The 72,089-nt window shown below is 43.6% G+C and overlaps 1 long non-coding RNA gene across 1 annotated transcript; it reads left to right on the top strand.

Moving 5' to 3' along the window:
* Positions 1-40,926: 40,926 nt before the first annotated feature.
* Positions 40,927-59,976, top strand: LOC128349046 (uncharacterized). The gene is made up of 4 exons (XR_008318519.1): positions 40,927-41,128; positions 44,276-44,521; positions 53,122-53,213; positions 59,666-59,976. It is a non-coding gene; the product is annotated as an uncharacterized LOC128349046 (long non-coding RNA).
* Positions 59,977-72,089: the final 12,113 nt, after the last annotated feature.

Raw genomic sequence — 72,089 nt, 5'->3', positions numbered from 1 at the left:
ATACCACATGGCTCTATGGTCACGAGGAGTCAACACCAACGCAATGGCACAACCTTTCCTTTCCTTTCCTTTCCTTTCCTGATAGCTCTAGGCATACACAGAATTTATCTGAATAAACAGAGCCCTCTCCTTCATTAGCTGAGGATGGAGCCTCTTTCTTTTAATGAGAAAATACCAGGAGAGCCAAGAAACACATGCTCAAACCCCCTCCCACAGTTTATAATTTGGCTGTATGCAAGTTTGCACTGAACTTGAGTTAATTTCTCCACATTACAAAACATAGTCAGGATGGGTGGTAACTACCATACTTCCAAGCAAACCTGGTAACAGGAATTGCTCATTACTAGAAATCAATGGGCTTAACTCTATGCTGAATTGTGGTTCTGAGTAATAACAATGCTTTTCAAACTAAATTCTGTAGAATCTTAGGGCTCTGCAGGAGCTTTTAGGAATTCCTCAATGAGAAGTTCATTGTGACGAGCAAGCTTCCTTGAAGGACAGCTTGCTCACCACTATCAATCTTCTACAGAAATGTGTACGTTCACTAAGAGTTGTGTGTGCTCTTGGTTCAAGTGGGGTAACAGTGATTCAGCCACTGTTCAGTTGAACTGAATCACAGTGATTCAGTTCAAGTGGGGTATCAGTGATATACCCTAGAATGTGCCCCAGAATTATGTCCTCTGCTAAAGCACTGTGGTTCTTTGGCAGACATGCATTGATGAGTCCATATAGCAAGGGTTATCTGAAGGTAGGAATTTTTTATTTTAAATCACCATGCTATAACCAGAGTACAGAAGTGATTTTTTTTTTATTTTATTTTTTTTGCTACAACACCAGAGCAAATCACACTTTGTGAGACACTCCTCCATTTCATATTTCTCAATTGTCTAGAATTGTGGGTGAGATCTCAAATCTGGCAGGGTTGGGGGGGGGGAATCCAGTTAATATAAAACTAGAAGGGATGTGTATGTGTGTGCTTTTTGGAGAAAGGCATTAGGTGAAGGCAGGACAACTCTAATGTATCAAATTATATTTGGAAACTTGAAGAGGAATAACAATTCCAAGTTTTCCTTTTTTAACTTAAAGTGTAAGCAACCTTCAAAATATAAACAAATGGTATTTGCTGGACAGTTCTAGACAATAGCTCTGAAAGTAGTTCTCCAAACTGCCTCATGCATCTTTGTACCTATTTTGGTAGAATGTTGTTGCATTTTTGTTTTCCCTATGGTGCAATGTCTTTTAGCACATCGGCATATCAGAGAAGCATTATGAGAGCCATATTAAAGAACATGAGTTGGGAAATCTCTGATGACTCCAGTTATTGCACCAATAACTGCTAAACAGGAAGGAAAGGGGAAATCTTGATCTTCTGGAGCTGATTTAACCATTATGCTAAGTATGCTAGTGAACAGAGTTCCATCTCACTTGCGGCCCTGCTGTGGTGTAATTATCATGGAAATTCCCATGTGAAGGGTATAAGTTCTGTAGAATGCAGAAATATATGAATCTTCTATGGAGGACCCACAGGGCCCCCATATGGAAGAAAATTATATCTAACATTGTTGATACTGTTCATCACTATGGGTTTTCCAATATATGTTTAGTCCAGCTGGGGTTTGATGAAGCCACATTCCAAAATCAAAATGGAGTGACTGAGGTATGTTCCTGTATACAAACATGTATGTCTATGTAGAAAACTAGATTTCAGAAACAAGGGTTCTAGCAAGCCCTGACATGCTATATTCCATGTGAAGGGAATATTTTCTGTATGAAGAGCCTTTCCATCTCTCTTCTAAGAAGTAGCACTGTCCTAAAGTAAGGAACACTGAGTTTCTTGTCAGTGGCAGAGACAGCACTATTACTTATAATGTTGCAGTACCTAGATATTTTGCTGCAAAGATAAAAGCAATTTATTGGAAGATGTGCTATCTCTTGTAAAAATGAGTTTCCCGAATGGCTGTAAATGAAGAATTCTGTTATAGATTTCATGACAGCTCTGTATTGTTTTAAGCCATTATATTGATATGGCTAACTGCCAAGGCAGCAATAAACTGAATTTTGACTTTGATCTCAGGTAATTGTTTCTGTTAATTCACATTTTCAAATTTTCATTTTAAATGCCAATTTGGGTACTATTCACTGTTGTTAAGGAGCTCCTAATTCCCAGATCTCGGAATGGAATTTGGCAGTGCACTAGATGATGGTGCCCTAGGAAATTCCATTCCCAATTCAATTATCCATTATTTTTAATAATTGCTAATTAGAGATTTGCAAAGCTTTGTAGACTTCATGTGAAACCAATGAATTTGACTTCTACAACATATCTTGCAAATCTGTGATTAGTTGAAGGAAGGTATGAAAGATCAATTCCAAACACAATGGAGAAGTGAAGGACAGAAAGTGTTTCCTGTAGGGATGTGCATTCATTATATAAGAAATAAAAAATTGAAATGATCAGCCATTTGTTTCACTTATTTCTAATAAAGAACTGAATGCCAGAGGCACAGCTAGGCACAAATGGTCATGTATTTATTGGTTTCATTCATTTTTCCCTTGCAGCAGAGCCAAGATAGGTCAGATGTTGGTTACAGGGAGAAGGGAAAGAAGCAGGGGAAGGGAGATTGACACTAGTTCTGTTCATGTTTATGAAAGCAGGGCTGCTGTACATGGTTACAGTGTCACTGAGAACACCTGAGCAAGCCCTGCCCCCACCATCATACATGCTAAATCCTGCCACCCCCACACTCCATGATGATAACATTTGTCTAGAGAGACCTGTATTTGTGGATAGATTCCTCCTGTGGTTAGAATGCTGTGGTGCCCTAGTGTTCTACTATGATTCGAATGCTGGGATACCCCAAGATTCTAACCACAAGAAGAATCTATCCACAAGTACAGTGTTTGAGCCAGTTGGGATTATACTTCTATGGCCAAGCAATTAAAAGGTGAATGTGCTGGGAACATGCCCACTGAGATATCTTCTGCAGACATTTTGACACCCTCCTTCTGTAAGCGTTTATTTAAGGGAGGGGGGTTCTCGTTGTCTGAATGGCAGCTCTACATGCACACCAAATACTCTCAATAGTTATTTCTATTTCATCCCCTGATGAAGAGCTGACCATCTCAAAATGTATTGGGACTGCTCATGATTGTTTCCCTATTAAACTGTCTTTTGCACCCAGAAGAACTTTTGCCTTTTTTTTTCAGTTTTCAGTGCACCCGTTCTTTTAAAAAAATCCTGAAACCTTTTTGTGCACTTAGCTTCCTGTTGCCGTCATATCTTTTTCATGTCAAAAGTTGCTCTAATTCATCAATTCTAAAATCATCAGAAACTCCTTAAATACTGGCTGACATCCAGACTAAGGAAGCACCTGCCCTTCCCACAAAGTCCTATGAGAGACCTCAGTTGTTTGGGCTTGGGGAAATTGCCTTGCCCCCAGAAGTGCTCCATGTGACCCTCAAATACCTACTTTTGGGTCACAGAGAACATTGCCAATGGAAGAGAGATTGGTGAAAATTTGTTCCTTAATTTGTCCCTCTGGGCATATGTGCCACATTACTCCAGAACACAGCTGCAGTGCTCACACAGCACTAGCACCTGATTGGACACACTAGTGCTTCCTTAGTCTGGAGATATAGATATAGATAGTTAGTTTGTTGTTTATTTATGATCATTAGATCAAACAGCAATACAAACAGAATATACTCGATAAAGAGAAAATGGAAACAAAAACTAAAATATTGTCACATACATAAAATCAAGAACCTTTGGCAGTAACTGGTTGCTGTGCTCTAGACTCTCTTAGTTTGGTCAAAATATAACAGAATTTGGCGACCGCCAAGGATATAGTTGGGTCCCTGTCTTCTAATAAACATATCAGAATCATCTCCTCCGAATAGCTTTTGAACCCTTTCAGGTACTGGGATAAGAATAAGTCTCTTTCAGCAACAATGTAACAGTGAATGCTTCTAGATATAGATATAGATATAGATATAGATATAGATATAGATATAGATATAGATATAGATATAGATTTAATCCCAGCCTTTTTCTCAAAGCAAGCCCATGTGGGAGGAGGAAAATGCTGAATCATTCCCTCCATGTTTGCTCAACAAAGGTTGTTCCTTTTTATAACTTAAACTGTTTCCTCAGTAGCTGATATGCTTCCATCATGCCCTAATTATTACAGGATTTGCCCCTCCCCCCGGATTTGAGTGAATGTCCAGGTAGAACCTCCTTCCCATTTCTAAGGGGAAAGTAAAAAAACCTGCCCACGTACAGCCTACACGTGATGAGCACACTTGGTAGAGTGAGTTGCTGAGCAATTAACATTGAAGCATGTTTGCACCAGAGTAAAACCCCTTTTCCTGAGTTAAAATCCATTCAGAGGCAGGTGAAATACAAAGAACAAAAAGAGAAAACTTTATTCAAAATATTACAGACTGCTTCAGTCTGAGGCTGCCTCAGCTTTTAGTTACAGGTAAAAGGAACACTCAGTAACTACAAGAATACTTCAGAAAGCACCCTCAGATGATACTGGGGCAGCACACTTTAAAAAACATGGTTCCCCAGTTGCAAAGAATACAAATGTAAGAAAATACCAAAAAACCCACCTTTGAGAGTCTACAGAGACCTTTGCAACACCCTAGTTGGAATGGGGCACTGGTTCATTTTCCTTGGCTTAGTTACGTTACAGATAGAACACAATAGACCAGTTTTAAGGATATGCAAAGCACAAAAAGTAAAACAATCTAACATGCTCTAACTACAAACTATTCCCTGGCTAAGCCTTTCCAAAGCCCAAACCCTGGCTTCTTTCCTTGAACTCACCAAAGCCATGTCAGAGGATTCAAGTTGCCTGGCTTTCCTTGGACCTGCAGAGAGAGAGAGATTTCCCTGCAGCCAGACCGCTCGTGGCTGCATCCCTCTTGCTCTCCAGCCAGCTTCGAACTCAGAACAAAGGAAGCCTTCTCTTCCTGCTGCAAGACCCTCTAGTTCTTGCCCACCGTGTGCTGAGTGACTGTTCTCTAGCCTGTCAGTCAGGACAGAGTTCACTTCCGGTTCACTCTTTAGGGTAGAGGAGGGCCGATTGCTAAAGACATAGACATAGACATAGACATATGTATTTTATCAACTGTTGCCTATGAAAGCTAGGCATTGATGAATCCCAACAATGCCTGTAGTCTTATAGAATCTCTTTTAGTTTTTCTATGAAGAATTTCTCAGATATTTTCTTGAAACAGAATCATCAAAGTCACTTTGAGTTATCCTTTAGGTGACAACCTAGGATGTACATAACCACCTCAACCCTTCCCAGTCCTGTCCCCCACCAAAAAAACAACTTAGCATCAGTTCATCCAATGCACATCCTGGGATGTGGTGCAGTATCCACCCACTGTTTACAGTATGTTCTGTGACAGATCACAAGAAAAACAAGTAGGCAGACATGATTACCCCTAGATATGTCAGATTTATTAATGTATAAGCCACATTCTCTTCTTGTAAAGGTTAGACAAATCAATTTATCTCCAAGCTGTTTGTAAAGAAAGGACTGTCAACTCATTTCTATTGTTCTGTCACTTATTTCTTTCATAAACAGTTACATTCTAAGTAAGAACCAGCAACAAATGAAATGCTGTACTTCAGCATTGCAGACATTGATTGATTATGGGTAAGGCACCCATAAGATTCATTAGAATTACATGCTTTCCGGAAGTTAATGTTATAGGGGTCCTTATTGTTGGCAATTGTTTTAAAGAAAAATGATTCTCAGCCAGGCATATTGAGATGTATCATAGCCCCAGATAGTTGTTAGGATTGCATATTTCTTGTAGGGGTGTGTGAACCAGTTCAAATTAAAGGTGGTTCAAATTTGAACCAGTCCAAAATTTGAACCAGTTCGGTTCACAAGTTCTAGCATGAACCAAACCTGCCTTTAAAGTGGCAATGCTGGTTCGAGCTAGAACCAAACCGAACCCGATTAGATTCAAACTGATTCAAATAGGTTCAACTGGTTCGGAGGCTCCAGTCTCCATTTAAGGTACTGGTAGCTGTTTTGTGACACTTGTTTCACTTTAAGTGATTGGCTGAGCTCCTGCTTTCCTGATTGGCCAGATGTGTCTGGCCCTGTGGTAGGCATTTCAGTGTTACCAGTCATTGAGAACTGGCACCCTATTGGCCATGGGGGAGGGACAAGATGGCGTGCTCCAAAGGAGGGAAATTCAACTTACATTTAAAGGACAGTCCTGAGCTGTGCAAAATCACTCTGTTGGAGAGTGAGGTTTTTTTTTGGGGGGGGGGGGTGGCCCACCTGCAGGCTGCTCATCTCTCACCATGTCCAGGCTGTTTTTGTTGCCCCTTTGCCCCTTAGTTTCTGTTAAATAGGGCCTCCTGGGTTGATTTTGTGGGAGGTATTTTTCTGTTGATCTTTTTGCAGATTTTTTTTTTCCCTTGCAGGTCCCCTTAGTTGTCCCCATTGGTTTATTGTAAATTATGTTATTGTTGGGTGGAGTGGGTGGGTATTTTAGGTTACTTAAGGTTTAGTTACGTGGTTAGGTTTGTTCGTTTGTTTAAAAAAAATAAAAATTAAAAGCCCCAGGAAGATGTCTGAGCGCTGTGTCCCAAGTAAGGCTCGGAGTCACATGGTAGGCAGAGGAGGAAGGGGTGGCCCAATTGCTGGTGTGGGAGGTGGAGGGGGGGCAGAGGTATCCATCGCTTAGTTCTTTGCCCTTGGTGAGGTGGTGGCGCAAAGGCTTCCCTACCCAGAGGAGCTTGCTGCTGCCGAACCAGGTCCTGCAGGTGCACCACCAGAGCTGCCACCTCCTGTGGAGCCTGCAGTGCAGGGGGCTCTCCTGCCAAAGAAACTGTCTTTGTGGTGGTGGAGGAGGACAAGGGCTTCTTCTGGTTCCTCCAGGGCCAAGACAAACTCTGAGGAAGGGTCTGTTGCTGTGGAGGAGGTGTCCCCTTGGTGTCAGCCGGGCCCTTCTGGCACACAGGGTGGTGGGGGTGGTGGGAGTGAACAGCCAGCAGATCAAGAAGAGCCACTGCCACCAAAGCAGCCCAAGATGGCATCCAGGATGTTGGAGGCCACCACAAGCAGTGTCTGGAGGCACATTGAAGTCCCTCAAAATGCCCCAATGTCCACTTGCTGAGTTCACTGCAGGGCACAGGTTAGTTGGGGGAAGGATACTAAGCATCTGGAGATGACTTCCATGGGGTGACACAAGCGGCGCCATCAGCCAGATCTCCTTGCGTCTGCTGACAGCGCCAGTGAACCTACTGTGCCTGCGGGTAGCACTGACAAGGGGCATGCACCAGCTTATTTGAAGCAGCTGCCAGTCAAGCAGTGGACACAGGTGTCGGTTGGCAAGAAGCATCCAGATCATGTGGACCCATGACTCCTCACTTGTCTCATAGGGGTGATGATGGCCAGTGATGACCAAACCTTTCAGGTGGTTGAGAACTCAAGCTTCTGCTGGATACTCCAGACCATCCCACCTTCCCAAGAGGGTCACCCAAGGGGCCACCTTTCCAAGGGGACCATCCCAAGGTGCCATCTTCAGTTGAACAGTGGTCCCCTCGCTGTATAGGTGCTGTAAGACGCTTGTGTCACGGATGCTACATGCAGCGTTGCCTGGCACCAGCATGCATTTTACCACTGAGCTCTAGAGCAGTGTGAGTGGCATGCACACTGCTTTCCTGTCCCTCACTGCTCACTGGTGAGGGCTGGAGAGAGAGGAGACCTCTGGTGCTGCCTCTGCATCTAGCCCATCCCACACCACATTTCAACAAAGGTGGGTCACCTTGCACGTGGAGGGATGATGGATGTCAAGCACACCAAGGAGGAGGTGGAGGCCAAATTGCCAAACTGAGGAGTGGATAGCTGAGTTGCCACACCTCAGATAGGGGTTCATTGTGACAGACAATGCCTCCAATGTAACATCGGTGGTAGAGCTGATGGCGTGTGTGAATATCCGGTGTATGGCCCACAGCCTTCATTTGGTTGTGTCAGACACCATTGGCCTCAAGGAGGCCAAGGCATCCAAGGAACAGGCCCATCCGCTAGGGATGTGCGAACCGGTTCGAATTTGAACCGGTTCGAATTCAAACCAGGGTGGTTCGAAGGTTCAAATTCGAACCGAACCAGCCATCAGGTTCGAGCTGCAGGTTCGAATTCGAACTGAACCACCCTCTTTGCACTAGACCACCACTCACTCTGGGCCACCCCAGCAGCCCACAAGTGGCTTTAAGGTTTTTCTCCATAGGGAAGAATGGAGGTTTCAGCAGCCCCATAACTGCACTTGGGGGATGCTGGGGTGACCCAGAGCGAGGGTGCCAACCTCCTCCATGGGTTGCTAACCCATGGGGTACTGGGTTTTGTTGTTTCTGAAGTGTTCTGAGTGTAGATTCTTTGGTAGCATATAAGATTTTCAATGACAAACCATGAATCCACTCTCATTGCTAACCTTAAAGACACATAAACTTCAAAAATCACTTAAAAATCAGCCCTTTGCCCAATTCCTTTCAAATAATTCTGATAGCTTCCTTGCCCACCTTGGGAACTACCACCCACCATACTCCACTCTAGTACACCCCTTTCTCCCCGATGTGAAGCTATACATTTGCTGCACTCCTCATTATTCTCTATGAGGAATTCCAAAATAATTTTAAAATTCACCAATAATCAGAGGAGTGTCCGATTGCCGTGGAACTTTGTAGATAGTAGGCAACCCTGGTTGTCTACCACCTATCCCACTTATGTGCCCCTTGGTGCTCCACAATAGGGGATATGGGCTGGTTCGGATCCTATTATACCCTATGAGAAAAATAATTAAAAATATTTCAAATATTCATAGACAATCATAGGGGTGTTTGATTGCTTCGGGGTTTGCATGGTTGTTGGCACCCATGGGTGCTCCACAATAAGGAATAATGGGCTGGTTCGAGTCCCATTATATGCTATGAGAAAAAATAGAAATATTTTTCAAAAATTCATAAAAAAAATCGTACGAGTGTCCAATTGCTTTGGGGTTTGGGGGGCAGGTACCCCTGGGTGCCAGCTACCATCATACCAATTTTTGGGTGTCTGTACCAGTTTGAACCAGTTCGAATAGGTTCAAACCGGTTCGAATTCGAACCGAACCAGGGGGAGGTTCGAGCAAAACCAAAACCGAACCGCCCCCTCCTGGTTCAAACCTTGTTCAAATTCGAACCGAATCGGGCAAACTGGTTTTGTGCACATCCCTACCATCCGCCACTAGGTCCTGCTGCTGTCATTGCTGCGCTTGTTGACAATGCCTATAAGATTGCAGCTGATTTTGACCAGAGTGAGAGGTCTAAGAGCTTGTTCAGTGAGTGGTAGCATGAGCATGGGCTCCCTCAAAATCTCATCCCTGTGGATGTATGTATGGTGGACAAGAGACCAGGAAGAGGAAGATGGTGCACACCCTGAGTGTGCACAACCCACATCCAACCGTAGTGTGGGCAGGCCTTCCTCTCCCCCTTCTCTCCCCAGTCTAGCAGCACAGCATCCCAGGTGCTGCCATCAACCCAGCAGGCATTTGCTCCCACTCATTCAGCCCAGTGGTTCAAGCAGGTGTGCCTTGGTGCCTTGCCTGGTGTGTGAGAGGCTCGCCCAACCAGGTCCTGCATGAGTACTGAGCAATGCATTGCATAGTACCTGCCGGAGCCTGTGGTGGAAGACCCTAAGATACATCACGTGCAGTTCAGGGCAACCCACTGCCAAGTCTGGCTAGACCTGGACGTGGTCGCTGTGTGCCTCTTCTCCTGCCCGCCAACTAGTGTCCAGAGCAAGCAGGTGTTTTCATGTGCTGGCAATGTGGTAAAATCTGCTTGTTCCTGTTGGGACCTAGCTTGGTCAAGCAGTTGGTCTTCCTCAAGGTAAAACTCCCCCTGCTCGGTCACCCTGAGCTGGAGGTTGAGCTGGGCGAGTAGTTAACCCATGGTACTTGTCATCTGCCCAGCTCACCCTACCCCCCCCCCTTTCTGAAGCCATGCTTTGTTGCAGCGTGCTGATAGTGCTGTGAAATGACACAACTGCACACACCCACTGGCACCACCCATGATGCTGAACATATAAACATAAGAACATCCCTGCTGGATCAGGCACAAGTCTCATCTAGTCCAGCATCCTGTTTCACACAGTGGCCACCAGATGCTTCTGGGGAGCCCACAGGCAAGAGGTATGTGCATGCCCTCTATCCTGCTGTTGTGTCCCTGCAACTGGTATTGAGAGGCATCATGCCTCTGAGACTGGAGATAGCCCACAGCCACCAGACTAGTAGCCATTGATAGACGTGTCCACCATGAATCTGTCTAAGCCCCGTTTAAAGCCATCCAAGCTGGTGGCCATCACCACATCCAGCTTGGTACACCTGGTCAGCAGCACTCAAAACACTAGGCAGGTAGGCCCAACCCTGTCTTCTCCCTCACCTGCCCTTTCTGCTGCTGCCACGATCATGTGAACAACCTCATAATCTTTTGAAACTCTTCAGAGGTGATCTGGGGATAATTTACCTGGCATCACTGGTGTTGTGCCAGGATAGGGGGTACTGTTGGAGAAACACACATCCAAAGCTTCTTTGGGGATGTAGAACTAGTGATGGGATTCCTAGAATTGTAGTCAAAACAAATAATTTGTTTTTATTAATTAAAATTAGTATAACTGATACAAATATTAATAGTTAAAACCCCACTCCATACAAGCTTCCCTCACTGAACACTAAAGAATGGCCAAAGCAGTTTATGATTTGAAATAATAATGAAAACTATTAAACAATGCAATACTCAGTCCAAAGCATACAATAAACAAAACACAAAATGCAAATAAATAGGACTAAGTAAAAAGATCTCAAAACATAGGAGAATGTTTAGATGACTGCGACTTCATATCACTTCAGAGGCCTGCTGGCAAAAACCCATATCTCTGCAAGTAGAAAACTAGCACAACTGGGAGAGGGCCAAGACAGAACCTTTCTCCCTGTTGTGCTAGCTTTCTACATGCAGGGAGTTTTTATGTGTAAGAATGTTTTATAAAATGGCATCCCCTACTTGAATCTCAGCATTATATAATCTAATTTTGCTAATGTGTAGTGGACCAGGCCTCATACTTGGGCTTTGAGTCTCCAAAGAAAAATATTCCTAGAGCAGTCACTAAGAACAGCAGCTGACATGTGCCTGATGCTCCATGTTTGTACACACTGCTCAGACTAGATACCTCTACGACATATTGCAATGGGTTTTCAGTGTAGCTACCAGAAACACACCTCATGGCTGAGCAAGTTCTACACTTTGAAGAAGATCCTGAGACATGGGGTAGGGTTCAGACTTATTTGACACAGGACACTGACCAGGCCTGCAGGAACTTCCTGTTAACCCACACACATGCTGTCCAATATTCCTTCATCTGTACATTAGTGGTGGAAAAGCTGTAATTTAAGTAGTTTATCTGCCATTACTGATCTTTAGTATGGGTGACCTCAGACCTAAGTTTGGATTAGACCAAACTTTCCAGTCTGCTTTCCAGGCTAGTTTTCCTGTCCAAGACCATGGGATTTTTCACACAGAAGGCTTTCCCACCAGTTTTGGGTGAGGTTTTATTGTGAGTTCAGAGTTGCCCTCTGATGCGCAATGAAAAATCCGAATTGTCTGTGACATGCTCACTGATAGCTCGCAGGGACTTTGGGATGAATCTGGCTATATGTGAATGCACACCCTCCATTCCAGAGGAGAAGCGAACTAAAAGCCCTGTGTGAAAAAGCTCCATGTGGCAGGAAAGACTGGGGTGAGCAAATAGGTTAGTATCAGGCCAGATGAAATCTGCAGAGGGGGCGAGAATGACACTGCACCTCCTTGCACTCATGATCTCACCCAGCCCACTTCCTGGCTAGGAAGGAAGCTAAGGCATTCACCTGGCTTCTGGGAGGCTGGAAGAAACATCTACCCACCTGGCTGCAGTTCCTTCTGCTACTTATTCTGTGTTAGAGGAGTGTGTGAAAGTTTTTTTAAAACAACAACAATGGAAGCCCTTTAAAATTAATTCAAGCTATAGGACCATAACATACTGTGTTTCCCCGAAAATAAGACAGTGTCTTATATTAATTTTAGCCCCCAAAAATGCACTAGGGCAATTAGCGGTACATCAGAAATTACTGCTAGGTCTTACTTTTGGGGTAGGTCTTACTTTTGGGGAAACAAGTTTATGCCCATGTTGTCTGACACTTTGCTGTAAAGTTCCAGTCTAGCAGATGAGAGACTGAGAAATATTTTGCAGGGAGCACTTGCTCCCCACTGCTAGCTCTTGAAGTCATCCCTGTCATCTGCAAATGAGAAGTTACTCTGTGACGACACAGAGGCCTTTGGGGATAACATTCCAGTTTCCAGACGGGAGTGGGGAAGGAGCCTATGGCAGAGGGGAAACACACAATGCCAAAGTGAGCCCCATCATGAACCTTTGTGGGGCATAGCTCAGTGGTACAACACAGGCGTTTGCACAAAAGATTCCATCTCCAGCCAGAGGACAATATTTCAGATAGCTGGCTAGGAAAGACCTCTGCCTAAGTCCTTGGAGTGCCAGTGCCAGTGCCAGTCTGAATGAACAACAATGGGCCAGAGGTCCTGATACAGCTATGTATGTTCAAGATAGCATGGTCATTTCTAACACCTGGAGCTGGAATGCAGATCTGATGAAACTATTGTATTCCTTCCTTACTCTGTTTTCAGGAAGAAGGGACTGGGAAATCCCGGGGGACTTCTGCATTGTGCAATTGGCAATAAACAGATATTTGAATGTTTTTCAGATTTTCGGTGATGCTTCTGCTTTAAGCTATCATTAAATAACAAATGTTTCTTTTTATTATATATGTTTGTTTTTATTACACTGGCTGGGAGGCACTTAACATAAATTTTCCTTCTGGGTAATTTAATTTCCTTTTATTTGCTGTTTATAGCCTTCCTTGGAAATAGATATTTATCTGTTTGTTCCTTCTGTGAGGTTACAATTCTAAGCACACTTACTCAGAAGTGAATTCTGCTAAAATCAATGGGACTCACTTCCAAGCAAACATGCTTCCCGTTGGTGTAAATCTTATGATCCCTCAGCCAAAATTACGTAAGGCTTGTGAAGTGCTGAGCAATTATTAGATGGGTCTCTGAATGCAATCCAGTCAACTTTAGGTCTTAAATGACCTTCTTAATATTGGAACAGACCTATTGGAGCAATATTGTTAGGGCTAAAATGCTCTCAATAATATCATGGCTAGCTACATAGATCATGCAGGATATGTTGCCTCAAACCTTTCTTCAGCTATTGGAGTCACCATATGGCTTCAACTAAGTGATTTTCCCTCATAAATTTTGAGATCAATTGCAGGCTAATAAATCTTATAATCCTGGGTGTTGGCCATACATAGGTGATAGTACAGTGCATTGGGTTTACAGATTAAAAAGGAGGTTACGTTGTCAACCCTAGATGTTACAGCACAGAAAGGTAGGGTTGTCATCAAAAGCAACAGCTCTCCCTCCTCTCTGTTGGGGTTGGAAACAACATTTCTAAGTGAAATTAAAAGGATAATTCCAAAAGAAACAGAAATTCAGGGAAGCATTTCAGCCTGGATTCCTCCCAAGAAGAAACTTTGGAGAATTTTCCCAGAGAGTTTTCCCCTGGTAACATCTAGTAATCTAGAATTTGTGACATGATTTATTATTATTATTGTTGTTGTTGTTATATTTTATATCCCGCTCTTCCTCCAAGGAGCCCAGAGCGGTATACTACATACTTAGGTTTCTCCTCACAACAACCCTGTGAAGTAGGTTAGGCTGAGAGAGAAGTGACTGGCCCAGAGTCACCAACTAGTATCATGGCTGAATGGGGATTTGAACTCGGGTCTCCCTGGTCCTAGTCCAGCACTCTAACCACTACACCACGCTGGCATTGCAGGTTTTTGCAGGTTTTTTGCTTCCACTCCCCCTTCATCAGCTTGCAGAAGTGGATAAATTCACAACATAATGACGTCTCCTCACACATTTTCTGTAACTCAACAATAACAGATCAGAGGAGGAGAGATGAGGTTGCTGGTTTTTATCAAGCTGTGCCATAACATGTACTTTTGGCCTGAGTTAGTTCATATACTAAACAATCAGCAATAGCATCCAGAGTTTAAATTCCTGTGAGTCTAAGGAGGTGGTTAGAACATATGATGAAGAGCCTTGCTGGATCAGCCCCAAGGCCAATCTAGTCCAGTAGCCTGTTTTCCACCATTCCTAAAGAAGCTTCTAGGAAACCCACAGCCAGGCCGCATTTCCTTCCATTGTTCCCCTGCATCTAGTATTCTGCAGTATACTTCTGAACATGGAGGTAGCTTATAGTCACCAAGACTGGGATTCACTGATAGCTCATGAATTTGTCTAAGCCCCTATAAGAACATAAATGTTCATTTAAGTGGTTAAATGATCTCTCCTGAGACAAGACATTGAGGGAGGCTTCTCTGTAGTGTTTTTGTTTATCATCTCATTTATTCATAGCCTTTGTTACTTCAGCAGAAATAAAAGAAGTCAGATGAGAAGCAGCAGGAACATATACTTTCACTATGCAGGGAGCAATCAATCAGAATTATGACCAGGCAGACAGGAACCTTATTGTCTATTCCATTCATTCCCATTTTACCTGATATTGGCATGTTAAAATTGCTTGCTTGGCCACCACCCATGTTGGCAGCTGGCAAGAAGCTGTAGACATTATATCAAAGCAGTCACACTGTGTGTTGGGCATCTGTATGACTCTTTATTGCATTGACAACCCCTTGAAACACCGACAAGCAACAGAAAATAAATGCAGCTCCTTCTTCCGAGTATTTAACTGTGCTTGAGGTTTGTAACCACTGGTTACATAAAGCCTGATATGTGTTGCAGCTGACAGTTTACGGCTGCAGTACACAATAAAAAGAACTGCATTATCCTTTCCAGCAGCATTTCCTTATGAAGCCTTGTTTCTCTCTATACAGCCCCAAAGTATGACTGAGCCATGCAAAAATGTGCATGCCAATGACCAAGGGGAATACTGGGCATCCAAGCTATAATGAAATATCAACAATGGCAAAACAATTGCATTTCACTGTTGCAAAGATGTCACCTAGAGTGGAGTTAGTTCAGTTATCCCCTGCTATCTGAGCAATGAGGCACCTTTTTAAGTGGTGATTCTCTTGATTAAACAGGGGGAGAGCAACTGGCCCTATCCATTCCCCACACAACATCCTTCCAGTGGCTATCGCTGGTGTCTGTCTTATGTATCTTTTGTATATTGTGAGCCCATTGAGGACAGGGGGCCATTTTTTTTATTTATTTATTTATTTATTTATTTATTTATTTATTTATTTGTAAACTGCTTTGGGAACTTGAGTTGAAAAGTGGGATATAAATATTCATCATTAAGACAAATCTATGCTCCAAATGCTCCTCAGAAATCTCGTCTGCGATTTCTGTTGTGAAATGTTGTCAGGATAATCTGAATATGCAGATTTTGATATCTGCTTTAGACACTGCTGAGATTTGAACTTGATAATTGATATTTGGCAATATTTTATCCTAGATCTGGATTGGCATTACCTGATATCATTTTATCAGGATGAGAAAAGAACCCCTTGGCTCTGCTGTAGAAAGTGCTGATGGAGCCAGTACTGAATCAATTCCACTGTCCAAAATTCTAGAATGGGATTGTGGAATCCCAGATGATGGAACAGGGAATGAAGCAGATCCTCAGTCTCATCTCAAGTGCAGAGGGAAACAATTTAACTACTAAAAATATTTTAGAGAGTATAGTTTTTTAATGTCAACTGGCAACTTATTGTTGCTACAAATATATTATATTAAATGTTTGCTGTTCTGCTACAAGATCAGTTTAGCTTTTGCCTGTCTGCATGGATGTTCATAGCTGAGAAAAGGTGAAACAACACTAATATTTTGTATGCTGCAAACAGGAATGTATCGTTAAAAAAATGTAGTGCTCAGTTCTCACCAAAAGGTGATTACAAGTCACCTGATATCTTTTTTTGGCTGAAATATGATGATATGCAGGGGGAAATCAAGGCTTTAAATTCCTATTTGGCCATACACCCCAAACAACAAACAAACAAACAAACAACCAAAACAAAAAACAGGCAGAAGCCATGTTGACTGTGCTGTGGCATCATCACTGCTATCTTTCTTTGAGGCCTGGTCATTCTGAGTATGGAGAGTGAAGTTTTCTGCAGTAATCTGTCCCCAAACAACTGTGATTTTGAAAAATTCAGAAAGTACAAGTGGTATATAGTACTACTATTCAAGAGCACAACAAAACACTAGGGAAAAATCATGCATGTACCTACAGAAAAGAAGCTACAAAATGCTTGTGTAGATGCAGTGAGAAGATAAAAGGAGGGAGGGAGCAAAGCATAATGGATGATTCTTCAACAGTAAATACTTATATGTACTTCTCTGCCATGGTTACCAAGGCTGGCCAATGTGGGGTATAGAGTTACCCCACAACAACAACTTTTGCATTTTCATGACATCCAGTGAAGGTGAGGTTGATGCATGTAAGGACTAGTGATGCAAATGTAGTCAGCACTTTTGTAGGTGGCTTCTTAGAGAAACGGTTGTCTAGAAATTCTGTTAGAGCATTAATACTAACAGTGTGTGGCATATTTTGTACAGAAGCCCCATGTCACCCAGTCCTCCTCCTGTTTTCTTGCTTGATCTTTACACTTACTTGCTTTTCTTTCCTTTGGTAGGAAAGGGGCAATGGAGCCCATATTTATAGGCAGTGATATGGGAATTTTGGAAATAGCCTAATATTGGCCATTTCAAAGGGTAAGGAATCCACTTTTGGATTTGAGTTCTCCAACACTGGGAAATTCTGGAAAATTTTGGAGCTCCAAATCACAGCAAAAGTCCACATACCACCCCACACCCCATCTCTCACAATGTGTGGGTGGGAAGGGGGGCATATTCTGTCATCTATCTGCTCACATGTCTGCCTACCCATGCATTTATTACTTACATTTTTAACAAAATAGCTGGTTATTTAATTACAATTTTAAAACAGAAACTGATAGATTATCAGATGTTTCATCACTTCCCCGATTCTCGAATTTGATGTCACTTTTCTTCATTGATGCACCGAGAGTACAAATTCCAGGTTACTTTAAAAATAATTTAAAAACAACGGATGCTCAGATTATCTTATATTTAAACACACATAGTCCAACCATCCTTAATTACTTGTGCAGCAACTTTCAGAGCTCCCCTTCTAGTTGTTGCTGGGGTTTTTGCTGATCTTTTAAAAAACTTTCCCTACACTTCCATAGGGATTTTTTTCCAATTTAAAAACTGGATAATGAAGCCAATTCCATCATTCTAAAGGGTCCAAAGGACCTGGAACTTCTTTAAATATATCAGAAACAGAAAACCTGGCAGGGAGGTGGTTGGACCCTTAGATGATAAGGGCATTAAAGGGATTATTAACGAGGATAGGGAGATTGCAGAGAGTCTGAATTAGTTATTTGCATCTGTCTTCATGGTGGAGGATACTGACCTTCTCCAGAACTAAACTAAATTGTTAAGCATATAGAAGAACGGGTCTTGTTGAAGGAGAACCAGCATGGCTTCTGCAAGGGCAAGTCTTGCCTCACTAACCTTTTGGAGTTCTTTGAGAGTGTCAACAGGCATGTGGATAAAGGTGATCCAGTTGAGCTTTATCAACAGTTGGACTTCTAAAAGTAGAAGTTGACAAAGTTCCCATGACATAGCAGTCATGGGATAACAGGATACTAATCCCCTCACAACCCTGAACAACTCCACTGGACCTGAATTCGCAGAGGCAATATTGGCAGAAAAGAATCGCCTCTTTGCCGCATGTATTGCCTGAGCATAGATCTTTAAATGTGCTCTATGTTGTAATCTGTCAGATTCGAGTCGAGTCTTCTTCCACTTGCGCTCCAGTCACCTGCTTTGCCACTTCAGCCCCCATAGATCTTCCGTATACCAGGGGGCCAATTTTGAAGCGGGTCAGAGGGGACGCTTAGGAGCAATTGCGTCTACTGTCCTGGTGAGCAAGTTGTTCGAATTCTCAACCAGGGCATCAACAGGATCACCGGCAAAACCAACATTAAATCCCTCCAAGGCTTCTTGGAATCCTACTGGATCCAATAACCTCTTTGGGCGGACCATTCTAATGGGCCCTTTGCCCCTGCTGTGGTGGGAAGTGGTTGTGATCCCAACCTTAACCAGATGGTGGTCCATCAATGACAATGGGGAAATCACAGGAGTCCCCACCCATGGAACACCACCCTGATCAGAGTGAAAGACCAAATCAAGTGTGTGACCAGCAGTGTGCATCGGTCCAGAGACCACTTGGGATAGGCCCATGGTTGTCATGGCCACTAGGAACTCCTGAGCTGCCCTGGACAGATTGGTCCCAAAACGAACATTGAAGTCCCCCAGCACCAAAAGTCTGTGAGACTCCAACGCAAGTCCTGCGACCAAGTCTGTGAGCTCAGTAAGGAATTCCTCTGGGCAGCGGGGCGATCGGTACACCAACAGAAGTCCCATTCTATCCCTGGTCCCCAAACTCAAGTACACACATTTAATATGGTCCAATACCCTGAAAGGAACCCTGGTAAGGGAGATGTTATCCTTATAGACCATAGCCACCCCACCTCCCCGCCCATGTCCCCTCACCTGCTCCTCTACAGAATATCCTGGAGGGAGAAGCTGGGACCAAACTGGACCACTAGCCTCCCCCAACCAAGTCTCAGTAATACATACCAGGTCGGCCCCTTCATCCATAATCAAATTTTGGATGGGTTCTGGCTTATTTTGGACCGACCTGGCATTGTAGAGGAGCAAGGTGAGGCTATGTGGGTTGTTGGCAATGCTTTCCGAGGTCAAAGAGCAGACAGGACAGCTGGAAGGGGAGACAGCTATTAAATTTCAGACTACCCTTCCCCTCGAACGGCCTGCCGACCTGCCAATGTTCCTTCTTCTATTCCCCACCACCACCACAGGAATAGCTGCCCCACATTCAATGAAGGCGCCCCCTGTCTCCCCATCACCAGACAAACCCAAACACCTTACCCAATCTCAGTGACAAAGCTCGCAGACTTACTGCTACAACTCCTGCTACAACTCCTCAAACAGTTAAACTGAATAGAGTGCAGCCCAACCCTCAGCCCTACACCGAAGGCCGGCACCAAAGGCCGACCCCCTTTGGCGGCCGGCTTCAGCGGCCGCCTGCAAGCTGGCCGTGCTGCTGGCTACACCGCCTGCCGCAGCCCTTCCCTTAAATAGCCCCCCCTCCCGAGTCCTTCCTCTCACAAAGGACCCTGGGTAGGGCTTGTGTAAGCACTCAGTGCATTCAGGTGGTGAAGAACTGGCACTTGGGGAAGGGAAGATCTCAGTTAGGCAGCAGGTCTGTGTTGGGCTCAGTTGGTCCGTCCAGCAAACGAAGGCGGGGGAGGAGTAGCTCCAAAGCTCTCAGCTGTCCGACAAAGGAGGCTAGATAGTGAAAAGCCACAGTTCACCTCCTCCACCTCCAGATATTTCAGCTCAGGGAACCATCTAATATGGAAATATTTCCTATTGAGCAACATTCATATTGTAAGAGGCTGGACAAACAAGAAAATTTTTGTATATATAGATGCAAGACCCTCATACTTCATGGATTAAACTTGAAGAATAACACATAAAGTAACCTTGCATCCATCTGCAACATCTGTCCATCATTTTTTTCTCGTCACCTGCCCTGACTCTAACATAGCATTCTTAACTGCCACCTTGTGAACTATATGTGTTTAAAACAAAAAACAAAAAAACACGCATCTGTTGCTGATGAAGGCATAAGCCAAAATGTTTAACTAAAATTTGATTTCATCTATCTCAGTTTTTCTATATGCATATGTGCATGTGTGCATGTGTGTGCGCACACACACATACATATACACAATACACTTCAAAAGCATCAGAATGAACTTGCTGAATCATCCCAAAGGTCAATCTCATATATTATCCTACTTCCAATGGCAGCATGACAGATTCTTTTGGGAGGAGGCTCGCAAACAGGCTATAGCCCTCCCACTTATTTTCTCCCTGTACTCAGAGATACACCTCCTCTGGATGTGGAGGTTCCATTTAGCTCAGCCATTGGCAGACTTGCTCTGTGAAATTGTCTAAAGCTGATTGCACTCATGGTACATCTAGTCAAATAAATGTTAAATGACATTGAACTTTAAAACAGAGCCATATTATAAAAAGAACCCTTTTTGTTTTTTTCAAAACTTCTTCACTTCCAGAGCTGCCACAGAAGCCACTGCAACATCTGCTTCCATTTTTGTTTCCATATATCAGATAACGGCCACCCAGAGACATAAGTTTGGGCAGGGTATACATTTGATAAATAAATAAATAATAACAAAAATGTTTCTAAAAAATAAACCAACCACATTTCTACACTTTTAAAACAATTTGATGCTCAGATTAACCCACATTACAGAAATGGCCTGAAACATTTCAGAATTTGGAACCTCCTTGAAATTAGATCTTGTAAGTTGATGACTTGGAGGTAATATATTCATATTTCTACAGTAATGTTGCTATTGACCTTTACAGACTTCAATAACTATCTTATAAGCTTTTGACAACTTCTGGTCTATAGCATGGAATATTTTACCAAGAAAACCTTAAATCAACTCTAAGTTAAGTTACTGATGGGAAATCCTCAAAGCTTTTGAGAATAAACCTGATATATATATATTCTGCTGAGTTTTTTAAAAAAATTTAACAACCAAAAGATAATCTACAGCCATTTATCTCCTTCCATATTTTTCAGTGCTTATAAGCTTTACTTTTAAAATAGTTCCAGAGAAATACATGAAATGTTCCTGCATTTTCTCTGCAGAGTTTCTTCCACAATTAAATTTGTCTACCACCTACAATCACAATTATGGATATTAACATAATCAATTACTCATCCTCTGTACTAGTTCATCAGTTCATCACCTTCCTATACACATTTTATATCCAGAAAATCAAGCCAATATCTCTCCTGCCATTTGGCTTCATGCTTGAGAGGTGTGTATTATTTATCCTGTGACACACAAGTATTTACATAATGAGAAGCTCGGCTGCCTCTCTGTGGTTCCCAAAGTTTTCAAGCTTAAAACACTATAGCTTAAGAACAGTTAATTCACACCAAGTGTATGCATTAATACACTTCAGTGAGAGAGTAATTTTTCTTCCCATTTTTCCTGCTAGAAAAAGTCTTCCTGAGCCTGCTGAAGTAAGTGCTTGACATCACAGCAAACTGCAGAGCATAATGAAGCAGGAGAGAGTTTATAGTTACTAGGTGTATTGGAGCCTTCTTTGTTGTGGGCTATTTTGGATGCCAATCTATATGATTAAAACAGGGGTGTGAAGAGTGTGTGCCCATCATGACATTTTTTGTGGATATCATGCTTGCTGCCCCAAGCAGTAATGCACTGTCGGGGAAGGGTATAAATATTTTAAATATGTAAATAAATGTCCCACCGGCCTCACGGCACATCCCTTCATAATGGAGGTGGGGGCTGTTTATTTGAATGGCCACTCTGCATGCAGTTCAATACTAGTTTAACTATGAACAGCCCAGCACATCATCATCATCATCATCATTTTACATTTATATCCCACTCTTCCTCCAAGAAGTCCAGAGATGTTATGTTTATCCTCACAATGTACATGTTATGTTTATCCTCACTATGACCCTGTGAGGTAGGTTAGGCTGAGAGAGAAGTTACTGGCCCAAAGTCACCTAGTGAGTTTCATGGCTAAATGGGGATTTGAAATTGGGTCTTCCTCAGCCTAGTCCAACACTCTGATAGGGCATCGGGACATCAGTGAAAGATGTCACAATGGGTGTATGCTCCGTGCATCCTCCTTTTAATTGCATGGGCCAGGGAAGTATAATCCAAACCAGACCACTTTGTTTTGCAGTTCTATAGAAGAGAACAGAGTCCCTTCCAAAAAGATCCCACACAAATGGAGAGGGAAGGAGTAGCTTGCATGGAATGACTGTTTATGGAACTGCCTTGCCCTCGAAGGGATCAGTGTGGTTATACACATTGCCCTGTCCTTGTACTGGCTGCCAGCCCTGACATTTTTGATGCTTGCAATAGGTTTACTTACTCTGAGGCTGGCTGCTTTTTGTCTATAAGGGAGGAGCAGTTGCTCCCAGACTAAGACAATATCTGTTTATTATTAGCTAACTAACGCTAGCTGTTGGTTGGAAGGATGAGGATGATTATGTTGCAAGTAATGAGGAACGGCTCCTCAGCATGAAGAAAGGAGTTAAATGCATTAACTTGCCCAGGAGGTTTTACAGACAGGGCTTTCCTCCCGAATCCACTCCTGATTGGAGTGTGCCAGTCCACATATTTGCTGGATTTAACCCAACCTCCCTGCAGGCTATCAGGCACCAGGACAGATAGGGCTTTGTTTTTCTCCAAAGGGAGGCTGCACATTCTGGCTTAGCCTGAGTTCTGTCTGGGGTAAAAATATCCTCAATTTTCAGCAGCTTTTGGAAAAAACTCTGGGGCTTCTGCTTTCTCCAAAGGTGTTGATGGAGGTGCTGGTAGCTATGTGAATGGTCCATCTAATCCCTTGAATTAAAATGCCTGGAATCTGCTGCGAAGCAGATTTGCTCTTCAGATACCCCAAGGCATAGAGCCAGGTGCGAAAAACCTCCTGGTGAACCTTTCTTTCCAACTCTGTTTGTTCCAGGACTCTGGCATTAGGGACTCTGCTGCTTTCTACTAGTTTTCAGATGGTGACTATAATATGTGAATCAGATCATGTACAGTTCAGCCCTATCCAGGGATTCCTTACAGGGTAGGATGGCTACCTCATCAGCCCTATCCAGGCATTAAACTCTGTGTGTCTACAGGTGTGTACATGTACTTTTGTGTGTGTGAATGACTGTAAATGCACTCACTTTTTCATTTATACATTTTTATCCTGCTCTTTCTCCAAGGAGTCCAGAGCAGTGTACATGGTTATGTTTATCCTCACAACAACCCCGCAAGGTAGGCTCAGCTGAGAGAGAAGTGATTGGCCCAGAGTCATCCGGTGAGTTTCATGGCTGAATGTGGATTTGAGTCCTAGTCCAACACTCGAACAACCACAAAACTTTGAAACCATGCTGGCTTTAAAAGTGAGCCTGCATATGCGCCCCCTCAGATAGTACAGACAGGAAGTGTACTATTGTATATGTATTGGCACATGGTGTGTGAATAATTGTCTGTGCCTATGGATCTACACATGCATACACTGTACATAGTTTGTACATGTATTGATAAGAGCTCACATAATGCAGTGTGCGAGTGTGCAGTGCATTATGGGGATCCCCCTCCCCTCACTGTAGCTAGCCAGGAGCCCCGCAGTCTGGCAGATGATCACAGAAATGAGATTAGGAGAGCGCTCACTCTTCTAACCTCATTTTAGAGGGTGGTTCCAGAGGCGGGTTTGCTGGGTGCTGCCAGGATTGGGCCCGATCCTAGAAGTATACACGCGCAGGCAAAACCAGGCTGAGCTTCCTTATTCTGGTTTTGCCTGTGTGTGTGAATAGCTTCAATGTGTCAATGCAAGGATTCTCTCATATGTGCACCTGCATTGCACGGGAATAACTGACACGCCTGACATTGCCCCTGCAAAACAGAGTCAACAGGAAAATCCTTTCCCCTGAAAGCTCTCTATGCTTCCCCATGCTCTTTAAAACAGATTACAGATGTTCCCTATAGTGATGGCCAGCTATCTCTGTTTCTTGTCACCATATAAATCAATGAGAAGAAAGGCACTGGTGCTACAGCAAAAAGGATTTTCCAATGGGCATTTTATGCTAGAAATATCCAAGCTCATGAACTATAGAAAATTCTGTGATTTAATGTTACTAGTAAACCACAGGGAAGTAATCTCTAATAGGATGATAGGACATGGCTTTAAAGACTAGAGAATAATATCTCCATATATCTGTATCTCCAGGATTGATTTGAAGTTAGTATAAATGTATATGTGAAGCAGAGGACAGATGTTCTCCCTGGGCTAATATGTACCACTGTTGACTTACCATAAATAAATAGTGTGGATCCCATATTCACCCTACAGAATGAGAAATACTGGGAAGCTTCTGTGATATTGGACTAATACGGTGGGAAGTCCTCAGTTGAAAATAACCCCTCAGTGGACAGTCTCCCACTGACCATCTCCAGCAAGCCACTAACACCCAGCCTCCCATCTCTGATAAAGAAATAACGATGCTGAACTTCCTTATAGAACTGTGGCAGGGATTTGTGAGGTTATGTATGCCCAGTGCTGGGGACATAGCTATAATTGAACAGGATGGGACAAATGCCCTGGACAGTGAGGGATAGGGTACACTGCATGGGGCGTGTGTGATTGTGATATTATTTGTGTAAGACTGAGCGAAAGAGTGTGCTGAGAAAGGTTTGGTTTTCATCTGGTCCCTACCGTCCTCCTGCAGCGAAGATGCGGGGGAAGGAAGCAGGGCCCCATTTTCATTTCTTTTCCCAGGGCCCATCCAACTTGTGACATCCCGGCCAAATGTGTTGAACACTCTGAAACACTCTGAGAATGTGAAGTATTATTATTAATGAATCTTAATTTCACATTTGCAATATATGTGAGTAACTTCCAGTCTGTTTCTTGGATAAAAGCTAGCTCATTTCAAACAAATGACATGGATCTGTCCCCAAACATAATTTTAATCGAATCAAGAGTTAGTAAAGGCCGACAGGTCATTACTAATTTCATGCCTCTTTTCATGCGACTGAACCAGAACTGGGGAAGCCCAACACATTCAACTGCTTGATTCAATTTCTGTTGGCATTTTGTATGCATTTTATTAAATTATTTCCTGCTCATGGATTACTGGAGGGGAAACAGGTCTTCTTACAAAGAGACAAGAGAATATCACTTTGCAACCATCCCTCTCCATAAATATGTTTGAATCATCTAATCATGACCACATTTTTTTCAAGCAATAATTGCAATAATTCTGTTGTGTCAAGCTTCTGTTGCATGTTTGTTCCGACTTTTCCACAGATATTGAAGGTGCCCTTGAACAGTATTGTGAACTGCCGTTATGACTGTTGTGATGAAAATTAATTAGCTGATTTACTCTGGCCCAATGAAATAATTGAAGTAAATATATGCTATTGTTTTGCAGTTCTGTTTGCATATTTATGTCTGATATGGGCAGGGGGGGGGGACCTGAAAGTAATGGTGAAATAATGGTATATGATATAATGCTGTTGGCAAAGGATTCACTATCTGCTCAGCCTACAATAAATCCTAAGACTACATATTACTATTTAATGTGGAGTGGAGAGCTGGTCTTGCAGTAGTAAGCATGAATTGTCCCCTTTGCTAAGCAGGGTTCACCTTGGTTTGCATGTGGATGGATGACTACATGTGACCACTGCCTGCTGTAAGATATTCCCCTTAAGGATGGGGCCATAGCTCAGTAGCAGAGCATCTGCTCACATGCAGAAGGTCCCATATTCAATCCCTGGTGTCTCCAAGTAGGGCTGGGAAAGACTCCTGCCTGAAACCTTGGAGAGCCACTGCCAGTCAGTGTAGTGTAGACAATATCAGCTAGGTGTTCCAAACAGCTATTACTTCCACTTTCATAAGGACATGGGAAGCTGCCATATACTGAGTCAGACCATAGGTCCATCTAGCTCAGTATTGTCTACACAGACCGGTTGCAGGCAGGAATCTCACTCAGTCCTATACTGGAGATGCCAGGGAGGGAACTTGGAACCTTCTGCTCTTCCCAAAGCGGCTCCATCCCCCAAGGAGAATATTTTACATGGCTCACACTTCTAGTCTCCCTTTCATATGCAACCAGGGTGAACCCTGCTTAGCTAAGGAGACAAGTCATGCTTGCTACCACAAGACCAGCTCTCCTCTCCCTGTTAGACATACAGGGACCCAGCAGCACCCAGGATTGCCAGCTGGCACTGATACCTGTACTGCCACTGTGCCTTTTAACTTGTTTTTCCTCCTTCCCTCTGATGCTCCTCTCATCACAAGCATGGCAGGAGCTGCTATTTTAATTCCCCTCCCATGTCACCTAACATAGTACCTTTCTAGAGTGATGCAATGTAGGGACCATGATGGAGAAACTGAAATGGTGATTCCTGCTCTGAGAGCAGCACCACTGGAGCACACACCAGCTCCATTGCTGCTGCCACTACTCCTCCTGCTACCAGCCAGGGTCTACCCACATGGGGAGGGAAGGCAGCAATGCAGGGGAGGGTCAACTGGAAAGCACTTTGCCCATGGCTGCCTCAAACCAGATGGCAACACTGGTATGCTATTAAGTTACACCCAGTTCTTAGACTGGAATGAGAAATCATAAGATCCTGGATTTACTCCAAAAACCATAATCCAATGTCAATTTCCCCACTCCTTTCCATAATCTGTAGTTTAAAAAATGATGTCATCATATACATTTTCATGCCCCTTCTCCACAATATTGGCTGCTGCTAGGAACAGGAAGTGCCCTTATGCCTAGTCAGACTATTGGTTCATCTTGCTCAGTGTGTCTGCACTGAATGGCAACAACTCTTCGGGGTTTCAGGCAGGAGTCTCTCTCAACCCTACCAGAAGATACCAGGGAGTGAACCGGGGACCTTCTGCCTGCAAGGATGCAGCAGCTCTACCACTGAGCTATAGCCCCATCCCCTAAGGGGAATATATTATAGCTGGATGTAGTCATCCATCCCCATGCAAACCAGGGTGGACCCTGCTTTGCAAACGGGACAATTAATTCTTGCTACCACAAGAGCAGCTCTCCTCTCCATGCTGAGGACAGCTGGGCAGGGAGGGGCAAGTAAGTACATAAGAACTAGTGTTGTGAGGGAGAATCAGGAGAGAGTGAGAGACAGGTGAAGATCTCATAAGAACAGCCCTGCCGGATCAGGCCCAAGGCCTATCTAGTCCAGCATCCTGCTTCACACAGTGGACCAACAGTACTCCATATGCAGTACTCCATATGTGGCCGCACCATAGATTTATATAAGGGTGTTATAATATTATCATTTTTATTTTCCATCCCCTTCCCTAATGATTCTTAGCATGGAATTTGCCTTTTTCACAGCTGCTGCGCAATGTGTAGACACTTTCAATGATTTCAATCCACTACCCCAAGAACTTTCTCCTGGTCACTTACCAACAGCTCAAATCCCATCAGCATATATGTGAAGTTGCGGGGGGCGGGGTTGCCTCAATATGCATCACTTTACACTTGCTTACATTAAACCACATTTGCCATTTTGTCGTCCACTCCCCCAGTTTCGAGAGATCTTTTTGCAGCTCCTCACAATCTGTTTCGGATTTCACTACCCTAAATAGTTTAATGTCATCTGCAAATCTGACCACTTTGCTTGTCAGCCCAACCTCTAGATCGCTTATGAACAAGTTAAAGAGCACTGTTCCCAGTAGCGATCCCTGGGGGACTCCACTTCCTACTTCCCTCCATTGTGAAAACTGTCCATTTATTCCTACCCTGTTTCCCATCCTTCAACCAGTTACTGATCCACACATGAACCTGTCCCCTTATCCCAGGACTGCTAAGTTTACTCAAGAGCCTCTGGTGGGGAACTTTGTCAAAAGCTTTTTGTAAGCCCAAGTATACTATGTCAACTGGATCACCTGTATCCACATGCCTGTTGACACTCTCAAAGAACTCCAAAAGGTGACTGAGGCAAGACTTTTCCTTGCAGAAGTCATGCTCATTTTCCTTCAGCAGGGCCTGTTCATCTATATGTTTAACAATTTTGTCCATCATTTTACCTGGCACTGATGTTAAGATGACCAGCCTGTAATTTCTCGGATCCCCCCGGATCCCTTTTTGAAAATCAGAGTTATATTGGCTTCTTTCAAGTACTCTGGTACAGAGCCTCATTGTAGGGACAAATTACATATTTTTGCTAGGAGATCAGCTATTTCACATTTGAGTTCTTTCAGAACTCTTGGGTGGATGCTATCTGGCCCTGGCGATCTCAGATACTTGTTCTGCTTCAGCTGAATCAGGTTTTTGCTCTGGTGGTGGTTTTGCTTTGACTTGCTGACAGGTTTCAAGAATAATATATCTACTGCATTCTATCAATATTATGAGCTGCTCTGGGGACTCCAAATGAAAATAGGGTAGATATCTCCATATATATCATTGTGATCAGAGGAAGAGGAATGTGGTACAGGATTGTTGTTGTGAATAGCAGGCCTCTGAACAACGTCCTCTTAAGTTCGGGCCTTAATGGTGAGCATAGAGTGAGTGAAGTTAGGCAATATATGTTACCCCAGGGAATGTTATCCCTTTGTAACACAGGGAACAAAGGTTGCAGTGGAGCAGGTCAGGCCTTTGTCTCTCTGAATGCAGAAATAAAATATTATCCCCTAGTGAGTAAGAGCACATTTGCAAGTCCAAGTGCAGTATTTTCTTACTGCTGCACTGGGATGCTTGAAAAGGTATCGGCATTGTTACCTTCAACACTAGATATTTTTATTGTTAATAAAACAAGCTTTGAACTTGCAACTCTAGATATCTTTTCCAGGAATGTCATTTTGTTTTATTGTCAAACAAAATTAAAACCATCCTCTTATGAACTGTTTTTTAATTGCTAAGAAACCAATCCATGCACAATGTCTCACAATGCTCCATTAGTAAGGAAGTAGACACTTTTAAAAAATGAATCAGCAGAAACTCACATAAGAACAATGTACCATTGACATCTCCTATATATAATTAATATCACTGTTTATAGAAAAATCCCAATGCTGTAAGGATTTAGACTGTCTTTAGACTGCCAGCCAGCAGACACTTCCTTTTAATGAGGTTAAATAAATGTTTCCTGCTATGTTGTTATCTAGCTTCATTATTATGCCTAAGTTAAAAGAAGGCACTACAGTTTTAAAAAATGCTTCCAAAGCATGTGTGGGGTGTGTGTGTGTGTGTGTGTGTGTGTGTGTGTGTGTGTGTGTGTGTGTGTTGGGATCCACTACATAGATGTGGCACTTAAAATTGAAAGACTTGATGTATGGCATCTGGTATAAAAGCAATTATAATGATTTGGGCTGGCAAAGCGAATTTGACTCTGCCCTGATCTTGATGTGAAGAAGGTAGATCTTCCATGGCATAGCACGTGGTTCCTCTAATGATTGGGGCCCATGGGCCATCCTGGATCCATTAGCTCAACACAGTATAGCTGAAGTTTGTGGTTGGTTTGGGTTATTGTAGAGATCACACCTTTCTGATCAGAAAGCAACTGCCATTCCACTTTAAAAGAAACAGGTACTTTGCTGAGCAGCAGACTGAAGAATCTCATCTTCACTTGAAAAACAAGGCCATATATATCAGGGAAACTACTACTACTACTACCACTACTACTGCTACACTACCTCTGTTTTGGTTTCAGAGTTTACACAGTGAACATGATAAGCAAGCTTGGGCCCTGCTAGCTGGCCTTTCAGAAATTAAGCATTTTCCACTTCCTGTTCCCCAAAAGTTATGCCACTGGGACTCAAACAAATTATTCCAATTATTCCTTCGTTTTCATCAGTTTTGGAAAATGAGTCATCTTACACTCTCATATCAGCCCTTCCCATTGGATGAAGGTGGCTTTCTTCGTTAAGATACTTCAGAGCCATTCACTTTCAACCATTAGCTCACATTAAAAATATCAACTGGCCTCCAGGGCTAATCCCCCAGTGACGTGCCTAAAAAACGACGTTGGCCAGGTAGCATTCAGAATCATAACCCTAATTTCATTATAGTGTGGCAACATGCCAGATGCTTGCCCCTCCCTCTAGGTGGACAGCAAAAGCCTGACATTTAATTGTGCCCCTGCTGGGCTGCTGTACATGACGGTGACCTGTGTTTTGATCGATAGGTCACAAATTGTGCAAACTTGCATTACAGGATAGCAGGTGCCACAATGACTCAATGACCCAACTCTTTGGTCTTCAGTTTTCAACTCTGGACTACTTTTGGTGAGTAACAGGGGAAAGAAACCTTTAGCTTTCTAAATGCTATGAGTTGCATCCTGATTTTGTGATTGGAAGGAAATTCATGCAAAGGGATTTCTCCCAGCAATCCCTTACATCTCTAAAAAAAATGTCCTGAGGGCCAGGAAGCCCTTGGGAAGGGTGTGGGATGGGTGCAGGGGTCTGCGGGGGGAGGGGGAATACATCAAAACCAGTGGCAGACCCTGTGAGCAGAGCTCTGTTCTTAGAAGGTTCCTGTTACTGATTTCCAGGAAAAGCTTTTTAGGAGGGACGTCCACTAGCTCAAGTCAGGATACAACCATTCCCACCCCCTTTTATTTATTTTTTTACTTTGGTAGCAAATTGCTATTTGATGCATTTCCTTGGTGCCAAAAAGTATGTTTTGACTTGTGGTGACTGCATCTGACAACATCCCAGCCACTGCAATTGGCATTCTGTTTCTTTGTGATGGAACAGATTGTTTTTGTCACATCAGGGTATAATTTTTTTTAAAAGAATGATTTATTATTATTATTATTATTATTATTATTATTATTATTATTATTATTATTATTTCAATTTCTATACCACCCTTCCAAAAATGGCTCAGGGCGGTTTACAAAGAGAGATAACAAACAAATGTAAAGTATGTACTTTACCTTCACAATTGTTTAATTAGACATCAATCTAGTCTACTCATTCTGGATAAAACATGATGCAGTGTATACTGAGAGCAATTCAGCAGTAGAATAATGTCCGACACAGGTTGTGTAATCTTCCTTCGGGAAGAAAAAAATTGTAAGGAATAGTTGCACACACTCTTTTGTGAAGAACAAATATGCACAACTGTATCTCTCCCTTCCTCTGCCCAAATCCTCCTTCTTCCCGTTTGATTTCACTCCCACAGTCCAGGAGCAGCATCTTTTATTTATTTAGCAGGAGATGGCATACAAAGCTGCATTATTCTGAATAAGACTACTGGTCCATCCAACTCTGTGTCGTATATACTGATTAGCAGTGGCTGTCCAGGGTCTGGGACAGGGTCTTTCCAGAGATGCCAGGGACTGAATATGGAACTTTCTATATACAAGGCATGTGTTCTACACCTGAGCTACATCTCTCCAATATTAAAATTGATATGATTGCAAAAATTCTTTATGACATTTTTAAAAAAAATGATGAAAATGAAACAAGGAAACGTGGACTCAACTTTTTCTATATTTTTTTCAGAGTACAAATCAGAAGTCTTCTGTAAAACCCTAAACTGCTGATATTTTATCATGGACTTTTGACATCAGACTGTGCAGATAAGGCTGAATATCACAGAATTTGTGACTGTGCTATTTTAAAACACTAATATTGTATTATTTACACCAGTTAAAACCTTCAAGATGCTATCATACATTAGGTATCTAGACCTTGAAAGAAATTTGTCAGTAGTTTCTAAGAGGGTAAGAAACTTGGCAGAAAAAGTACATGACATGAAATTGAGAGCTACCGTCATCTTATCACCAACATGTTATCTAGGATTTCGGACAAAAATGAAAGTGGTATTGAAGTCAAAGACTGTTTTTAAAGATAAAGTAATATGTTTCACAGCAGAATAGCAAATGTGAATGAATGATAGAAATCAATTCTCTTACTATCAAAGACTATAAAAATAAACTATATGAAGCAAAATGAAAGCAAACGTGCTTTACTCTCCATAGAGCAGAATCAAATTTATTTTCGAAATCAAGATGCAGTGAGTAGTAGAAGGGTGTTCTGAATGAAAGCCAAGCTCACATAGTTTTCCTTCCTTACATCTAAGTGCTGGTTCTTCTGTTTCTTTCCTTTGGTGTAAAAGTTGTGGCCCTACTTTGAAAAGTCAGTTCTCACACCAGTCTCACACCAAGCATTTGTGACACTAAGGGGCTATTCACACGATTAACAAAAATCGGGCTAGGAGAACCTAGCCTGCTTTTTGTTAATCGTCTGAACCACCGTGCTTGGCTGTGAGCCTGGTGGTTCTAGAGCGGGTAACCCGCTCTGGAACCCCTGGTAAAAAGCAGGTTTGCGGAGCGAGCGCTCTGCAAACCTGCTTTTTACAATTGTGAGTAACCGCGGCACGCCTTCACGCCGCGCCTACTCATGAGTAGACCCCCAGCCGGGAGGCGAAAAGCCGCCTCCCGGCTCGGGGGTCTCCCCAGTATGCCCTGCGTGCTCGCACAGGGCATACTGGGGCTTGCGGGGGCCGCGCGGCCCCTGAGCTCCCCAGCCCCCACCGGCTCCATCTTGGAGCCGGCAATCATGTGGGCGGCCAATCCGGCTGTCCAGGGCTCCCTCTCTGCTCATGAGCAGGGAGAGCGGGCTCACCTGAAGAAACCGGGTCTCACGGATCGTGAGACCCGGCTCTAAGATTGGATTACTGCAATGTGTTCTACATGGGGCTGCCCTTAGAGATAATTCAGCAACTTCAGCTGGTCCAGAAAGCTGCTGTAAGGGCGCTCAAGGATGTGGGTCACTTCACAACTATTCTATTAATCCTGCGGGAGATTCACTGGCTACCAGTTTGATTCCAGGCCAGATCTAAAGTATTAGTTTTGAATTTTAAAGCATTACATGGGTTGGGACTGGGGTAACTTTCAGGCCACATTTCCCCATATGAATCTGCCAGGGTCCTCTGTTCTACATCTCAGGCCCTGCTCTCGGCCGTGTTATTGACTGAGATCCAGTTGGCAGGAACTAGAGACAGGACCTTTTCAGTTGTGGCCCCTCAGCTGTGGAATGCCCTCCCAGTCTTTACCACAGTCTTTCCTTCTGTGTTTTAAAGAAACAATTGAAAGCCCATCATTTAAAAGAGGTTTTTTAGATTTTTATTATTTTTTCCAGTAAATTGTTAATCTGAAAAATTGATTTCATCTAGTTTTTAACTGAATTTTATTAATTTTGCATTGTTTTATTGTTTACTTTTGTGGGCCACTTTGAGCAGTATTGTACTGCAGGGGAAGGATATAAACATTTTAAATTAATAACCGGGAGTTCTGAAAGGGTGATAACAGGTCCACACAGAGGAAGAGTATGGGGGCTCTGCTCTATTTTTTACAAAGAAAGGGTGGGGAAGTAGGGCCCAGCCACTTCCTGGCAGGGGTGTGTGTTGTGTCGTCGTTTACAACCTCTGGTTACTAATGAACCAGGCCTTGGTTATGCCTCATCAAAACATGTTGATGGGTATGTCCATGAAATGGCCCTGTGGATTACACCTGATCATAAGAGTATCAGTCCATGAGTGCTCCAAGTAGAATTGTGTTGCTTTGTGTTGGGAAGTTGTACGCAGGTGTGTCCCACAGATTGTTTTCCTGCTCCCAGGGATGGTGGCCAAAGTGCCAGGGAAACCAGTCCCCTGGCTGGCCATTTTTAAAATTTATTATTATTTCTTGTTTACACAGTCAGACAGGTGTTATTGACTGGTTTGTTTTATCCAGACCTCGAGTCCTTCCCAAGGACCTGGGATGCCAGAATTTTATTGTCAATTGTTATAGATATCATCGCAGAATATACAGGTGAAACTCGGAAAATTAGAATATCGTGCAAAAGTCCATTAATTTCAGTAATGCAAATTAAAAGGTGAAACTGATATATGAGACAGACGCATTACATGCAAAGCGAGATAAGTCAAGCCTTAATTTGTTATAATTGTGATGATCATGGCGTACAGCTCATGAAAACCCAAAATCCACAATCCCAGAAAATTAGAATATTACATGCAACCAATAAGACAAGGATTGTAGAATAGAACAATATCGGACCTCTGAAAAGTTTACAGTGTACTGTGCTTGATTGGCCAGCAAACTCGCCTAACCTGACCCCATAGAGAATCTATGGAGAATTGCCAAGAGAAGGATGAGAGACATGAGACCAAACAATGCAGAAGAGCTGAAGGCCGCTAATGAAGCATCCTGGTCTTCCATAATACCTCATCAGTGCCACAGGCTGATAGCATCCATGCCATGCCACATTGAGGCAGTAATTGCTGCAAAAGGGGCCCAAACCAAGTACTGAATACATATGCATGCTTATACTTTTCAGAGGTCCGATATTGTTCTATTCTACAATCCTTGTCTTGCTGCATGGTATTTCTGCACATTTACATTGACTAATTACTTGAACTTCACAAATACTATTCAGACATTATGTTGTACAATTGTATGGATGTCTGTACACACATATATGTTTTTCTGTGACTGACTTTACCTGCATTCCTTTTAAAAGTATACCTGGGTAGAGGTCCCTCAAATGCATGGTACAGATAGGAAGTGTACTGCTGTACCTGTATTCCATGTGTGTACCTGTGTACAGAGCTGTACCTGTACACTGAACACTCATTGTACAAGTGTTGGAATAACTTGTGAATGGGGGTTGCACATCATGATTCCTGCTCAGTCATGAAGCTCATTGGGTGACCTTGGGGCAGTCAGTTAGCATCTCTTAGCCTAACCTACCCAATAGGACAGAAGCATGTACTACACCTTGAGTTCTTTGGGGGAAAGAAGTGGCGGGGGGGGAAGGTAATGAATAGCTACTACATTTTTAATGTTCCTTGAAGAAGAGACACTAAAAAAAATATGACAAAATCATGGAGCTGTCCCACTTGGAAGGACAGTGTTTCAAGCCACACATTTCAAATCACATGATATTGGTCAGAGGCACTTATATTGCCAGTGACTGGCCCTGCTCACCACACAATGAGGGCATGAGAATGTACATCTGGCCCTGGCATGCCAACCTTAGCCTCATAATTGCATGGGGGATGATTCATTTGAACTACCTTTCAAATGTGATCCAGTTTAATATAGTTTTTCTTAATGTACAATAATTGCATACTCATGAAGGATAGTACACCAGGAAGCGTAGTACGCCAGTCAGGACCTGTCTGCCCACATCCTCTATCATGTGCTGGTCATTCCATCATTCAAACTGGCCTATGAAACATATTTGGCAATGGTCAGTTTAATATTTTAAAATTGAACTTTAATTAATGATGATTATTCATAGTATAGGGTAGAAGTGCAGAAGGTTGCGATCTAGGATCCATAATGTCCTTCTCTTGGTGTTAATTTTTCCTTCAACAATACCTTCTCATAGTAGGATTTAAGAAGCAGCATTGAATAGGAACATAGGAAGCTGCCATATACTGAGTCAGACCATTGGTCTATCTAGCTCAGTATTGTTTTCACAGACTGGCAGCAGCTTCTCCAAGGTTGCAGGCAGGAATCTTTCTCAGCCCTATCTTGGAGAAGCCAGGGAGGGAACTTGAACTCTTCTGCTCTTCTCAGAATGGCTCCATCCACTGAGGGGAATATCTTACAGTGCTCACACTTCTAGTCTCCCATTCATATGCAACTTCTAGTCTCCCATTCACATGCAACCAGGGTGGACCCTGCTTACTTAAAGGGACAAGTCATGCTTGCTACCACAAGACCAGCTCTCCTGAATAACCTATCTTTCTCATAACTGTTGCATCAATATAAAAGATATATTATGTTGTTTAAAAAGAGTTTTCATAAATCACTTTAATTGGTATCTAATAATGGCATCTAGCCACCTAATGGTGCAACAGGGAAATGACTTGATTAGCAAGTCATGGTGCTGGTGGTAGAAGGAAACATCTTTTCAGTAGTCCCATGTGATGGGACTTCTGAAGTTACCAGGGCAGCAGAGAAAGGAGATGCTGCAGCATTTCCCACACTACTGGGATCAAGTCAGAAGGGCTCCTTAAGTGACATTTTAGCTGACAGCATTTGCCCTCTGGCACAGTGGGGAAATGACTTGATTATCAAGCCAGAGGTTGCTGGTTCGAATCCCCAGAGGTATGTTTCTCAGACTATGGGAAACACCTACATCGGGCAGCAGCAATATAGGAAGATGCTGAAAGGCATCATCTCACACTGCATGGGAGATGGCAATGGTAAACCCCTCCTATATTCTTCCAAAGACAACCACAGGGCTCTGTGGTCACCAGGAGTCAACACTGACTCAACAGCATACTTTACCTTTAATAATGGTATCTAATAATCCATAATGCCTTCCACTTGGACACATGAACACAAACAGAGGGGCATTGTTTTGACCATTGTATTAATCTTTTTTTATTTTATGAGAATACATGGAGTGTGGAATTCTCAGGAAGGAGGTCATGCTTCTGTATTTGTTCTGTAACTTTGGGGCTGGTTTATTTGTGAATCCAAATGCATAGGAAGAGGAAAAGTTTTTTTGTGGGGGTGGCAGGGTTGTATCTACCTATTTGCAATTGCCCTTCAAAATAGAGCAAAACAGCAGTTAATAGCAATTGATTGTGCATAATGTTTACAAAATTTCAAATGACTTCAGACATTTTCATTATAGACTTTGTGTTGATTGCCCCTCTAACTGTTTGAACTCTTTGGCCTCTGGTTATCTACTTCTGGTAATGAGGGCTTGTTACTTCCAGCATAATGGAGGACACGTCTGTGGTTTCACCTTTCAGTGACAAAACCCCTCTATAAGTAACACCTTGCCCATTCTTTGGCACAGCTTGTGATCCTGTTGTTCTTTAAATGCATTATGCGTTTTATTCATTAAGAGAGAACCAACAAAAGCTTAACTTTAAATTACAAGAAAACAGTACCAGATTCTCGTAGACACATATTCTGATTCTTTTTGCCATTAATAAAAGGCTATTCTGAAACTACAAACATGGGATGCCAGCTTTAATTGGATCCCATATCAGCAAGTGCATAATAAAGGCTGACTGCAAAGGGTCTGTTATGCAATAATGTTCCATGACACTCCAGTCTACCTTTCTGTTACTGCCTCTTTTTTCTGTTCTGTACTGTTTTGCCAGTACGGGCAAGGCATGTACTACTGAACAGCTAAGAGGAAGGAGTAGCTAGTGGGCTGTGATTAGGAAACCTGTGACTTAATCATGTTGTTCTCATGTGCATCCTAACCCAGGCTAGGGAAGACCAGCCTGGGTTAGGCTGCACGTGGGAACTGCCAAGATTGGGCCAACAGGGCAGTGCTGCCTAGCCCAGCTTTTTAACTCAGCTTTTAGCCAGAGTTAAAGGCTCAAGCAAGCCCTTAATCCAGGCTCTAGGATTGTGCATTCTCTGGGGCTGTGTTCAGCCTCAGTGGACACGGAGACGGGTGTAGAGAGCACCCATCTCCTGGGAGAAGACCCCAATGCACTGCACATGTTATGCAGTGTCGTGTGGGATATCCAAAGGCTGGGACGGTTAAAAAAAAATGGCTTGGCCTATTTGGTTCAAATTAAAACTATAATCAAACCAGGGAGGGTAGGTTCTGTTTTGGGTTTGCACAAAACCGCCCCCCTCCAGTTTGGTTCAAATTCGAACCCAATTTGAACTAGTTCTAAAAGTTTCTACATAGGGTATAATGAGGACTTGAACTGGCCCATTATTCCCTATGCAGAGCACCTAGGGGCACAAAACTGGGGTTGGTGGTAGGCACCCAGAGGTGCCAACTAACACCTGAACCACAAAGCAATCAGATACCTGTGATTTTTAATGATTTTTTTGGGAAGATTTTTCCAATTTTTGCATTTCTCCCATAGGGAATAACGAGGATTTGAAGCAGCCCCGTTCCCCCCTTGGGAGGGGTACCTGGGCACCCCAAAGTGGGTTTGGGGACATAGCAGGTTGTACCACACCCTGGGAGCCCAAGCCAGTGTGGTTTAGGGTTCCCCCCCCCGGAATTGTTTAGTTTCTGGCCTCTTTAACACAATAACTATCTATCAGACTGGATTGTTAGGTGTGTGTATAAATGAGAAGTTCTTCATAGGAATTCATTGAGAGACCTCATACAGCTACCAATAATCCAATTTGTGTTTGGACTTGCTGCTGTATGAGTTATCTCAATGAATCCCTAATGTGAAGAATTTTACACACACATGCACACGCACACACACACTCAGCATTGCCCTTGATTGTCAGGTCACAGACAAGACAGGATGTACTCCTCCCTGTCACCCAACTCATCAACCAGCCTGTCAACAACCCCAGTACTCAGCCTTCTTGCCAAAGCACACCCCTCTGGCATGGTCAGCAAGGTCCACACTTCACCCATCAGCTTCTCCAGGAGGGCCTAACTCAGAGGAGCACTGTCGCCACACAAGCTCTTTGTGGCAAATATGAAGAGCTTAAGTGCTGACACCATCTTGGACATGAGCTTCCACTCTGTATTGGATAGGTCGCACATGCACAAGGACTTGTTCCTCGCCAGGTCATCGAGGGCCACCTCCTGGTTCAGCAGGTGCTGGACCAAGAGGAAGGTGGAGTTCCACCAGGTATCTACATTCGCAGGGATGAGATGTTGAGGAAGGCCATGGTCATGCTGCCACTCACGGAGCAGGCGCCTGTACTTCTCACTCTGGTGGAAGTGGGCTGCAATCCTGCAGGCCTTGTCCACAAGCACAGCCTTGGCAGCAACAACACCTACCATGGGATGGCCCTGTTCCCTGGACACCTTCACCTCCTTGAGGCCAAGGGCATCCCTCACAGCCAGGTGGAGCATATGTTCACACACTCTAACACTCACACACTCCCCTCTCTCTCCAGGCCCCACCAATGAGCAGTTGGGGCCAGCAAAGCAGTCTGCTTTCCACTCACACTGTTCCACAGCTCAGTGGTGAAATGCACACTGGTGCCAGCCAGTGCTACACACAGCATGGCTGACACTGCCTGTACAAGAAGGGGACCACATTCGAGCTGAACGTGGTCCTTGAGGGGATAGTGTAGTCAGGTGCTAGCGTCTGGAGTAGCCAGTGGAAGCCAGTGGCCTCGAACAACTTAAAGGTTTGGTCGTCATTGACCACCATCACCCGTATGAGATGGGTGAGGAGAAGTAGGTCCACATGACCAGCATGCTTCTTCTCTGATGACTGCAGCCACCACATGAATGGCAGCATGTCCTGCTTCATGGAAGCCTTCACAGGGTCCATGTCAGCGCTAGTCGTAGGCACACTAGGCACAGTAGCACTGTCAATGGAGCCAATGAGATCTGGGTGATGCCGTCGCATGTGTCACCACATGGGGGTCGCCCCCGGATGCTTAGCATCCTTGCCTCGACTGACCTGTGCCCTGCAGTGGACAGAGCGATCAGCGGTCGGGGCATCTTGAGGGATCTCAAAATGCCGCCAAACATCGCTGCTCTGGGTGGCCATCCAATGTCCTTGACACTGTCTTGGACCATGTGGGTGACAGTGGACCTCAGGGACCTCACTCACCACCATCACCTTCCCCTCTTCCACCCTGTGTGGAAGAAGCGCCCGGCTTCATTGGAGGAGGGGGTGCCTCCAACACCGCAGCAGTCCTTTCCTCCTCAGAGCCAGACTGGGAGGACCCAGAACTGGACTCCACCATGACCTGGGCATCATCAGGGGGCCCCACTGAGTGGCTAGAGGAGCATTGGAGCGGCCGCAAGAGGGAGGGAAAATCTGGCTGCACTGCCAGCTGTCAAGCCCCTGCCCTCCACCCCTGCCACAGAAGCAGCTTCCCTGACAGGAGAGCCCCCTGCACTGCCAGACTCCACATGGGGCGACAGCACCAGCAGTGCACCCAATGGACCAGCCACTGGTCCTGGACGTGCCTCAGCGGCAGCAGGCTCCTGCAAATAGGAGCGCCTTTGCACCACTGCCTCACCTGGGGCAAAGAACTCACCAATGGGAACCTGTGGGACCAGATGCTGTCTTCTGTATCGCCCGCACCAGCTTGGGGACCCCTCCCATCTCTGATTGCCACCCTGCTTCAAGCTCTGCTCACCACATGGTGCTCAGAGATTCCCAAACCTTGGGGGGCTTTTGAAAAACTTTAGGGGGAAGATTAAAAATTTAGGAGGGGATCTAAAAAACCCTATCAAAAAAAACCCTAGTTAAAAAAAACCTACCCACGTACTCCACCCACAACAATACCATACCATACAATACAATACGGGGGGGGGTGCAACTAAGGAGTGGGACCTGAAAAAATGAGAAACAACCTGTGAAAACAAGACAAAACCTGTAAAGGGAAAAAACCCAAAAAACATATCTCTCCACACCCAAAGAAGAAAGGAAGCCTTATTTGAGGAAGACTAAAGGGGACAAATGGGAACAAACGGGGCACCAAAAAGAAACCACTTACCCCCTCGTCCGGAAGATCTGTCCCACACACTGGTCAGGGGAAAAACTGCTGGCAGCAGGCAGACCCGGTCAGCACAGGGTGAGGGCAGAATGAGCAGCCTTCCTGCTGCCCACCCACCCAAACAAACAAATTAAAATAACCACTGAGTAACTTAAAATAAAAAGGTGGTGGGGGGAAAGGGCTGTGGGGGAAAGGTGCACGGGAGGGGAGGGGGGAGGGAAGGAAAGAGGACAGAGGGGAGGCACTGCTGGAGTACTCTGGAGGAGGTAGTGTGCTAAGCACAGGAAGAAAAGGGTTAAACAAGAAAAACACCTGCTCCAGAGAAAACAAGAACCCCATCACCACCACCCCCAAATAAAATAAAGCAACTGGCAGCTGCTGAGCTGAGGGCGCTTCTCAACTCAGCCCAGAATTAAAAGCAGCAGCCACCAGTCAGCACAGAAGCAAAAAAGAGGGGGGGGGGACAGTGGGGGTTAGGGAAATGAGCCAGAGAGGCCTCTCAGTCCCAAGGGCCTGCCCCCCTGGCCCAGAGCGGGAGAGGGGAGCAAGAGAGACAGTCACTCACTCTGCGGTGGGAGGGGGAGGAAACAGCAGCAGAAGCACACACACAGTGTCACACCAAGGGGGAAATTGTTTAAAGCAGAGGGGAGTGGGGTGGGTGGGGGTGAAGCAGTAACACAGGCAGAGGGGAACTGAAGGGAACAACCACAGCACATGTCTGCAGGCAGACTCACACCAGCAGACAAACAAACTCAGTTCAAACTCAAACCTGTTTGCACATATCTAGCCTCTGTAGCTCTGTACTGCAACACCCTGTGTGGATCGTCTGGGAGTGCAGTCTGTGTTCCCAGCAACATTTCAGTTATCGTCTGGGGGAAAGGTGAGTAGTGTTGTGAACTATGCCTGGTTTCACACTCTGTATATGCTCAGAGGCACCAGTCTCCCTCCCCCCACTTGTGTGAATAGCCCCATTGTCTGAGAGAGAGCCCCCTCCAAATGCCCCTTCCTTTTAGGACCTGTATCTCAGTCTGGTAGTAACTAGCCCTGTGAATGGGGGGAAGGCAAGCAAACCAACCTCTTGCTCATCTCACCTTTTGGACTTCATTGGCTCCACGTGGAAATCTTTATCCCCTGGCTGCCTCCACCAAACAAGCTGTAGTATCTCTCAGTCTCCAACAACATCTCAGATAGAGCAGAATGGCAAGTAAGTGTGGGGTGGGGAACAAAACTCAGACGACAAGAGATCTGAACCAAGTTATATCTTTACTTAGGAACAGAAACAAAACAATCCAATTTATATTCTCAGAATTTTCCCCTTGAATATTTTATAGAAAAAAACCATGTGAGCAGAGGAGAAAAAAACAGTATCCCAGCAGTCAGTCTCCCCAGTTCTTTAGGCCTTCCATAAGCTTTCTTCTTTCTCTCTCCAACTCTGACTCTATCTGACTAAAACACTTCTTCAACTCTTCCTTGTATAGCCTAAAACTACTCCACTCTCTTCAAAGAAGTCAGGAGGGAGGGAAGATTCGACATTCTTGGTTCTGTTTCCTGGGCTAACCTTTCGGCCTTTGGATGGAACTGTTTCCCAGAACTAACCTTTTCACCTCAAGCTGTAATTGATTTCCTCGGCCAACCTTTTGACCTTAGGCTGCCATTTTAAAACATTCAGCATAATCATAACAGGTATGTGTCTTTGTAGTTGTGACACTATTCCCATAATTCCTAATGGAAGTAGCATTGCAACTGTGACGACGCACACTCTTTTGTAGGCATGGATCAGCCCTGCTTTTGCAGGCAGCACAGGCCGACTGTAAGTGGTTCAAAAGCAGTGCATATACCTCTTTCTTGGACCTATGGATCTCTGGATGGTATGTGGGTTACAGAAATTATCCCTGTATGTTTCCACTTCTGACTAACAGCAACTTTGGTGGGGAAAATGCTGATTTAGCATGGGAACCTGGCATGATGAAAGGTTAAGTTCTCTTCCCTCCCACACACTCACCCCTGATTCAAGTAGATTGCTTTTTGTAAAAGAAAAAAACCCAAATTCCCATGCTATATAGTTAGGCCTGTATATGCTTGGGGATGTCCTCAGTGTCCCTACATGAACACAACTGTACATGTTAACAGGGAATTAAAAGCCTGATGCTTGGTCATGTAAATATTGGGTATGTTTTGCAGAACAAGTAATTTTGCAGTACAAAGTAGTGGCCTAAACAAGCATCTAGGGATGTGCAAGCCATCTCGATTCGAGCCCCGCTTGACATCGAACTGGCTCGGTTCTGGTGGTCGAAGTTTGAACCAGAGCAGCCCCTCAAAGGGGGGTGCTGGTCCGAGTTCAAAATGCACAGGGCCTGGTTCATGAGCCAGTTCAGGGGTATAGAGGAATCCAGCAAGGATTACAAGTAAAGGGGGATTCCATAGCCTAAGGAGGTGGGGAAGAGCTAAAGGGGAATTTCCTTGTGGTGGGGTGTGGTGGTGGTGACAATATGGAAAACTTTAATTTCCATGTGGCAGGGATGGTGGGAATGGCAGAGGTGGTGGTGATGGAGATATTGACAGTGGAGGAATGGCTCTTACAACCCCCCCACCCCCAGCCTCAAAAATGACAGCCCAGACTGGCTGCAGTCTGGTTTGGACTTCTGCACACACATAGAGGCCTCTTTTGTGGCCTCCATGCATTTACAGAGGCCATTTGTGTTACCATGCAGCCGACCGGGGCTGTTATTTGGGAGGCCAGCAGAGGGGTTGGAGGAGCCCCTGCTGCCACTGCCGATGTCTCCACTGCAATGGCCACCACCACAGCCACCTCCACCATCCCGCTATCTCCGCCACCTGGAAATTAAAGGTAGAAATTGCCCTTTTGTCCCCCTCTCCCTTAGGCTAGGGAATTCCCCTTTACTTGTAAAGGCATGGGTGGAATCCTTGCCGGATTCCCCTCTACAAGCATACCCCTCAATCCAGCCCTCCAGTTCAGTGGTTGAACTGGACTGGAACCCAGTTCAACCAAGCCCAAGCCCGGACCAGGTCCGTTCAAATCCAGTCCGGATTCAAACAGAACTGGCCTGGCCAGTTCCATGCACATCCATGCGCATCCTTCATGTAAAGGCTGAAGTTGTTGCAGAAGGAGATTTTCAAAGTGGGAACAAGGTGGGTTTTAGAGAGCCTGTGAAACATATTATGGAAGCTGGAAAAAGAAGCCTTTGAGATCATTCATACCTTCTGAATTATAAATTCTAATGCTTTAATGGGACTTAAAAATGTGATTTTTATAAGTCTTTGCTATGAAATATTTACACATATCCATTTCTTATGAACTATAAAAGTATTTATGCTGCAAAATCCACTCTCTTAAGGACTATTAATCATTTTATTATGTGTTTTAAAAATTAAATATGTAGTCAAAGTTCTCTTGAATGAACATAAAAATATGTTACGGGGTAAATTCATTTATTTTCATATGCGCTTTAAAAACCCCATGCCTTCAAAATTAATTGAAAAGATTTTGCAGTATAAAGCAATTGGCAATTTTATACTTTGTGGTATTAGAAATTATAGCCAGCTATGAAAGTTTCCCCAAAACCATTTAACTATCAACAACAGAATTAGTGAGTTTACAATAAAATTCACTCAGGCTTTGTTTGCATGTTCTAATGCTGGGAAATCATGGCTTTGGCAGCAAAGGAAAGGTCATTGCAGATTAATCATGTGCTCTTTTATCCTAGAGCACAAGTGCATGTCTTTATTACTTTAAAAGCGACATTCCAGAATCTTGTAGACACATCCCTCTACTGTCTCCTTTTCGATATACTTGAGAAAAAGAAGAAAAAATGTTGGGCTTTGATATATTTCCTGGAAAGCTAGAAAAGCAGATGACCATATGGCAAGCGATTATGGGGTGTGGGTGGGTAAGGGAAGCAAATAGAATAGGTGAGTTAACTGTTAACTGGCAAAACATTGTTAAAATTATCAATTAAGGCTTTGGTTTAATCCTAAGGTTTGACACTTTCTGTTTGTTTCTTTTTAGCATATATTTTTAGAATACAAATTCAACATCAGCCTCCAGATCTATTTTCAAGTGAGGGAATTTAAATGAAAAACTGTAATGCAAAAGAGAAGACTGGAGAAATCAGAATACAAGTAATGCAATAGAGAAGCTTGAAGCCTGAGAAATCCGAATACAAATTGATGAGCACAATCAGGACATAATCCTAAGTTTCAAGTGTGAATGCCAGCTCAACCTTCCCACCTGCCATATACAGTAAAATATACGGTAATGCAACATGTCTTGAACATTGTGGTGTAACATTTAAATTAGCGATATATTTACAAAATAATTCTGTTTTAAATTTGAACACCAGCTTGATTCCTACATCCATTTGATATGGGAAGTAGGGATGTGCGAACCGGTCCGGTGGTCCGGCAGTCCGGTCCGGAGGTTCAGGGGTTCAGGGTTGAACCGAACTTACCCCCCCCCCGGTTCTGTCAAAACCAGAACCGGACCGCCGGGTCTGGTCCGGCCAGTCCGCAAACTTTTAAAAAAAATTAAAGTGGTTTTTAAGTACCTTTAGCCCCTTCGGGGGGCTTGCTGATGCCGCAGGGGGGTGTCCACGAAGGTTCCCTCTCCCCCCTGCCGGCCTTCCTCATCATTGCCGTGGCCTGCCGCGGCCAGGTAACTGAGCTTTTTTGGCCCTTTTGGGCCTCCATACGAGCGCGCGGCTGCCATTTTGGTGGCCGCCATGCATGCGCCGGCTGCGGCAATGATGAAGAAGGCCGGTGGGGGAGAGGGAACCCACATGGGACCCCTCCCCCCACAGCATCAGCAAGCCCCCCAAAGGGGCTAAAGGGGCTTAAAAACTACTTTAATTTTTAAAAAAACAAACAAAAAAAAAGTTCACGGACTGGTCCGGGACCGGACTGGACCGGGGGGTGGTGTTCTATGGGGGCCAGACGGTTCCATGCACACCCCTAATTCAAAGAGACAGAGGAAAAATAACTGTCATCATAATCTGGCATCTGAAGCAACAGCTCTCAAACACTGTGATTTACTGCCAAACTCTAACATATGTTTTATATTATAAACTATATTTTTATATTATAAATTATATATATATATAAAATTTTTTATATATTATATAACATAAGAATAGTCCTGCTGGATCAGGCCAAAGGCCCATGTAGTCCAGCATCCTATTTCACACAGTGGCCCGCCAAATGCCTCTGAGAAGCCCACAGGAAAGAGGTGATGGCATGCCTTCTATCTTGCTGTTGCTCCATTGCAGCTGGTATTCAGAGGCATCTTGCTTCTGAGGCTGGAGGTGGCCTATAGCCACCAGACCAGTAGCCATTGATAGACCTGTCCTCCAATGAATTTGTCTAAGCCCCTTTTAAAGCCATCCAAGCTAGTTGCCATCACCATAACCTGTGGCAGAAAATTCCATAGATTAATTATGTGCTGTAGGAAAAAGTACTTCCTTTTGTTGATTCTGTCCACTCTCTCTACTCCATGCATAATTTTATACACCTCTATCATGTATCCCCATAGTCGCCTTTTTTACAAACTAAAAAGGCCCAGATGCTATAGCTTTTCCTCATAAGGAATGTGCTCCTCCAGGCTCCTATTCATCTTGGTTGCCTTCTTCTGCACCTTTCCCAGTTGTACCGTATCCTTCTTAAGATAAGGTGACCAGAACTGCATGCAGTACTCCAAATGTGGCTGCACTATACATTTTTATAAGGGCATTATAATATTAGCATTTTTATTTTCAATCCCCTTCCTAATGATCCCTAGAATGGAATTGGCCTTTGTCAGAGCTGCCGCACACTGAGTTGACACTTTCAACCAGTGGAAAGGGGGGCCAGGCAGAGCAGAGTTGCTGCAATAGTACGGGCTGCCTCTCCACTGCTCCTGTGCTGCATTTTGGTATAGATGGAGCCCCAGCTGCTGATTTCAGGGCAGGAGAAGCCAGTGTGGGTGCCTCCAGGGCAGAGGGGCTGCAAGAGGCTTTAAGCAGAAATTAATAGGTGCTTACCTCCACTCCGGCTGCAGCTGCAGCTGCAAACTACTCCAAGCAGTAGTGCACTCTCTGCGGCAGTGGATCACCTCCACCACTCCCCTGGCTTCAATGGAGCCAATTCCCCACCAGTGGCCAGGTGAGTGGTGATCTGCAGCTGCAGAAAGTGGCTGGCAACACGCTGCTGCTCGGAGTAGTTCGCAGCTGCAGCCAGAGCCGATAAGCATCTATTAATTTCTGCTTAAAGGTGCCTCTCGCCACCCTCCTGGTGGCACCCGCAGCATCCGCTCCTGTTTCAGGGGGCAGTTAACAAACCCCTACTAGTGTAGCAATGATGCTTCAGAAGAGTTCCAGTCTAATGCTGCACCAGTGCCAGTCTGTGTCTGTGTGCGTGTGTATGTATCTCTCGTAATTTCAGCAACCTCCCCTTCCCCCAGAAGCCTTCTGTGAAAAAAGTTGGAAAATAGTCAGTTGCTTAGTCAGCCGGCCAGTGGTGCCCAGATGAAGATCGGTGCTCAAGTTAAGATCATACAAATGTTTTTATACAGTTGCCTCTCAGTCCATATGTCATCCATTCCACTTTTAAGAGTCTGGACATTCCAAGCTCCCCCTTTCCACACATTCCTCATTGGTCATCTATAAATAAACACAAGCTTGATACTTGACTAGCTCCTGTGGGTTTCCCCCAAGATTTGTCTTATTTTCCACTGCATCAGATATGTATCACCTCCATGCTAACAAGACCATTGGTCCATCTAGCTCAGCATTGTCAAAACTGACTAGAAATGGCTTTCCAAGGTTCCAGAAGCCTTTCCCAGCCCTATGTAGAGATGCCAGGGATTGAACCTGGGACCTTCGGCATGCAAAGCAAATGATCTCTTCCTGAGCTGCAGCCCCATCCCAGGTCTGTTTATTCAGAAATAAGCCCCACTAAGTTCAATGGGGCTTATTCCCTAGTAAGTGTGTTTAGGATTGTAACCCTAGTTTCCTTTCCTGTTTCTATTCACCAAGCAACAGAGATGCTTGCTGCTGCCTTCTCAGCCATCTCTTGCAGAATAAAGTCCCAATAACCATCAAGGTTAGCCTTGATAACAGAAGCCTTTCTACAAGGGCTCTGCCAAGTTGTTCCTTCCTGACATATCAAACACAAACATGCAGATTACTGTTGCTTCCTCTTGTAGTTTCAGCAGTGGATTCCGGCTGAGCCTTATCAGTCTGATTTTGCCCGAGGCTTGTTAGGGATTTTCAAAACAGAAAGCACTCCCCTGTCAGGGGCTCAAACTCTGCTTGAGAATTTTTCAAAGTGTTTTGTGATGCAGTGGGTGAGCCCAACAAGTGTCAAGCATATATTATTAATTCCTGGGCTTTGTGTCTGAGCTCATTTACGCAAGCTGGTGAATATCTCTTTACAACAAGAAAAAAGAAATCTTCGCAGCCACAAATTTATGGCCATTTCGTTTTTCACAGAGAGTATTTTGAGTAAGCAACAGATCTGTTTTCTTTTCACACTGATAAGCTACCATTTCTCCCCCTTGGGTCGGCTGCACAGCATAGCTCACAGATAGAATCTTTTTCTCCCTCTCTCTTCCCCCATTAATTCCACAATTTTTGGTGTGTGACTGTTATCAGGAAACCGTTGATAAAGCAGTCCTGTTCCATTTTATCTGGAGTGGGGCAAGCTATCAGATTTGGCAATGTATCTATAGCCAACTATACACATAGCATCAAACTGTGTTGTGTGGAGTTACGCAACTCCATTCGGCCTTTAGACCCAGAAACAATTTTACAGTTAGAAGATGGGGTGTGTATTAGAAGTTAAAATATAGCTAAATGGTCTGTCATGATTCGTTAGGCACTGGGATACATTTGGGGGGAAATGAAGCCTGTACAGAAGGGACAGACTCCATTTGAATCAAACTGGAACCAGACTACTGGAGCTAAAAATCAAGAAGGTCACAGAGCGGCTTTTAAAATGATGCCTGGGGGATTGCCGGTGGGAACAGTGTGGTATCTGCTTCAGCCAGAAAAATCCCCTTAGATGGGAGGGTGAACATGTTTCAGGTAAACCAGAAGGGGACAGAGTAGAGCCAGGAGTTGAGCAGAAGGAAACACAGGTCAGCTTGCCAAATAGGTCAAATGATGGTAAGGGGGATAGCACACAACAACACCAGGTGAGGGGACCGGTGTATAGGTGTCTGTATACCAATGCCAGAAGCCTCCGAGCCAAGTTGGGTGAGCTGGAGTACTTGGTTACTAATGAAAACATAGATATAGTGGGTGTAACAGAAACCTGGTGGAATGGTGAGAAACAGTGGGGCACGATTATTCCTGGATATAAACTCTATAGAAGGGATGGGTAGGGTAGGGTTGGGGGAGGAGTGGCGCTGTATATCAAAGGGATAGATTCCAATAAGCTAGAAAACCTAGGTGGACCAGAGTCCTCCACAGAATCATTATGGGTAACATTACGAGGACTGAAAGGAAATGTGTTACTAGGGACGTGCTATTGCCCTCCGGATCAAAGCGCTAAGAGAGACCTGGAATTGGAGAAGCAAATAAGAGAGGCGTCAAAGAAAGACAGGGCAGTAATAATGGGTGACTTCAGCCACCCACACATAGACTGGGTAAATTCATATTCAGGTAATGACAGAGTCCAAATTTCTAGATGTGCTAAATGATTGTGCCTTAGAATAGTTAGTCACTGAACCAACCAGAAAGATGGCGACTTTGGATTTAATCCTGTGTAGTCCCCAGGACCTGTTGTGAGATATCAGAGTTGCAGAACCATTGGGTAGCAGTGACCATAGTGTGATCCAATTCAGCGTATATGCGAGTGAAGAATTGTCAAGGGAGTCCAACACAGATGCTTTGGACTCCAGAAGAGGAAACTTCTCAAAAATGAGGGGACTGGTAAGAAAGAAGTTGCAGGGGAAAGTCAGGAGGTTCAAATCACTGCAGAAAGCATGGGACGTTTAGAACCACAGTACTAGAAGCTCAGTTGGAATGTACATCAAGAAGGAGGAAAGGTTCCACCTAGTTCAGGAGGATGCCAGCGTGGCTTACAAGTAGAGTCAGGGAAGCTATAAAAGGGAAGATGACTTCCTTCAGAAAATGGAAGTCCTGCCCAAATGAAAAGAACAGGAAGAAAAATACTCTGGCAAAAGAAATGCAAGGAGGGATGCAAAGAGAGAGTTTGAAGAGCATCAAGCTAGAAGTGTCAAGGGGAATAACAAAAACTTTTAAAAATATATCATGAGTAGAAAACCTGTCAGGGAGGCAGTTGCTCTTAGATGATGAGGGTGTAAAAGTGATTTTTAAGGAGCATAAGAAAATTGCAGAGAAGCTGAACAAGTTCTTTGCATCGGTCTTCATGGCTGAGGATACTGACCATATACCCTCTCCAGGATTGAGCTTTTCGGGTTTAGCGGCTGAGGAACTGGTTGAATTTGAGGTGACAAGGGAAGATGTTCTAAACAGTCTTGAAAAACTAAAAATTAACAAATCGCCAGGGCCAGATGGCATCCACCCAAGAGTTCTGAAGGAATGTGAAATTGCTTCTGAAGGAATTTCTGAGTTCTGAAGGAATGTGAAAATGTGAAATTTCTGATCTCCTAACAAAAATATATAACTTCTCCCTGCAATAAGGCTCTGTACCAGAGGAATGGAAAGTAGCCAATGTGACTCCAATTTTCAAGAAGAGATCCACAGGGGATCCAGGAAATTACAGACCAGTCAGCTTAACTTCAGTGCCAAGTAAATTGATGGAAAGCATACTTAAGGACAACATTGTTAAGCATATGGAAGAACAGGCCATGTTGAAGGAGAACCAGCATGGCTTCTGCAAGGACAAGTCTTGCCTCACTAACCTTTTGGAGTTCTTTGAGAGTGTCAACATGCATGTGGAAAAAGGTGATTCGGTTGACATAGTATCTTCCAAAAGCTTTTGATAAAGTTCCCCACCAAAAGCTCTTGAGTAAACTTAGCAGTCATGGAATAAGGGGACAGGTTCATGTGTGGATCGGTAACTGGTTGAATGACAGGAAACAGAGAGTAGGAATAAATGGACAGTTTTTACAATGTAGAGAGGTAGGAAGTGGGGTCCCCCAGGAATTGGTACTGGGACCTGTGCTCTTTAATTTGTTCATAAAAAATCTAGAAGTTGGGCTGACGAGCAATGTGGCCAAATTTGCAGATGACACTAAACTGTTTAGGGTAGTGAAATCCACAATGGATTGTGAGGAACTCCAAAAAGATCTTTCCAAACTGAGAGACTGGGTGACAAAATGGCAAATGTGGTTCAATGTAAGCAGGTGTAAAGTGATGCACATTGGGGCAAAAAACACCAATTTCAAGTATATGCTGATGGGATCTAAGCTGTCGGTGACTGACCAGGAGAGAAATCTTGGGGATGTGGTGGACAGTTCATTGAAAGTGTCATATCAGTGCGCAGCAGCTGTGAAAAAAGCTAATTCCATGCTAGGAATCATTAGGAGGGGGACTGAAAATAAAAATGCTAATATTATAATGCCCTTATACAAATCTATGGTGCAGCTACATCTGGAGTACTACGTACAGCTTTGGTCACAGTACCTTAAGAAGGATATTGTAGAAATGGGAAAGGTGCAGAAGAGGGCAACCAAAATGATCAGGGGCCTGGGGCACCTTCCTTATGAGGCTAGGCTACAGCATCTGGGGCTCTTTACCATGGAAAAGAAGTGACTAAAGAGAGACATGATCAAAGTGTATAAAATGATGCATGGAGTGGAGTAGGTAGACAGAGAGGAATTTTTCTCCCTCTTTCACAACACTAGAACCAGGGGTCGCCCCATGAAACTGAAGGTTGGGAAATTTAGGACAGACAAGTGGAAGTACTTTTTCACACCGCGCATAATTAATCTATGGAATTCCTTGCCATGAGATGTGGTTATGGCCACCAGCTTGGATGGCTTTAAAAGGGACTTAGACAGATTCATGGTGGGCAGGTCTATCAATGGCTGCTAGTCTTATGACTTGGGCCATCTCCAGCCTCATAGGCACTATGCCTCTCAATACCAGTTGCAGGGGAGCAACAACAGGAGAAAGGGCATGCACATACCTCTTGCCTATGGGCTCCCCAGAGGCATCTGGTGGGCCACTGTGTGAAACAGGATATTGGACTAGATGAGCCTTGTGCCTGATCCAGCAGGGATGTTCTTATATTCTAATGATCATGATCATGAGGTGTACTTCTGAGTACATTTTCCGTCTTTTTAGAGTCCTTTCAATCCCTAAAATAGATATTTTAGTGGGCACAATTTGTGCAATTTGTGAACAGGGGAAGAAACTTTGGAAAGAAAGGTACAATATATACATTTCAATGCTTAAGTTGCATTTCATTCTATATTAAAGAATCCAACAGATCAATGAAAGATAGATATAGAGAACATCTAGCTGATATGAGGCACTGTGCAATGAGAATTAAACCCTGATCATTGCATATGAGGATTAAGCATGAAGACCAAATGGTGTCCACTAAATTATCTATTTTAGGGATTGAAAGGAACCTACAAAGAAGGAAAAGCATTATTTATAGAGAAATTGATACCTGACATTAATGCTCAGGAGGCACTGGCCAATGCTACGAAGTTTATTAGCCTCTGAGAAGAATCAGGTGTTTCCCTCTTCTCTCCCCCAACCCCCGCCCCAAGCCATTATCTCTCCACCAGTCAGGGAACTGTGTGTTATCACATCTAAGGAATTTAACTGCTGGGGAACCGAGGTTTTCATCTGTGCTCATTTGTTTTACTTTGACGATGGTGTGTCACTCTGAAACATCTTGAGCCAGGTCTCACGATTAGTGAGACCCGGTTCTTGAGAGTGTGTGGGGAGAGTGGGCTAAGCCCGCTCTCCCCACACACAAGCAGGGAGGGAGTCCTGGGCAGCCGGATCAGCTGCCCACATGATTGCCGGCTCCATGACGGAGCCGGCGGGGGCTGGGGAGCTCGGGGGCCACTCAGGGCAAGTGTGCAGGGCATACTGGGGAGATCCCCGGAGCCGGGAGGCAGCTTTTTGCCTCCCCTCCAGGGGCCTACTCATGAGTAGCCATGGCGCAGAGCGGAGCGGCTCCTCACAATCAGGAAATCCGGGTTTGCGGAGTGCTCACTCTGCAAACCCAGGCTTTGGGGAGGGCTTCAAAAGTGGGCTAGCTGCTTGTAAGCCACCAGGCTCACCTGCAAGCCCGGTGGTTTACACGATCAGCAAAAATCGGGCTAAGCTCTCCTGGCCTGATTTTTGCTGATCGTGAGAATAGCCCGCTTATGTTTTTATGTTTACCAGCTTTTAGTTTTTTTGTGTGTGTGCAATAAAAAGGTCTTTTTGTTGAGAGTCTAATAATAAATATTTGTTGCTGAAGTGTGCTACTCTTCATTTTGGATCTGCCTTACACACCTTTGAAGGCCTAGGACTGCTCAGCCTTTTTTGGAGGGAGTATTTTGACAGTTTAACTTCCCCCAGGAATCTTATGTGGAAAGAGTGGTTTTTCCAACATTTAAAAAATGGATGGTGGGAGCCTATGGTTGATCCCTTACAGATAAGGATTCAACCCCAGTGAACTTCTCTTGCCCTCCTCTGGGTCTGGTAGGAGTAACGAGAATTCAAAAATCACAGAGAAGGAAATGAATATATGTGCAGTATCTCTATTTCTTGCAAACTGAGAACATGTCTGTGCCTGAAACTGCAGAGAAATCATTTGCCACATCATGATTAAAATTTGGTAGGCCAGATGAAATTGCTTTTGAAGATCAAGTCCACATGCTACTTATTACTGCCAATTAGCTATCCCTGGTCTAAACTATTGGCAAATGTATGCCTCTCCTCACAGGAGAATACTGGTAAGAAAGGATCTACTTGCTTCTCACATACATACACACTTATGATGAGAATCAGACCTCATTTTCAGCCAACTTCATTTAGGTGAGTAGACACTCTCTCTTTCTCCCTCTCCCTCTCTTTCCCCATACTAATAAAAATGCTTGCAGTTTGCAAGTATATTATTTTATATTCATTGGTGTGCCTCTTGTATTTTCTGAGCTCTGTGAGGTCTCATGGCCCATGCTGTCCAATGGGAGAGTTTCTCCCTACATTTTCTAAGGCATTAATATGTTTTTCCAAGGTTTGCGATTTTTTCATAGTCTGGGCAAGGTCTGAACCCTACCTGCAAAATTGCAATAATTTAAACACCAGAATATATTCATGAAAAATGTTTGTAGGTTTTTGAAGCAATTCTGAATATACTTCCCGATTACCTAGAGATACCAAATTTTGCATGAAAAATATTTAAATCAGAATACACTAATTTTTACACTGGAATATGCTTGGGGATGTGTTAAAATAATCTTGTTTTTTATTTTGTAGCAGAAATTCTGAATTAGTAATTATATTTTAGCTGTTATTAGAATCAAAAACTCTAAGTTTGCTGGTCAACGACCGAATAAACTTATATCTATATCAAAAACTCTAAGCAGGGCTTGTACACAGACCAGTGTGGTGCAGTGGTTAGAGTGCTGGACTAAGACCGGGGAGACCCGAGTTCAAATCCCCATTCAGCCATGAAACTAGCTGGGTGACTCTGGGCCAATCACTTCTCTCTCAGCCTAACCTACTTCACAGGGTTGTTGTGAAAGAGAAACTCAAGTATGTAATACACCACTCTGGGCTCCTTGGAGGAAGAGTGGGATATAAATGTAATAATAATAATAATAATAATAATAATAATAATAATAATAAGTATAGTAGACAGTGGAGAGAGACTGTGCCCACCGTGAGTCAGCACACAGTTGTATTCTACCTAGCAGCCCTTTATGTTTTCTTAATTAGAAGTTTGTCCCTGTGTGTGTGTGTGTGGCAGGGACGTAACTATAATAGGGCAAGGGGAGACAGTTGTCTGGGGGCCCACTGCCTTGCCCCCCCCCGAATCAAGTCACAGGACTGACTCCCCCAGCTGCACACCTGCCCGGGCTTCCTTCAGTTGTATTCATCCTCTGACATTGATGTGAGTTTTAAGACCTGGAGCTACCAGAACAGCATGTCTTTCTCTAGTACAATTAAATGACTTGCATCGTCCACAATTTACAAAACCTTAAAAAAAAATAGGATGATGTTCTAGTGTGTGTGTGTGTGTGTGTGTGTGTGTGAGAGAGAGAGAGAGAGAGAGAGAGAGAGAGAGAGAGAGAGAGAGAGATCACCATGCTTTTTGTCACCACTATTTAGCCTCATTTAAGATTTCTTTACTTCATGAGCTGAGCTTCAGTGATAGGGGGCATTTTAAAATCCTGTCTCTGGGCCCACTCCAACCTTGTTATGCCGTGTGTGTGTGTGTGTGTGTGTGTGTGTGTGTGTGTGGAGTCAGAAAGGAAAGGCAGGGAAGGGAGAAGGAGAAAAATTGAGTTCTTTCATCATCATCATCATCATCATCATCACCATCATTTTTATTTATTATTATTTACTTAATACATTTATATACCGCCCGAAACACAAGTTCTCTGGGCAGTTTACAAAAATCATCATCATCATCATCATCATCCTTTATTATAGTCATACACCAGCATAAAAATACATGTTAGAGAATACGAGTAAATAAAAGTGGAAATGGAAGGTATTTACATATGTGATGGTGCATATTAACATTAAAAGAACTAATAGTACTTAGAATGTATGAGAGTGTTAAAAATGTGAATGCTAAAAGAGCTAAAAGTACTAAAATACTAAAAATGTAAATGCATATAATAATAATACTATTACTATGTTTAAAAGTCACACAAATGCATAAAAACATTAAAAGGAGACATAGGAGTTCTTTCTGAATAAAGCTTAGTTAAACAAACAAGATGGCTTTGTGTTTAAGAGAGAAGCAGCTTTAAAACATTTGGCTAAGGGATTTTGAACCCACTATTGATCAATATGTCACAGCATTGTGTGTCTTAAGTGTAACTTGTGACTTTGCCAACTATACAGATGAAATGCTCAAGGATTAGATTGTTATGAAAATAAGCGGCTCCAAACTGCATGAAAAACTGCTACTGGAAGGGAAACCTGCTTGGATAAAGTTATCGAGATGGCTAAGGGGTGGAAAATGCTTTTCACTGTGCCAAATCACTCTCTTTGGTACCCCAAAACCAACTTCCTGAAATCTGTCTAAATCCTAAATCAGTCTAAATCCTTCCAAACCCATTCTTCTCATATGGCACTGCCCCAGAAAGCAGCAGCACAAGACAGGAAGACCTACCACTGCTACCAACATGGAGACTCTGCCCACAAAGCTGGTTTTGTTCACTGTCCAGCATGGAAGATGATCTGCAAGAGGTGCAAAAAAGCAGCACTTTGCTAAAGTTTGCAAGTCTGCTGTCCACTCCTTTACTGATTCATATATGATAAAGATTAGACAGATGAATTGCTTCCTGACAGCGCTCTAAGTGTGACAGACTCAGAGCCTGCTTCTCCACATTGTCAAGCAAAATTTAATGGCCATGAAGTGCAGATGCTGGCTAATTTTTGTTCTCTGTACACTATCATTTCCCATCTGTTATACAATAAACTCCTTACTACATCAGATCTGCATCTACAGCCTTCAGATATTCATCCATGGGGATATGGAGGTTCTCCTATTGCCATAAATTGATACTTTACTGCTGTCCTGGAATACAAAGGACGTATTGCAAAAGGGAGAGGAGTCTCAGTATTGGGCTCGGAACATCAGAAAGATCTACAGATAGTGTTTGACCCAATTAGCACAGAACTCGTATTACAGATGGTGGACCATCCATATACTGATATGATTGCTGATTTCTTGAATGTTTTTGCTGATACTCCTGGCACTGCCATACAGTTCAAACATAAAATTCAGATGAAGTCAAATACAATACCTGTACAACACAAAGTGAGGAACATACCCATAGCATTGCACCAACCACTTAAGGAGGAGCTCTCAAGACTACAGCATGCTGACATCATAAAGCCTGCTGATTAAGCAGAATGGGTCCCTCCCACTGTTCTTGTGTAGAAATCAAATGGTGTTCTTCAAATGTGCATAAATTTAAGAGATGTGAATTCCAACATGGTAATGAGTTGTCATCCATTACCCAATATCAACAAAATGCTGCTTTCTCTGAAAGAGGCCTCGGTGTTCACAATTTTGGACTTGTCTTTGGCCTATCATTAAATTCTTCTGCTCAAAGGTTCTCACAAATACACAGCCTTCTTTATCCCAGACAGTCCTTTGCAATTCAAAAGTCTGTCCTTTTAGTTAGCTTCTGCAGCTTCACTATTTCAAAGAATGATTCATGCGATTTTTGGGATTATTTATTTATTTATTTATTTATTTATTTATACATTTATATCCTGCTCTTCCTCCAAGGAGCCCAGAGTGGTGTACTACATACTTGAGTTTCTCTTTCACAACAACCCTGTGAAGTAGGTTAGGCTGAGAGAGAAGTGACTGGCCCAGAGTCACCCAGCTAGTTTTATGGCTGAATGGGGATTTGAACTCGGGTCTCCCTGGTTCTTACTAGGAGTGTGCATGGTTTTGGTCCGGCATAATAGAACAGACCCCTGGACTGGTCCGGAGGTCCGGCGGTCCAGCTGGGCGGGGGACTGTGACTTTAAGCGGGGGAGTGGTAGTACTTACACACACACCCCCGCCGCTCTTCCCCCTCCAGCGCTGGTCCTTGGAAAAATCTTCTTGGGGCGGCAGAGCTCCTCTCTGCCGCCCCGCCCCATCGTTGTTCATCAAGCCTTAACAGAGACGAGCGCTAGCGGCGTGCATGCGTCCTGCGCGGCGCGCGCGCTCATCTCTGACGCTGCAGCGCACATGCCGCATACGTCACAGTGATGTATGTGGCGCGCGCTGCAGCATCAGAGACGAGCGCGCATGCCGCACAGGGCACATTCGCGCCGCTAGCGCTTGTCTCTGTTAAGGCTTGACGAACAACGATGGGGGTGGGGCGGCAGGGAGGAACTCTGCCGCCCCAAGAAGATTTTTCCAAGGACCAGCACCGGAGGGGGAAGAGCGGCGGCAGGGGGGTATAAGTACTACCACTCCCCCGCTTAAAGTCACAGTCCCCCCCGCCGGACCGGGGGGGGGACTCCCAGCCATGCACACCCCTAGTTCTTACTTTCAGGATAGTTGAATGTATGACATAACCTTTGAGGAGCTTGATGCTAAACTGACAGAAGTCTTAAGAAAACTCGAACAACACAGACTTAACATCTCTGCAGAGAAATGTCAATTTTGCACACAGTCAGTGATGTACTTGGTACACACAATACCTCCAAGTGACATACATCCCAAAACATATTTGGTGAAAACTATTCAGGAAGCACCAGAGCCACACAACAAGGATGCACTTTGCTCATTTTTAGGACTCTGTAAGTATTATTCTAAATTTCTTAGACAATTTGCTTCAAATGTTGCCCCATTGCATCTTCTTTTTAAAAAGAATGCAGCATTTAACTGGGATGCATCCTACAAGGCTAGTTTTCAGACTATCAAATCAGCCATTGCTGAAAGACCTGCTCTCACTTCAACAGGCACACTATTGCAACCACTGATTTTTCTGAATATGGTTTGGATGTTGTCTTGATCCAACAAAAAGGGGACAGTTGCATTTGCTTCCAGGGTGCTTACTGCATCAGATAAGATGTATTCTGTCACTGAAAAAGAAGCTCTAGCATGTTTTTCGTGGTGAGGCACTACAGGACTTACTTCTGGTGCAGAAAATTCACTTTATGGTCAGACCACAAACCCTTATCTGCTTTATTTACTATTCAGGACAGCAACCCCAAGAATAGCCAAATGGATCACCAGACCTATGGACTTTGATTTCCAGGTGGATTATCTTCCAGGTCTTTGGAATACAATTGTGGATTGTTTGTCTCAACTTCCACTTCCAAACCAAAAGGAGATCACAGAAGAAGAGGATGAAGGAGTAGTAATTGTGCAAATAGCTTCATTCACTCATGAATTGATCACATCTTTTGAATGGAAAGTGGCCCTCAGTGCTGATCAAGTGCTTATTGAACTTAAACCTTACATAACTAATAGATGGCCATGCAAAAACAAGGTACCTGAACATCTTCAGCCATACATGCATGTATTGAGTGATCTGTCCCTTCTCAATGAGCTTTTGTTGAGGACTGACTGATCGTTTGGTGGTGCCAACCTCCTTACAAACAAAAGTGATCAAAATTGCCCATGAAGATCACCTGGGCATGAGCTGGACAAAAAGGTGAATCAGAGAATGTTTTTGGTGACCAGGTATGGACAAACACATTGAAAATAATCAGTAAAGTAAATAATAAGTAAAGTAATAATCAGTAAAGTAATCAGGCACTGTATATTACAAATTGCAGAAGACTTTTACCACCCCCTTGATTCCAGTAGAGCCAGATGTCTGATTTGTTGACAGTATTACTACAAATAAGGTGGTCCAGTTCATCGCTGCAGTGTTTGCAAGAGAACGTCTTCCTAAAGAACTAGTGACTGACAATGGGACATGGCTTACATAATTTGAAATGGAGCAATATTTGTATAACCATGGGATAAAACACAAGACTATTTCCTTGTACCATCCTTGAGGGAATAGCTTAGAGGCTTAGAGTGAAGAATGAACAGGTTAGTGAAATAAATTTTAAAATGGCTACTATGCAACAACATTCCTGGAAGAAGGCAGTCCATTAAACTCTCTTTGCTTATCAAACTACTCCTCATTTTACTATGAAAAAATTACCTTTTGAACTGCTGAGAGGATGCAAAGCTACCACTAAACCTATCCAATGGCAACAACTGAGAGGCGACCTCATGGATGAGGGTGATGAAAGAGGTCGACAATTCTCTGTACCAGAAAACAAATCACTATTTTGCCAGAGACCCCAAGAATTAGGAGAAGTGTGCATGACAGGAGACCACCGAAAAGACTTCAAGACTTTGTCACCAGATTTTAAATCAATTCAATTCTGGTTGCCGTCAAGGGGATGGATGTGTTGTATTCTGTGTATCAGTCTTATGTTTTGTTAATTAGAAGATTGTCCCGGGGGATCCTGTACAGAGTGTGGGAGATGGAGTGAGGAAGAAAAAGAAGGGAAAGGGGAAGGTGAAAAATGTAGTTGTTTTATGAGGGAAGCAGCTATAATACACATGCTAGGATGGTTTAGTGTTGCTGGAGTGTACACTGATAGGAAACATGTCTTGAATAGGGAAACTGGATAATGCATGTGTCTGCCAGTCTGCTCTTAGAAGATGGAACACTGAACACAGTGCAATTAAGGAGCCAAAACAAAGGCAACAAAAGACAGGGTAGGCTTCTGAAAGATATGTTTGGGCAATGAGAGATGAGGATGCTAAAAACTGGATGTGGTTCTTTTCTTTTTAGGTCTGTAGTTCTCAGTGCAGAATCCCCTGTTCTATGTGGCAGGTTCACATACTCAAAATGGAGGCTGGAAGCCAGACTGTGGCTGCTGTGGTAAAAGAGGGTCCGGTTAGTGCTACCATATATATGTTGCATGCAGAAAGACCTAGGTTCAGACCTTGGATCTCCAGATAGGGCTCAAAAAGACCCCAGCCAGTTGGTGTACTGAGCTAGATGGACCAATAGTCAATGCAGAAGGCAGATACATGTTTAATTTCATTGTGAGCCACCCAGAGACGTAAGTTTTGGGTGGGATAAAAATATGTTAAATAAACAAATTGTAAAACCAAGCCATACGATTGATTCTTAATTGTGTGAGGCAAAATTATATCTAATTTTAGTTAGAAAAATAAAGTGCTGTCGTCCTTGCAGGATGAGGAATCACACACATAGGTGGGTACTGTGGTCAAAATTCTTCCTTCTGTTCTGAGCCAAGAGATGGGTTTGTCACCAATCAGCTTTTTGCAGGGAGGAGGAGGAGAGGGCTTGGGACCTTCTGAATTGTGGGGTTGCATCTTTTCTTCAAGAGCATGTGGCCCAATTGTTCTGCTTGTGTTGTGTTTGATTGGAAACATCAACTGAGCCCTTTACTTATCAAAGATGGGTATGTCTTTGAAGTATGGAAACAATTTATTTATAGGATAAGATTTACTTGGTTTTGTTTGTGCTTGAGAGGAGCAGCTAGGATCAGCACAAGCCAGCATTCTCCCAGAATGCAGAGAAAATGACCAATAAAACATGGCAGAAATGGAACTGAAGGAGAATATATCACTGGAAGCTGCCTGTTCTTGGAATCTTTGCAGCCCTGACCTGGTGGATTCTTTTTTTTTGTGGGGGGGGGGGTGGTAAGGAAATATCTTCAAGGGGATGTCTGACTTTTCTGTAGAAAAGGTCAGGCAGTGACAGAGGTAAGGTTTATCATTTCTCAAAGCTTTTACACATAGGCCTTCAAGTTAGTACAGCTACACAGAAACTTAAATATATAATTCTCTTGAGGTTGGAGAAAACATAGTAGCCTCTGCATGTTAGTTCTTAGAAAGAGAGAAATTAAACATAGTATTCTAAATGTATAATTCAAGGTAGAAAATAGAATATAGTCATTTTCTTTTGCAGAGTTATCAAGCAAGGATAAGTGTGTGTTGGCTGCTCTGAATATATACTCAACATACTGGAAAGTATCCAGACTATGTAAAAACACATTTCTCATGCAACAATTTTCATCAGTCCTCTCTTCCTTCTGCTGCCCCTGATGTCCTCTGAAAATATGTCCCTGAGGACTGGGGACCCTCTGGGACATATTGGTGTGGCGGCATCAAGGGAAGATTGCATGTGCAAAATATTCTTATGCCCGGGTAGCATTAGGAGTGTGCATGTAACTGGTTTCCTCATTTCAGTTAGAATTCGGATCAAATTCAAACTGGACCATCGTTCCGCAACATGGTTTGGTTGAACGGACCAGGCGGTCTGGTTCATTTGACTGAACTGGTTTGAACTAGTTTGGCGATTTGGCAGGCTTGTAACGCAGAATCTGATGAGGATTCCCCTTTACAAGCAAAGGGTTGGGAGAATCCTTGAAAGGTCTTTTAAAGGGTGGTGGGTGGCTGTGAGAGGGCACCTTTAAAAGTAGATTAAGGCTCTTACCAGCTTGACGGCAGTGACCGCCACTCCTAAAAGCCCCCTTGGCACAGCCCAACTGTGCAGCACTCCCTCCAGCAATGCACCCACATGGCAGTGACACGGTTCCAGTCTCTGCAGATTAAGAACCTTAATCTACTTTTTTAATTTGTGTATTTGTTTGTTTGTTTGTTTAACACATTTGTATACCACCCAAAACACAAGTCTCCGGGCAGTTTACAACAAAACAATAAAAACAACAGATAAAAAGATTAAAACATTACAACAATTAAAATAACTTAAGAAGTTAATTTAAAATTGACTTTTAAAGGTGCTCTCTTGCTGCCCCCCCTCGACACCCTTTTGAAGATTTCCCAAGGTTTCCCCCCACCCCTTTATAAAGGGGAATCTTCACTGGATTCTGCTTTACAAGTATAGCCTCTTGAATAGCTGAACTACACTGAACCAGTCTGCCACGAACTGGGTTTGACAGCAGATAGGACCGCCCCGATTGAACTGTTGAACCGGCCCAGTTCAAACTGGTTCACAGTTGAATGGTTTTTGTGCACACCCCTATGCATGACCACACAAATGGCCTCCACACATCTGCGGAGGCCAGAACTGCACTGCCTCAACGTGGGCATATTGCTGGAGGAAATGTGGGTAACCCGCTGGCGGGAGCACTGTGCACTTGGGCTGCATTAGGTGGACTTCGTTAGGTGGGCTTACCGGCGGCCAGTAAGAAGTTTTAAAGATGTCCTCTCACTGTCCCCCCCAGCTGTCCTTTAGAATACTTTTCAAGGATTCCCCCACCCCTTTGTTTGTAAAGGGGAATCCTCACCAGATTCCCTGGTGAGGATCCAGTCCGGTTTGCATTTGAACAAACCAGCCCTGTTTGAGGTGAATTGGTTTGCAGTTGAACAGTTCGTGCATGCCCCTAGGTAGCATCAGTCTTGCATTTACCCACAGAAATGTATAGACAATGGCCACAATCCAGAGCTCCATGCATTCTTCAGTGCTTACAGTGGGCTGTTATACACTTCAAGGGAAATGCTAGTCCTTTTGTGCATCCTTTTGAATGGGACAGGTTCTCACAGCTCAGTGTATGATTTACTTTGGCTTCAAACTGTATCCATAAATACAGCTTCAACCTGTATGGCACTGAAATATTTGCAACAAAACAAAATAAGAGCATTTCCAACTTCATCAAGTGAGAAAGCTATTGTTAAGGTTCATGCTTGTACCATAACAAAACCTAAGTGTCATGTTTAGGAAGCATTGCTTCCTATACAGTGGTCCCTCGACTTACGAAGATAATCCGTTCTGAACGCACGTTTGTAGGTCAGAATTTTCGTAAGTCAAAAGCGCATCCACGGAGGTCCGGAAACATTCGTAAGTCGAGGAAACCGCATCTAAAAATCCGTAGGTCGAGGAAGCCGCATCTAAACCGGCAACGACTTCCGGTATTTTTGGTCGTTTGTATGTCGAAATCTTCGGATGTTGAGTACTTCGTAAGTCGAGGGACCACTGTATACCTAATTCAAATTTGCTTCACCTTTCAGTGGCTGTTTTTTAGACAATCCGTCAGATAAATTTTGAGGAAACCATATGAATTCTCAGAGGGTTTACTACCTATCCTAGGGGGAGGTTTTAAAACCAGATTTCACTGTGTAATTTGATTCAAATTTGAATGTTTGCATTTTGAAAGACACCAAAAGAGTTTTGGCAAGACTAGCAAAATGTCTTCAGTCATGTCTATATATTTCTGGTTAATCATCCAATTAGATTCTATGATAGCAAATGAGATTTTCAATGAGACACCATGAATCCACTCTAATATGCTATCATCGAATCCACACTCAGAATACCTCAGAAACAACAGAAACCTGTACCCCATGGGTTAGAAACCCATGGGGGTGGTTGGCACCCTATGTGCACTACACCACCACTTGCTCTGGGCCACCCCAGCACCCCCCAAGTGTACTTATGGGGCTTGCGAAAGCTCCATTATAACTTATTATGAGGAAAAACCTTAAAGACGCGTAAACTTCAACAATTAACCAAAAATCAGCCCTCTGCCCAAATCCTTTGAAAAAATTCAGGTAGCTTCCTTGCCCCTACCTGGCACTACCACCAACCCCACACTGCTCTAGGCCACCCCTTTGCCCCCGACGTGAAGCTATACATTTGGTGACACCTCCATGCTTCTTTATGGAGAAAAACCTTAAAGACGCGTAAACTTCAAAAATCACTTAAAAATCACCCCTTTGTCCAATTCCTTTCAAGTAATTCTGATTGCTTCCTTGCCCACCCTAGGAACTACCAGCCACCACACTCCACTCTATGACACCCCTTTCCCCCCGAGGTGAAGCTATACATTTGCTGCAATCCTAATTATTCTCTATGAGGAATTCAAAAATACTTTAACAATTCACCAATAATCAGAGGAGTGTCCAATTGCCTTGGGATTTTTTGGGTGGTAGGCAACCCTGTATGTCTACCACCCACCCTGCTTTTGTGCCCCTAGGTGCTCCACAATAGGGGATATGGAGTGGTTCAGGTCCCATTATACTCAATGAGAAAAATAATTAAAAATATTTCAAATATTCATAAAAAATCCTAGGGGTGTCTGATTGCTTCAGGGTTTGCATGGTTGTTGGTACCCATGGGTGCTCCACAATAAGGAATAATGGCCTGGTTCAAGTCCCATTATATCCTTTGAGAAAATAATAATAATAATTTTCAAAAATTCATGAAAAATCATACGAGTGTCCGATTGCTTTGGGGTTTGGGTGACAGGTACCCCTGGGTGCCAGCTACCATCTTACCAATTTTTAGGCATCCGAACTGGTCATAACCGGTCTGAACCAGTTCGGATCCGAACCGAACCAGGGGGGTGGTTCAAACAAAACCAAAACTGAACCACCCCCTCCTGGTTCGGACCCAGTTCAGATCCGAACCGAACCAGGTGAACCGGTTTTGTGCACATCCCTATAGCCCACTGTTCATTATGAAATATGTCCCTGAAGGCCACACATTTTCATTCCTCAGGGACATATTTTCATGATAGACTGAGGGCTTCATAGGGCAGAGAAGATAGTCAAAAATCACCCCTTCCCTCACTCGCACAATAGCACAACATTACTTTGATGCCAGCCACTGTATTTTCCTGTAGAATGGAGCAAATTCACACCTTTCAAATGACAGCATGGTACTAGTGCTTTTTCATAATCCATAAATACAACATAGTTTGTATTTGCTTACCTTGTGGCTGTTTAACAAGTAATTTGTGTAAATGTATGGAACCTCATAAATTATTTCCCATAGCTAGGGCAGTCAGGATGAGGTGACAGAATATTTTATCAGTTCCCCTGGTCACCAGTGATACTTGATATGAATTTAAATTCTCACTCTATGAAACTTTTAGGCATCAGTATTGGCTAGGTTGCTTTCTCATAATCTGGAGTGGGTGGCACATATAAGATGGTAAAATCCAAAGCAACAGAGCAGGTCCTAAGGAGAAACTAAATTTTCAAAAAGATTTCAAGGTCTCTCCCAAGAAGAAATTTTGAAGAATTTTCTTAGATAGTTCACAACACTTAATATACCTCCTGGAAATATATATGGAGCAAATTGCTTTGTGTGTTTATTTTATTTATTTAAGAATGTTGTATATCACCTTTTCCCATACACTCAAAACAACTAACAAGCATCATTAAAACCTAGCAATAATAAAAATGCAATTAAAATATAGCAGCATAAGTAGCAATAAAATAGCATTTTAAAAGACTAAGAAAGTGAACAAAATAATCACAAACATAATTTATGTATTAGAATTATTCATGTATCCTGCTGCCTGAATAATAAGTGGCAACAGCCCTTCCATAGGTTTCCCAATAGATTTTTGGTTTTGTGTGTGGTGTTTCTTTGCCATCTCTGTCCTGTGTAGCCTCTCAGAGAGCTAGAGATGTCAGAAAGTTTCTCCAAGCTTGGACTTTGAGAAGTACTCTGAGATTCTCAGAACTCCACCTCAAAGGAGAGCTGAGCTTTTCAGGGCCATGTAGTTTTCTCCAGTTTGGATTTAAAACTGAGTTGGAGAAAATTTTCTGCCATCCTTTACCACTCCCTGCCTCACCAAAACGCTCTCCCAGAGAGCCCCCCACCAAGGGACACTCCCACCCTGCCTAATTTTGATGGCAGCAGGAACAGCTGTGGCAGTATGGTGGCCTTTGGGATTTGTAGTCTTTTCAAGGGCTACTACTATCAGCCCATTCCAAGGGAGGGGAGGGAAAAGAGGTGCCCTATGCATAAAACTGGGGCAGTGGTGAGGGGAACAGCCTGGAGGTAAGGAAAAGAAGATTAGGGTGTGATGCAGGGGAGGATTATGCAAGGAGGAAGTACCTGCTGGTATGCTCTGCAAACCACTAGGAGATAGTTGGAAGTAAGAGCCAAGGTGGTAAAGAGGAAAAGTGGTACTCTGTACACCACTGTATGAAAAGGTGCGGTGATGGAGGAATTACATACATGTGAACTACAATGATAATTCTAGAAATGGCAATTTTAAAATGGCAAAATCTGACAATAAGGACTTTTCAAATTCCCCCCGCCTCCAGAGGCCTCTTTGCTAGATTGCCTTGTACTCTTTTTAGCCTACCTCTTTGCTAGATTGCCTACCTCTTTGCTAGATTGCCTTGTACTCTTTTTAGTCTCCTGATACCTTAAACAGTTCCTCTTACCAACTAGCATTAGATAAGTATGAACTGGCTTGAGTTTGAGCCGGTTTGCCCTTGAACTGAACCAGGCCTGGTTCAACTCAAGGTCGAGCTGAACCCTCCTGGCACATAAATGTCCAGGGTGCATGTGAAGTGGCCTCCAAAATGGCAACCACTACTTCAGAAAGGGCCATACCAGCCCATAGAAGACTGGGAGGAGACTGGCAGTGGGGAGGGGGAACTTCCAGAGAGTCCCCTACCCGTGGCCCCGGCAGCACCTCCTGGAGGTTGCCAGGCCTGGTGGTAAGGAAGGGGTTTTTGTTGGGGGGGGTTAGAACCCCAAACCAACTCAAATTTGAGCTGAGCTGGGTTTGTAGTTTAGGGGCACAAAACCAAACATGCCCAGTCTGTCTCGAGTCTGGCTTTGACTCAAACCGAACTGGAAAAACCAGTTTTGTGCACACCGCTAACCAGCACTCCCAGCAACCAGCTAAATCATATAGCTGGACAAAAATGCTTCTCCAGTGTGGAAGCTGGAGGAAATCTGAAAAACCTGATTGATGCAGATAGGAGAAACAGATTCAGGAAATATATTGTGTGTGCTGTGGTCTAATTACCTCTGGAAACCCTTAGCCTTTCCTACGGTGCTCACAATCAGGGCAGTTAATGTGCAGCAAACAAACAAATGTTTCCTACACTTTCAGTGCCTGATTCTAGACCGATTACCCTGGAATACCAAAGCACTGTGCTGGTTCCCTGGGTGGTCTACTAACTTCTGAGCATCAGTACGTTAGCCAGGAATTGCCTAGATGAGTAATAACAAGCCAGCCATCTGATCTTTTATTTATTTTATTTTATTGAGGGAGTGGGGAAAACAAGGATATGTACATACAAAGTTTTGTAAATATCTCTACTGTTGAGATCAGATCATAATACACAGCAAACTAATAAACTGGAAAGTCCTGCCCTTTCATATGTTCTGCTTTTGCTGATAAATGCCCCATTATAACTTGCAATATAATTTGCTGCCCATGTGGAAATATCCATGAAAATATTGCAGAATTTCTGCATATCGCTAACAAAATATTACATTTTCAGATTTTTTTTAACTCACCAGGGTGTCTTGGATTCTGTGTGTACCATATTTCAGATTTCTATCAATTTTGGGGTGTGTGTGTGTATGTGTGTACACACACACATACACACACACACACACACACAGGATTTATGTATTGATTTGAAAATACATGTGGGTAGTTTTAAAAATAGTATATATTAAATATCCATTAGTTTTCATCCTTTGGTATGTTTTGAGAAAGCGCCTTACAATATTAGGTAGCAGTTGAGCTAGTCCCTAGAGAGTCAAGTAGCAGTGGTTTTTTAAAGCAGCAAAGGAAAGGTAAGGAGAGCATAACAGGAAGATCTAAATCCTATATAAGTTCCAATTCCTCTTTCAAAAGCACAAAAAAGCAAAAGAGTAAAAAATTTCCCATGTCCTCCCTCCATCTGATGCCCTTCCAGGTTACCATCACAACAGCCAACTATAAAACCTAATCCTGCAAAGGATAAGTGCTTTCTGTCAGCTGATAAGCTCTCAGCATTCCATCAAGTGCATCCAGTCACCACAGTAAGTGTACTTTCAGTAAGGATGATATCGCCTAGGATGAGATTGTAAATACAACACATATATGTGAACCTAGCTGTGACAGCACCTTAGTATGTAAGCGGTATGCTATAAAGGATACCAAAAAGAATTCTGCTCTTCTAGGAATCATACTTTAATATTAAATGGAGCATTTCTGAACCCAGACATTTGTAAGGGAATCAGACATGGATCCAACCCCTGTGATCCATATTGCACCCAACTTCAGCCTACTATGATTCCTCACCTAGATGGAAACAGTCATGGGACCAGCACAGCCTACACATCAGCATAAGGATTTATGTGTATGTGGCATATGTGAGAAGTCCAGCAATGAGGCCAAGAGGGTCCAGCTACTAAGGCCTATTAGATCAGGTCCAGCCTCAGACTTTCAGCCCGGAGTATTGGCTGCTCCTGCCACCTGTTACCCCACAGCACAGTCAGGGGCTTACCTAGCCCTGGACCTGGCTTCTTGGGCTCCCTCTGCGAGGGCAGCCCTCACCCATCTGGCTCTCATCATGGGCCTGCCTACCATTATATAGCAGGGGAGTCTCATGTGTGTTCTTGCGAGAGTTCCAGGTCTCGCCGGAACTTTTGCGAGACTTTGAAGTCCTGTGATATTTCCTGACAGTCAAAGGCCATCTGTTCATCACCCTCCCCTTCTCCCTCCTCCCCCCCCAACCTTCTCCTTCTCCCGCGTGCTTTCTTTTTCTCCCTCTTTCCCCCTCTCTCTCCCTCTCATTCTTCCTCCCCCCCAATATGTCTTGGTGATTGCTGTTATGAGTTCCATGTCTGGCCTTGAGACTAACGTGTGTGTCTGTTCTGCAATCTGCATTGCAAGGTGTACTCAGTCAAAATATCGCTGAATTTGTCACATTCTTTCTGCTCCTTTCCTGCATCTGCAGGACACTGGGTGTGCAGAACAAAGCCAAGTTCATGATGTAGAAAGAAATTGATAACTTACGTGCAACTGAAGCACAAAACAGGAAAGAAGAAATGGAATCAATGCACAAAAATAACACATGGACACTCACAGAGCTATCTGAGGCAAGAAAGACTGAGGGGTGAAAGTAGATTTAAAAAATTAAGCAAAATGCAGTCCACCATTACAAAGCAAGACTGGTGGTAAAGGGATTTTTGCAAATACATGGGGAAGATTATGATGAGGCATTTGCTCCTGTTGTAAAACACACCTCAGTAAAGACACTCCTCAGCACTGCAGCAGCAAAGAAAATGCAAGTGGATCACATAGACATAAAAACTGCATTTCTTCATGGAGATATCAAAGAAGATATTTATATGGAGCAGCCTCCAGGATTTGTGGAAGCTGGTAAAGAGAAACTTGTATGTAAACTGCAGAAAAGTATCTATGGACTAAAGCAGGCTGCAAGAGCCTGGAATGTCAAATTAAACCAGTTGCTAGTTAATGAGGGATTTACCCAAGGAAAGGCTGACCCTTGCTTGTACCCAAGACTTAAAGAAAACAGATGGACCTATATATTTATTTAAGGTGATGATCTGATAATTTGTAATGAACATAGAGAGAAAATACTTGAAATAATAAAGCACCTGAATAGTGAGATAGAAGAGAAAGAACTTGGGCCTGTTTCACACTATCTTGGGATATACATAGAGAGAGAAGAGGATGGAAGCTATTTACTTAACTAAAAACAGAAAATAAATGATTTACTGGAGTATTTGGGACTTACAGAGGCCAAAGAAATAAGTACACCTATGGGAACAGGTTACCTAAAACAGAAGAAGGAGAGTGAACTTCTGCCAGACAACAGTGAGTACAGGTCAGCGACTGGAAAACTTTTATATGTAGCTATGATAACATGACCGGATAGAGCTGCATCTGCAGTAATCTTGAGTAGGGGTGTGCATGAAATGATTTTTGTGTTTTGGTTTGTACCTGAATCGAAACACCCTTGTTTTGTTTCAGGTCAGAATCTGACACCAGCCCCCCCCCCCCCCTCGAATCACCCCTGTTTCATTTTGTATCTGAATTTTTCTGAATAAGAATCTGAACTGATTCAGATAAAAAAAGGGTCTCAGGGCAAAAAGAGTGGTGGTGGTGGTAGTGCCCAATCGGTGGAAGCCACCACCCAAATTTCAAAGGAATTGCCCGAAGGGCTGATATTTTGTGAATTGTTGAAGTTTATGCATCTTTAAGAATTTTCCCATAGGGAATATTGGGGATTCCAGCAAATGTATCATTTCATGTTGGGGGGAAAGGGGAGGCCAAGAGCAGAATGTGGTGGGTGGTAGTGCCCAATGGGGACAAGGAAGCTACCAGAATTATTCCAAGGGAATTCAAAGGGCTGGTTTTTAAATGATTTTTGAAGTTTACGCAAGTTTACACAAAAGTTCTCTCTCTCCCCTAGTACAAGGCAGAATGGTGGCTGGCAGGCTGCTGCCTCTTTCAATCTGAATGAATAGCAAAATGCATGAATGAATCCCGCCTTTAACTCCCTCCTTCCCAGCCACCCTTGCCCCTTGTTTGACCCTTCCCCTGGCCAATGTGGGGTCAGTCAGAAGTGGCAAGAGCCAAAGGAGCCAAAAGGGAACAAGGAGGGAATCATCAGGAGATCAGCCCATTCTTTCGTTCACTGTTCTAAAGGTGGGAAATTCAAATAGACATCAAAGACAAAATGGAGACTGACTCAGAGATCACCACAAAATGGAGGTTTGAAACAACAAAGGTTTTGTAGCCGAAATAGGGACGATTTGTTTTGTAACTTTCGGAAGGTGCAAAGGGGTGATTCATTTTGGCTACAAAATGGCCAAAATGACCTGTTTAGGGTACAAAACGTTTTGTACCCAAAACATTTCACACATCCCTAAATCTTGAGTAGGAAAGTAAGCACGCCCAGCAAAGATGACTGGACTGTGGTAAGGAGACTAGGCAGGTACCTAAAAGGGATAATCCAACTAAAATTAAAATTGCCTGCTAGTAGAGGACCCAAATTAGTAGGTTATATGGATGCAGACTGGGCTGAGGATCAAACAGACCAGAGTCAGCCCATGGTTATGTATTCTTTTATGGTGGTGGAGCAGTCAGTTGGCGTAGCTGCAAGCAATCAATAGCTGCTCTCTCATCTACTGAGGCAGAATATTTATCTGCCACTCAAGCATGTCAAGAGGTGGCGTGGCTGCACAATCTAATGTCAGATTTCAACATAGATGAACCAAAACCCACTGAGAGGTTTGAGGATAGTCAAAGCTGCATCCAGATCTCAGGAATGGGGAAAATTAAATTTTAAACAAAACACATTGAAACCAAATATCATTATGTGTCAGGTACAGAAGAAAAGGGACTTGTAAAACTGATGTATTATCCAAGTGAAAGAATGTATGTATGTGTCAATCAATTTGGGTACAAAATGATTTGGACTTGAATCTAGCTGATTCTGTAGACAGAACAAATCACCCCTGTGCTCAATCGCCCAGATTTGAACCCCCCAAATTTGGAGATTCAGATCTCCATTTTGTGGCCAAAGTGGGTTGGGTGGTAGTGCCCAAAGGGTGCCTGCTACCACCCAGATTTCAAAGAAATTGGTGAAAGGGGTGATTTTAAAAAATAAATTTGCCAACCACCCACAAAACAATAAGCCCATGGGGCACTGGGTTTTATTGTTTTCAGTGTCCAAAGTGTTCTGGGAATAGATTCTCTGGTAGGAAATGAGAGTGGATTCTTTCTAAGATTATTCATTATTTTGCACCAAAGAAGATTATGAATGAACAAAGATGAGCAGTGATAAAGAAACCACTCTCATTTCCTACCAGAGAATCTGCTCTCAGAACACCTCAGACATTGAAAACAACAAAACTCAGTGCCCAATGGGCTTGTTGTTTTGGGGGTGATTAGCACCCTATCTGCCCTACACCACAACCTGCTCTGGGCCACCCTGGTGCCCCCCAAGTGGAGCTATGGGGTGCTGAAATTCCCCATTATTACCTATGGGGGAAAGCTTAAAGATGTGTCAACTTCAAAGAATTTTTTAAAAATCACCCCCTTCACCAATTTCTTTGAAATCTGGGTGGTAGCAGGCAGCCATTGGGCACTACCACCCGACCCAGTCTTCTGTCCCCGGAACCCCCTTTCTGCCCCAAATCTTCCACAAAGACATGCCACCTTCATTAAAAACAACACCTCTTTACCCAATTCCTTTGCAATCTGGGTGGTAGCTTCCTTGCACCCATTGGGCACTACCAACAACTACAACCTGCTCTGGGCCACCCTGGTGACCCCCCTGGAGTTATAACTAAGGCTGATGAAATCCCCATTATTCCCTATGGGAAAAAGCTTAAAGACATGTGATCTTCTAAAGGTCTTTTAAAATCTCCCCTTTGCCCAATTTCTTTGAAATTTGGGTGGTAGCTTCTACCCATTCCACCCTTCAAACCTCACTCTTTT

The sequence above is a fragment of the Hemicordylus capensis genome, chromosome 3 (assembly GCF_027244095.1).
Source record: "Hemicordylus capensis ecotype Gifberg chromosome 3, rHemCap1.1.pri, whole genome shotgun sequence".
Classification (NCBI taxonomy): Eukaryota; Metazoa; Chordata; class Lepidosauria; order Squamata; family Cordylidae; genus Hemicordylus; species Hemicordylus capensis.
Note: the sequence above shows the minus strand (reverse complement) of the source record. Positions and strands in the feature narration are given on the sequence as shown.